The sequence below is a fragment of the Battus philenor genome, unplaced genomic scaffold, assembly GCF_028537555.1.
Source record: "Battus philenor isolate CCGP_79_NKW_IND1 unplaced genomic scaffold, ilBatPhil1.0.hap1 SCAF_28, whole genome shotgun sequence".
Classification (NCBI taxonomy): Eukaryota; Metazoa; Arthropoda; class Insecta; order Lepidoptera; family Papilionidae; genus Battus; species Battus philenor.
In genome coordinates, this window is record NW_027181691.1 from 10,130,315 (window position 1) to 10,202,403 (window position 72,089).

Sequence of the window (72,089 nt, forward strand, 5' to 3'; positions counted from 1 at the left end):
AAAGCACGTTACAATCTTAGAGAGAACGATTCAAAAAATGAATTAATTTAAAAATGGAAAATTCGAATTTTAAAAGGACGTAAATTAAAAAAAATAAGCGACACGCTTTTCTTACCGGCTTGCAGTTAAAAATTAAAGTGATCTTAATCCCGGAGAGATTTCACATAACTAGGTCAACGGAATATTGCCAGTGTTATATCAACCTACTTATTGGGTTGGTACTCCGATATTATACAGACAAGATATTTGGTCTGCGATGTCATATTTTGTTATACTCTTTACACGATCGAATTGAAATGCAACTTATTAATTTTATGTCCTATGGTAGCTCAGCGATAGAGGTCTGAAACTTGAGATCGTAGGTCACGGATTCTATTCCCGGAATTCAGTCTTACTTAATTCAAACCTTTTACATTAATTATATAGGATTGTCACGTCACAAACAACTTTCTATAGGATGTACAGCAGCGTCTATTGCGTACTATAATACATGTATACGATAATCTTTTATATGGACATAATAATGTTAATAAATACAATAAATTCATGTGCATGTTGTTTATACAAGGCTTTATAAAATTAGTAGTTTCTTTGTGGACTTCTTGTATTAAATTTTTTTTCTTTTTTATGGCCCCCGCTATTGGAGGCCTCTCGTACCCCTAATTAATTGGGATCAGGGTCTTTGTTGCAAATAAATTTTTCAGATCTTTCATCTTTATTTTTCACTCACTGTCATTCTTCTCAATTTCTTTTATTCTCACCTTATTTCCATCACAATATCTTTCATTTTATTCGTTCATTCCTTCTTGCTTTCTTCGCCTTCCTTTCATCATCTTATTACTCTTAGGTGGCTAGGTACATTTTTTTATTCTTTATTTTATTATTGACTTATTCAATTTATTTATCACAGTTTTCTTTAGGTTGTGCTTTCTTAATACATTACTACACTTTTCTTATTCTATTTTTCCTATTATTAATTGACTAGTCATATTATGCAGCATGTATATTGTTATATGTGCAGTTTATTAGGTACCTACTTATCTATACTGTTTTGTTTATATTAACAGTGTCACTCACCACCCTATGAGCAAACAATAGGAATGATGGGCGAAGGTTGTCGTCGCCCATCATTAAGGCGATGCTCTCTAAATCTACCTTTAACTTTACCTCCGTTTCCAAGGCACTGCGCATCCTTGTATTATTATAATACACTGTTTCTGTTTTTTATTTATTTCGGAATACTTATAGTTGCAATAAATAATAATACTTAAAACATATATTCGGGTATGCAACTTAAAATTATCTCAAATAAAAATATTTACTGTCATTATTAAATTCGAAAAGTATACTTAATAAAAACATGTAATAAAGCCTATTACATTGTAAAACGATTTTAGAAGATAAATTTAGGAATTCTCATTTAAAATGTTGTAAAAGTGATCACAGAAAAAAAACTGTTCTGTGTTTTTTGTGGCGTGATCTTAGATCAGGGCACAAAAGCCTTAGAGTTTTATATTAAATGAGGCTTTTATAAGGCTTTTAAATTTGATAGTAGCGATATTCGGGATACAATCTTATATAATTAACACTTTTTAAATTAATTATTATATACAGGATTGCCACGTCACAAACAAGTTTCTATAGGATGGGTAAGAGCATTTTTTGCATACTATAATGCCATAGTGCGATTGACCCTACCTGCATGGCGATTAATATATATCCCCATATATGTAGATATTTTTTGGGAAGTCAAATGCCCTGAATTATGTATATATGTGGTAAAACGATAAGAATTAAAGGTAATTTTGTCATTGTTTATGAACATATGACATAGTTTATATCAAGCATTTTGTTCGATGACATATTGCTATAATGTAAGTATTGATTTAATAACATAGTTAAACTTTGGGATTTACTTTTTTGAGGAGAAACTTATGCCTTGCTTTGTGCGTCTTAGGCTGAAACGAATAAATATTTGATTGAACAAAACACTCATAATTATATTAAAAAATATACCTAACATAAAATATAACATAATGTGCATATTTTTAGTTGTAAGGACTATTTGTTTTATTTACTTTAAATCTACTTATATAATGTCTATTATTCCAACCATCACCATATACTTATATAAAGCGATAATTCTGAAAAATTTACATTAGTTTGTTGTAAATGTTTGTTACAGGCTGAAACCTCCGTCAGTATAATCTCAGGGACTAATTAACACGTTCACTGCGGCTTGAGGTCGATTCAGCCTCATGGTAAACTTTGCACTGGTGCGGCGCGTAAAACTCGTGTTTTCTCTCTAGTGCGGCGGCTGTTTACACTCAACCGTATGAGGTATGACAAAGACAAATATAGCTTTCTTTATGTCTGCGAAGCATTGACTCAAAATTGTAAAAAAAATATTGATGAACATGAGGCAGAAAAGGCCTCAACCGCACTACTAGGAAGTTCAGCTTGAGGCTGATTCGACCTCAGCCGCACCAGCTGAAAGTTCTTCAAAATTGGGCCCGCAGTGAACGTGCTAACTTTCTCATTTCAACTGATAGAAGCTCACTGCAGGGAACAAGACTCCCCCAACGATATCTGTGGGGGGATATACTATAATCGCCACGCTTGGCAGGCGGAGTTGGCAATCGCAGTGTGGTGTTGTGGTAAGTAAGAAAAGGACCAATATTTAGCCACTTCCGCACATGCAGTGGTAGTCGTGCAACAAAGTGCACCGCCCGCTGATAAATGCGTATGAAGCAAACAATGCGAATTACACAACCGCCACCGTCAAATCACTCACCACGTGTTTCACTCCTCCACGGGACATCTTCAGGAGTTATGTTACACCGATTAGTGCCAAACACAGAGTGCTGTGTTTGGACTAATCTGTGTGCTAAATATTGGTACTTTTCTTACTTAGGATGGACTTCCGCAAGGTAACGCCTGATTCCATTAAAGGTATTGTGGCAGTGGCAATCCTGTCTCGGGAAATGAACTCACGACCTATGATCGCAAGTATCATTTCTCTACCACTCAGTAACTAGAGCTCTAGAAAAATTAATTTTAATATATAGTTAATTAAATTTTAAAATACTCTGTTTTACTGTATTACTATTATGTAATAAATCATTTCTGAAATTATCGATTTATTAAATAAGCTAAAAAGATTTTATACCTATACTAGCTGATCCCGCAAACGTTGTTTTGCAAAAAAAATATTTTTAATTTTCAATTTAAAAATAAGGGTTGATCGTAGAAGGGTAAAAAAAATTAGGGTTGTATGTATTTTTGTATGTTGTATCATAAAAAAATAAAAACAAAAAATTTCGTCAATAAAATAAAAAAAAATTTTAAGGGTGAACAACCCTTATCACTTAGGGGTATAAAAAATAAATAGTAGCCGATTCTCAGACCTACTAAATACGCCTATAAAATTTAGTAAAAATCGGTCAAGCCGTTTCAGAGGAGTTCAAGTTCGAACACCGTGACACGAGAATTTTATATATTAGATAAATCACCATGCAAAGTATGTACATTGCATATGTGAAAACACAGCCTTGTATTTAGGTCATCTACGCCTGTGTTATTCAGACTGCGAAAATCCTTTGAAAACGGCTCATTAATTTTTAAAAGAACAATTAGCTTCAAAACTTATTACACATTGGTTAAGCGAAATTAGAATAATGAAAAAAAATAATAAACAATTTTAACATAAAAAGTCGTTCGGCTTTGACCATTCGACCGGAAATAACAGTCGACTTAGAATAATCAAGTTAACTTTTTTTATCTGTATTTAATTTTTTTTTCTTAATAATGTGTCTGTAAAGGTAATATATTGGCCAAATAATTATTGATGTAAATGTGTAACACAATGCTGTGATACGCGTGCTTTAGGATTTAAAATATAATATTTTTAATTTTTAATAATGTTTTTTTTCACTAGTTTTTTCAATGTATATGTTAGTGATATTGATATATTCTCGTGCTCTCTCGTATCTTTTAAAAAACAATTTCGTTCGAAATTATTGAGTACATACAATGCAATTTAAACCATAATAAAGATATAATATAAATATATAAACCATAATCTTTGATCCGTGTTTAGTAATGTTTTTATTTTTATTTGTTTTTTCATTGTTTGACTATAAATCATTATATGTTCTCAGTGAGATAGTTATAAGGTAACAACTGTAACTAATTTTATATATTTTTTATGTTTGTTTTTATATGTTATCTATGTTTCTAAGTTTGTACTTTCTTACTGCCTTTTGTTACTGTCTATCTCCAATAAAGTAAATAAATAAATAAATAGTTATTTATATTTAATAGATTAAAGAAAAAAATTGCATTTTATATACCAACTATTTTAACGAATCTTCGTGTTTTTAATGTCAAAATATTATTACTTTTGTGATAAAATTAAAGCTACATGCTTCCACTAAAGATAAAGATGACCTAAAAATAAAATTATTTTATTCGCCATAGGATCTTTTAACAGAACTCTTATTGATCGTCAACTTTTATTATCTATATTTTTTTGATATATTTCATTTTTGTTTGTACTAATGCTTTGAAATACTGGCCACTACAGCTGCAATTTTTTATTTTAAATTATTCTTGCGCGTTCGAATTTCAAATAGATTTTAATTGGGATTATAAACGTAAATGTCACAAAAACCACCGCCAAATACGTATAAATCTTAATATTTATAAATGTCGATACAAAAATTTGTAAGGCTTTGGCATCGGATTCTTATATTTACTATTACGTTTCCTTTTATAAACGTAAACGATTATTTATGTTACGTTTAGCTTCTTGTATCCAAATACAATCGGCGGCATCTGGTCTTCGGGGGATTCGACGAGAATTTGCGTTATACAGGCCTCGTGGCACCTGCTGAAATTGACCTTTGAAGGAAAATGGATCATATTCATTTATAGCTAAAGTTCAATATCAATTGGCGTTTAGTTATATTTCACTTAGTACAGTGAAAAACGTCTGACGTAGAATTTTTACTGTAAATCTATCTTAAATATTTGATATCGGTTTAGTGTTACGGTATTTACAGCAATAAAGGATATAGGCATTTTAATGCTCTCTCTCTCTCTTTCTTATATATATATATATATATATACACACATATAGAGGACAGAGACTTGACAACATACTCTGCGTACCATAATACCACGCTGCGATTGCCATTGGTAATGGTATATCCCCTATAGATATCTTTGTGAGAGCCTTATGTCTTGCAGAAATATACACACACACACATATATATATATACCTATATATATACATATATATATACATCTAATATATAAAATTCTCGTGTCACGGTGTTCGAACTTGAACTCCTCCGAAACGGCTTGACCGATTTTTACCAAATTTTACATACGTATTCAGTATGTCTGAGAATCGGCTATTATCTATTTTCCATACCCCTAAGTGATAAGGGTGATCCACCCCTAAATTTAATTTTTAATTTTTTAGACAATTTTTTTGGTTTTAATTTTATTATGATACAGCATACAAAAATACATACAAACCTTAATTTTCACCCCTCTACGATCAACCCTTATCTTACATTTGTTAATTAAAAACTTTAATTTTTTTTGCAAAACAACGTTAGCGGGATCAGCTAGTATATATATATATATACTCGTATATATATATAGTAACGAAATTGGTTTAATGAAGAGATATGTAAAGTCAAATATAGGTCTCTACCATTGATATCTAACACAGCGTTTTCCGTATGCCATTATCACTTGTTACAATGTAAATGTACTATGAATAATGATATTTCTCTTCAATATATAGTTTTTACATAGAGCACCTATGACAATTCAATGTCAACGGGCAAAACAAATATGTTAGCATGTCATTTTATCAATACCGAAAATATGTAATATTTTTTTTATAATTAATTTAAAAACAGATACATTGCTTTGGTGCTGGGCCTTGACTTTTGTATGAGATTTAGCGGATGTCGTTTCTCGTTTATTATTTAGTAATTGTGCGAATAATCTAGCGATTCCACTCAAAAAACTGTATATAATTTTATCGTATCTCCGTATGGGATTGCGATATTTATATGAGTCAGTTTCGTCGATGTAGTCAATTATTGACCTACACTCATTCTCCTGTATTTTGTCCTCAATCCTTGGTGATAATCAGTATGGATTCGAATCTAAAAAATCAACTAATTGTAACTTAGTTAAGTAAATTTCTAACATCCAGAAATTTACTAGTACTTATTCTTCTTTTTTTAATTGATAGATATGTGGGGATATACCGTTATCGCTTAGCGGGATTGGCGATAGTAATGTGATATAATGGTACGCAGAAAATGCTGCTGTTGTTTCCTCTGAAAACTTATTTGTGCAGTGGCAAACCTATGTAATTAATGCACAACAAAAAAAACTTTGCCTATTGCCGTTATTTTAAGCCGAAAAATTGTTGAAAAAATTGATTAAGTATTTTGGATGTGGTAGAAACGAAGATATATGTACAAACTGTGGATTATATGAGGTTGTAGTATTAGTGAATTATATGAGATTCTGATTATTAATAAATCATTACAGATATGTGATAAGTAAGAAAAGTTCAAAGGAGGTTCTTTATTATTTATATTACTTTTTTTATTTATGACGTCTATGAAGTATTCGACCTCTTTCGCCTAATGTCAAGCGATGATGAGGTCTAAGATTTTTTTTATATGGCCCCCACTATTGGGAGCCTCTCGTACCCCCTATCTGGTGTGGGACAGGGACTAGCTTAAATTTATTTATTTTTTTCACGGAAATTTTTATTTTCTTTCTCTTCGTTTGTTCATCATATGATGTTTTGTTCTTTTCATTCTTACCACAATTATTTTGTCTTTCCTTTTCGCTCTGTATCGCCTTTCATTCATTCCTCACTACTTTTTACATTTTCTTTTATTATATTATTATTCTATATCACACTTTTTAATTTTATTACTTCATTTTGCGTTATCTTAGTTAATCTTATTTGTCTCTTCTTATGTTTTGAGGTCTAAGATCGTACATGCTTGCCTAGAAGTCAAAAAATCATTTTTGACTTTATTACTAGGATAGCAAGCTCTACTATAAATGAAAATTCGTGAAAATTGACACATTCTAATAAATTCATTGAATGTATATCAGTATACGGGATACTGATATATATAGTTTTTCTTTTATACGCATATGGAAATGTAACGCAAAGGTGACGAACAAAATTTAAGTTCATTCTCTCACAGGTGCTATATGCTTCATTTAGCAATATCGACATTTATCATGCTTCAGTAATCTAAGTGGAAAACGTATTAAACTTATTTGTAATATAAAAATTAGTTTTTTATTTAGAATAATTGTCATATTTATATACGTATTAATATTAATATAATAATTACGTCAGATAAACAATTGCGATAGACGTGTGATAATAAAAATACACACATAACGTCAAAATTTTGATTTAAAAAATCAATAAATCCTTCATGGATTTAAATGTATAAACATATATATAGAGTTTCACAAAATAGACCTTTGTTAGTTTAACAAATAGCATTCAATAGTAATTAAAAATTAGTTGATCAAAATATATATAAGAAACTTTGTTTGTTGACTGATTTACATGGTGTATATTATTGTTATAAAGCATTATTTACAGAACCCTCTAAACAATAAACACGGAACCCTAGAAGTGTAGTAAACACGCGTGACCTTAAAGTTATTTATAAATTTTTGTGTACGGTTCTCGGAAATTCTAACCGAGTACTATCTCGAACTTACTAGAACATTCTCCGTAGTATAAATTGGTGTACGCCCCATATCGACAGTTGGGTTTTTTTTAGAGTTATAAAATTAATATCTTCGATCAGTGATACAAAGTGACTATTTGGCAAGTTATTTGGACAGTGATTATCAGTGATACAAAGTAACTATTTGGTAAATTATTTAGACAGTGATTTCTTGAGCGATTTGGAAGCGTAGTTTGGACTAAGCGAAAGTATACTTTGTGTTAAAGTAGGGTGACCAACTGATTTGTGAATAAAGGATTCCTTATGAACCAGTGGTATTTCATTTCTAGTCAGAACACAAAGTACGTAACATTATAATGTATATAAATATAAAACATTATCATATTAAATTTAAATAAAGTAACTGTCTAGTTTCTGCGCAGCTAATTAGTAGATTAGAATTCTGAGGCGATGGTAGCTTACTACGTTTAATGTTAAAATAACTGACAATCCAAATGTGCATGTAAATATCATCTATTCGAATAAAGATATTTTAAATTTCGAATTGAATTTGTTTTTTGTTTTGTCTATTTAAATAAAGGTATTTTAAATTTCGAATTGAATTTTTACCCTAAAATAATATAGCAAAGTAACATACGCAAAATAATAAAGTGGCTTTTATAGTGTTTGAAATAAAAACCACAGTTAAAATAATGATGTAAACAAATTAAAATCAGTTTAAATAAATTGGTTTATTCTCCCCAAAGGGTTTGTTTGATAAGGCAAACGTAATGCGTGTTAATTAAATTTAGTCCACCACACCTCCCAAGAGAACACACTTCGGGCTCATTGATTTTTGTTTTAGTCCAAATAATTACATCATGCTATTAATATTTAATGATGAACATTTCATCATCATTTTTATTTCAAACATAGGGACATCCTTTGACTTTAGATCTCCCATATTTACAGTTAAGTAGCCTGTATCAAGCGCCTTCCAAAAATAAAAGTTGAGAGAATAGATCTAAATCTGTGCTTTTTCGGCTATGAAATTATAAGTAACAATATTGTAATATAATTAACAAGAAATATTCATGTAAAATTTTAAGAAATCTAGAAAGAAAGGGAAGGAAGTGAGGCTGTACATGGAAAGGAATGAAATATACTATAAGGAATATTAGAGGAAGGAATGATAGAAATTGAGAAGGGCGAAAGATAAATTTGGAAATTAATTATAATTATTTTAAAAAATATAATTTAAATAAAGTCCCTATCCCCGTGATAATAATAAGATAAGAGACATTTAAAGAAATACTATAAATATTCAATCATCATCATTATTTCAAATATAGTTCACCGCTGGACTAAGAGCTGCACCTTAGATTTAGTCTACAACGTCTTATTAACCTTATCAAGATCGATAACGCCTGATTTCGCTAAATAGTTATGTAACTAAGGATTAAAAAATCTTTTTTGAAATTACTTATATAATTCAAGAGAAAGAAGAATCTTCTTCATTTCAGACGATGGACGCCCACTGTAAGGCATAGTCAATCCCGAAGGTCGCCAGAGTGAACGGTATTCCGTGGCCACATCCAGCGACATCTCGTGACCGTAACTATGACGTTAGTCCACCTGGGGGGGGGGGGGGAGAGCTACCCACGCCGCGTCTACCGGCTAGTGGTTACCATTCAAATCTTTCGGCCATCGAGTGCACGAGTAAAATGCCACATCCATTGTTACTTCAAATGAACAATTCTTCGAGCTCTCTTTCTCTCTCATTTACTCTCTTGGTGACCTTGAGCCTTCTTATATGGCCTGTCGTAAGTGATCACATCTCGGATCCGTATATCATCACCGGTAACACACGTTGGTCGAAGACCTTCGTTTCCGAACTTTGCAGTATTTCGGACGAGTGTGAATTAAAATTATAATGTTAGAAATAATTAATCATTTCGTTATATGTTATTTTTGAAATCTTTGTTTGCTATTTAAAATGTACAGTACATTGATTGACCACAAATGAGCTATACATTCATCTCTTTAAAGCTTTTACACCAATTACCAATCACCCTGTATTCAAACCATTTGCTTTTACGATATGAACGCGTGATGCTGTGGCGGGAGATCGGATAAGTATCGATCGATCTGATGCCGTAATTAAAGCTCCTAGCTACGCGGCATTCATTATCGTAACCAGCTATCGCGCTATTTTCCACGCGCTATTTTCCACGCGCTATTTTCCACGCGCTATTTGCTATTTGTATTTACAGAATGCTATGCTACATTCATTAACATAATATTTATAGTACGGCCCGGTGTTAGTGGTTCAGGGCGGTTGCCATAGCGCCTTGATAAAGTGGAAAAAGCTTTTCCAATATCAAGGGTAGTGTCAGGGAAACCTGATCGTGTGGATGCCGTGCTTGTGACGCTCCTGCATTATGTATCCTCACAATGGTACTAAGAGCGTTTCGGAATTATTTAGTGAAGAAAATTCATTCGCAAAAATATCAAAGTCCCTAAGAAACAGTTGAACATCTACCAACAAGGCGGTGATGGGCATAGTTAACCCTTCGAGATATTTGAAGGCTTCATCAGTAGAACATTACATGGAGAATGCCTTCCGCGAGTTTATGGCAGTCACATAGTCCGCTAAGTTCAAAGACGCTCATCGTTTATGATTCTCAGGGGCTAATGAACGAGACAGTCATCGCTGATGTTCGTTGGGGGAGAAAGGTTCTAGAGGTGACCAGGAGCCAGTATACGCAGTGAGGGTATGCCCCCCACTAGATGGACCGACGACATATTTAAGGTCGCAGGAAATCGCTGGATGCGGGCAGTGCATCATCCGTCATCGTGGTGACGTCTGGAGGAAGATCATGCCGTGCAGCAGGAGTCTATCACCAGAAAAAGAGAAGAAGAATACCGCATTTTTTTTTTCTCACATTTGTATAAAACAATAGAGATATAACACAAACTGTGTGAAATGTGTATAAGACTAGTCATAAATATTTGATATCGAATGGATTCAGGCGTTATTTAACGGAAGTCCATCCTAAGTAAGCAAAGGACCAATATATAGCTACTTCCGCCAATGCAGTAGTAGTCGTGCAATAAAGTGCACAGAGTCACTCTGTGTTTGCCACTAATCAGTGTAACACTACTCCTAGGGATGCCCCGTGGAGGGGTGAAACACGCGTTGAGTGATTTAACAGTGATAGTTGTGTAATTCGCATTGTTTGCCGCATGTTCATTTATCTGCTGGCGGGCGGTGCACATTATTGCACGACTGCTACTGCATCGGCTGTAGTAGCTATATATTGATTCTTTTCTTACATAAATATTTGAATCTATGATAATTTTTCTGCGAAAATAGGCGAGTAAAAATTGAATTATTTAGATATGCAAGAATGAAGCAAATAAAGTAATATAAATAAAGCGACGAAAGTAAGGTGATAAATATAAAGGTTAAAAAAAAATTAAAGGAATGTAGGAATCTGTGAAGATTAAAAGATTGAGAAGGTTAAAAAGATAAGAACCCAAGAAAGAAGAAATAAGACGACCTCAAAAAACGGGTGCCATTAAATAATAAAAAAAGAAATGCTTTAAGTAGTAAGATATCATTACGGGAAAATAAATTTCGTTTTAATTTTTACGGTTTGAACTTTCAAAACACTGATAAAGAGATAATTTTATATTAGACTTTTTATGCCATAAAGAATACAAAATTATCTGCAAAAAAATATAAAATATTTTCTCTGTATTTGGTGATGACTGTACCTGTTAATTTAATCGTATGCATTTCAAATCGAAATGATATGAACTATTTCAGTCATTCCCATCCGAAGTACAGTCGCCGACATTAATTGCCACTTACTGATGATTACGCGTCCCCAGAGCGTATTAAGGGTTGGAGTGCTTCACTGTTATTGCCTGAGGGTTAATAATAGCTGAGGGGCGGACGTGAAAGAGGTTTGTTTTGCCTTCAATTGTTTCAATATTAATCTATTTTAGCTAGTTTTGTGATTGTCAAAAACAGGTTGACCATTAATCTATTTGTAATTGTTTTTACCTGCTATTTACTGTGTAATAATACGTTTTATTTAAGTTCTTATACATACACACACACACACACACACACACATATATATATGGTCACTCTAGAACCTTTCGACCTGCCCACCGCTGGTTTAGACTAGCAATCTTGGTGATATTGATCTGCGGAAATCCTCATTATTTATATATATATATATATATATAAACATATATATTTATATGTATATATATACATATATATATGTATGTATATATATATATATATATATATATATATATAGATAAGTGTGTGTGTATTTAGTTTTACTAGATGTCTCCCACTCGCTTCGCAAACTTAATGAACAACCTGTCAACCCAACAATGAGTAGAATTTCGACCCATTCATGACTAACCTGTACATGTCAAAAGGAACATTCCTACCGAACTTAGTACTAGGTACTTGAAGTTTAGTAGGAATTGTGGTAGGCTTTACGGTTGTAGAGATATTGCTATGAGTCACTACATTGTTGTAAATATTATGTAATAAGCAGGATAAAAAGTTCCTTCGTATTTTATATGTAAATTCGAGACCAAAATTTTTTTCAAAATTTATATGTATATATACATATATAAGTGTTTTAATGACTTATCGCCATCTTATGTGTAGTAATAATTATGTTGCTATGAAAATTTGGGATCTTGTGATTAAGAAAAACGGGATGGGTTTTTTGGCAGTTGAAAATTCATGTACTGTATATATCTAATATAGAAAATTTCCATGTCACAATGTTAGTTATCGTACTCCTCCAAAACGGCTTGACCGATTTTTACCAAATTTTATATGCTCATTCAGTAGGTCTGAGAATCGGCTACTATCTATTTTCCATACCCCTAAGTGATAAGGGTTGTTCACCCTTAATTTTTTTTTTCAAGAATTTTTTTGGTTTTTAAATATTTATAATTTGGCATTAAAAATACATACAACCCTAAATTTTCACCCCTCTACGATCAACCCTTTGATTTTTTTGGCAAAACAACGTTTACGTGATCAGCTAGTATTTTATAATATACTATTGATACATTATATGTCAAAGATATACAAGTTTACGTATCACACGTCTTTCATTTACAAAATTCCTTTTAACTGTTATATCAAGAAATCTCAGGTAATGTTTTTTTTTCTTTGTTATTCCTTGAACATTTGTCATTTGGTTCGTCACAGCGCCTGTAATATTTTCTTACGAACCAAGCGTTATTCCATCTTCACATAAGATTCATTATAAGTATATTAGTGTAAAAAGATTTCGTTTCTTCGTGTGATTTTTTTTATGTATACAGATTGATTGGTATAGGTTGTAGAATTTTTTTAAAGTACGAAAATGCACTTTAAAAATTTAAATTAATACATATTAAAATTAATTATTCCTTACCATCTGTCCTTGCAGAGTTTTTGCTGCCAGAAGTTATTGACTTGCATTATATAGTTTTAAAGTGATCATTGTATACAGGATGATTGAAATAGACTTAAAAGATTTAAAGGCTTTTGCTGTGTACGATAGCGCGGAGGAGGAGGACTATTTGGGATATGCGAACTGGGACCAACACCTTTTAGGCCTCTTAGGAGAACAGCCTAGTTATAAGTAATTTAAGTAAAGGATTACTTTTAAAGACCAAGTAAACACTGGCATGCAGAAACGTAAAAAAAAAATTATTGTAGAAACATATGCATGGACACTAATATCTGTGGAATATAAGAAAAAAAATCTTTATGCGTACTAGCTTGCTGTAGATTAAATAATTAAAAGCCTTTATATCTATAAGCAATCATACTGTATATATAAAAGAGAGGATATAAGAAACATTTTGAGTAAAATCAATGTTCATTATTTGTCACTTTAGTTTTCTTCGATGTAATGTCACGAGAAATATAAAGTGAAAAGATTGTTACACTGCTAAGAATAATATAATGATTTGTGTTCAGGATCTCCGCCTTTATTTTTTGACAACCCCTCATATATACATATATTTATCTTAATGCATATATATATATACACACACACACACACTTTACGTTTCTATAATTCAATTATTATGTATGAAAGCTCCATGTAAGCAAAATATTTTTGAATTTAGAATATCTATGTACAAATTTTGAAGACTTCGCTTTTCAGTCAACGTTTCGAAACTATAATCATTATAAGTACTTAGTTATAAATAGTCTGTGTGTGTGCTTCTGTGTGCTATATTGTGGTTTGTACAACGGATTCTACTTCACAGCTTAATTAATCACTTAAAGCCTATTTGCCATTGTAGTTGAGATATCACTACATACCCCAGCGAAATGGAATGTTTATTTTTGCTCTCTCGGGGGCCTATCTTTCCCTTTATTTTATTGTTGGTACAGGAAAGTATTTTACAAATATTTTTTTAATACACTTTTTCCACTGTTACAATATCTTACTTTCTCTTTCTCTCGTTCACTGTTCTTACACCCATCGCCTCTCTTTCTTCGCCACTTTATTTGGTATCAAAGTTGATTACAAATTTATTAATCTCATCCTTTTGTGTGACAATATCTTAAGAAGATATGAAGGCCTTTTTTGTCTTCTATCAGGAAGGCGATTCGAAATGGTATGTTTAAGTGACGGTAGTCAATATTAAAGGATCAACCAACAAAGGAAGTTCACTTACGAGGAAGATAGACGTTGGAAGGTGCTGGAATATCACTTCCAATATTCTATTAAAAGAGTCTGGGGGAGGCCTTCGTCCATCTGTGGTCTGACAGATTTAAAGATGATGAAATTGGGTTTATCGCTGCTCTATTTTTCTTGTTTTTGAGGTTTTAGTCACATAGATATTAAACTTAAAAATTGACTTCTATGTTAGCTAAAGAGTAATAAGTTTTACGTATATGTCTAACGACAGCGGATCATTGGCTCCTGATCGAATATTTCTTTTGTGATGAATAATATGTTTTCTCGCATCTGAATGACGTACATTCTCCGGTAGGATATTAACATAGGGATTGGTTTTGATGAAAATTAAACTTTATGTTGCATACTTTAGAGTATGAATTAAATGAATATATTTTCAAGTATTGAAATGTCTTATAAGACCTTCGAATTGAAATTCGAACGAGGTTTTGAATTCGGCCAGTCCTCAAAAATTAGTTCACGCGCAAAGATGACGGTAGCGTTACTGATGGCGTTCTAATTTAATTTCTAGTTCTAATTGAAATTCGAATGCGCAAGAATTTTTTTTTAAATCAGGTATTGTAGTTGTAGTGGCCAGGAAGCTTTTCTATATTAAAACTAATAACAATTTGTTTGTCAATAATAAATATAAATCATAATTTATATTAAACATAATGAAATTACTATTTAGAAATGATGACATAGAAAATTTAATTACCAGAATTAAAAACAAATTTTGTACATCGTTCGTAACAGATAGAAAAAAGTCTTTCTATCTATTTTAATTTAAATATCCTTCTTGAATGTTTTTCGAATGTAAGACAGCCGGTGACCAAATGCACTATGGTTTGCATAATTATAATTAGTGAGTTTTAATCAACTAAATTATTTTAGTGATGTCAAAGTTACTAATAATCTCTTTTAAAAAACACTACACAGGCTTTTTTTCGACATATAAAGAATGATTGTTATTAAAGTTTTAAAAGATTGAATATATTACTTACTTGCTGTCAATAAATATACAAAACATATTATCAAAAATTTTATAGTTTCAGAAATAGTAACGAGAAAGTTTTTTTCAAAATTCGAATTATTGTACATTAATTTTTTTTCTGTCTGTCCTTGTAGAATATACTGCCACAACTGACAACCAGTCGCATTACAAAATAATTAATATATTAATGAAACATATTTCAGAGTGATCACTTTATAAAGGTTGATTGTGAATAAGCATAAAAGATTTTAGTTTACTTGAGCTATGTATTATTTATACATAAGAATTAGATCTTAAAATACCAGGATTCCAGGATCCCGAATACCGGAATCCCGGACGATTTTTGTCCGGTATTAAAAACCGGTATTTATGTAAAAATACCGATATTTTGGTATTACATTACTTGATGAAAAATTCAATTTATGCACAAATTAAATCTAATTTAAAATAGTATTAGTAAATTACAAGAATTTTTTATGAAGATATATAAACAATTTTATTGCATGAAAATCTTTTTTTGACAAAACAGGAACAAAAGGAATATTTACAAAATGTGTATGATTTCTCAGTGACGATATTATCGACAAGTGTATATAATCAGAAAGAAATTACGGCTGATTATATTTATACCAAAATTCAGTCCTCGCTTGATGATGAAACTATTGATTGTTTATGTTTTTTAAGAGTATACTTTAATAAGTAAGAAAAGGACCAAGACCAAGGAAGATACCCCGTGGAGGGGTGAAACACGTGTTGAGTGATTTATCGATGGCAGTTGTGAAATTTGCATTGTTTGCCGCATGCGCATTTATCAGCGGGCTGGCAGGAGGTGCACTTTGTTGCACGACTACCACTGCATGTGCGGAAGTGGCTAAATATTGGTCCTTTTCTTACTTAGGATGGACTTCCGCAAGGTAACGCCTGATTCCATTAATTACATACTTTAATAAACAAAATACAAGTTATTAATATTATTTAATAAATAGTTTCAATATAATTATATTTTTTGCATCTTTAATTACATAATGCCATACTTAGTACATGTAAAATGTTTTACTTCCACGTATTTTGTATCTATCTACTCCTACTGTCTATGTAACAAAATAAATAATATCTACACATTTCACAACAATAATCATTTTTACATTTCATATATTATTTGTAAACAAGTCAATATAACAACTGATGTAAGTATAAATATAACTAGTATTTTTTTATTAATAATACCGGTTTTTATACCGGTATCCCGATATTTCAAATATAAAATACCGGTATTCAGATTTAAGTTCGGTATTGTAAGCCCTAGTAACAATTGGTTATTACTTAAGCATTTCAACAAGTAATATTATTAAAAATTTCAATAGATAATTCCAGTTTGAAAATGGAATATCAAACCTTTCCAATTACGAGAGCTTAACGCTTTAAAATCCGGAATAGATTTTAGTTGGATAAAAAATTCATTTGATTAAAATATCACAGGACCGATAGCGCTCGACCGGCGACGCTCTTAGAGTAATTACAAACTTTGTGGTGTACTTGTATTTTTCACAGACAAAAACCCGCTAACGTCATTCGGGAGTTTCAAATTGTTAATTTACTTTTAATTACCTGAATTTTTTTAAATTAAATGGATATAAAATATTTTTCTATTCACAATTAAGTTAAACGATTGGCTATAATTTGTTTTTCGGTATTTAATGGAATCAGGCGTTACCTTTCGGAAGTCCTACGTAAGTAAGAAAAGGACCAATATTTAGCAACTTCCGCACATGCAGTGGTAGTCGTGCAACAAAGTGCACCGCCTGCCAGCCTGCTGATAAATGCGTATGCGGCAAAGAGAAAAATAGATATGTACAGAGTGATCGGAAATAGGTGTAAAAAATTTAAACTTTTTGGTGTCGAATGCATTATACATTCATCGCTTTCAGTTTTATCAACTATAACTAATGATCCAGTGTTTGCTTGCTAAGATTTATATCGATTTCATTTTATATAGAGTCACCAAGATTTGGAACGACCTGACTGGGTATATTTTTCCGGATAACTCGAACTCTGGAGCCTTTAAGAGTAGAATAAACAAGTTTCTTTTAGATGGACGTGTACACTTTTGTCTTCATCTACACTTTCCATCAGATGAGTTGGAAGACAAATGCCTATTCCATTACAAAATTTTCTAAAAAAATTTTTTTTATATCAGTACGTTTATTTAAAACTTAAAATATTGCATTTAAGTATTGTGTTCATCGCGACTTACTGTCTTGAAATGCGAATGTATAATAACAAAAAATATGAAAATATTCTTAGATGCGGGGAAAACGTTTTTCCCCGTTGTAAAAATTCGAGCGACCCTTCCAAGGTTGTTTAGGCGGCTGAATTTACGATGTCATAAATTACATCCAAGCTCCCGATTCGTATTTTCACAGCGGAACTTAATGTTATATGCCGGATACTAATGATTATAATTCAAAAGATAATATTCCAAAAAATGTATTTTAATTCTTGTATTTTCTGTATTGTGTTTTCTAAATATCAGACAATGTGAAACAGCGAAAGTAACCACATGAAAGTCCACCACTACTATATGTTAACAGTGATAATTTACGAAAAAGATACACGGTCTCTCACTCTAACTTTATTGGCATCAACGAGACTTCATCTTCTTCATCAGTTACTACAGGAAAATCGAAAAATAAATAAGTTTTGGGTAAGCAATATAAACCTGAATAAAACATGAAAGAGCAATAAAGTAGCAGTATAAGATAATAAAATAAAAATGTAAATAAATATATTGAAATAAAAATACCAAAGAATTATAAACTATGATAAATATACATCTGTGATACAAATAAATAACTTAAGCTCAAATACAACTACTACTGTTTCGAACAGAACTAGAGAAGAGATAATCGAGGAGAGGATGAAAGGCGATGCAAAGATGGAAATTTAGAATGAATAAGAATGTTAGATATATGTTAGAAGAGTGAATGAACGATTATGTAAAGACTCTAAGAAAAGATCCAAAATAAGTTAGGGGTGTACGAGGAGCCTCCGAAAAAGGCTACCATAAATAAACAACCTTATTTGCAGCGGAAGGTACGATGGTATCAAAAGAAATTTCTTCCTAGACGCTGTATCAGGCTTTCACGTACTCCGAAAAGTCCAGCTGGGCAAATCAGGTCCACATGTTTACGCGGCACGTAGGATTCTCTAAATATTACTATAGGTTAAAGCTCACAGAGAGTCCTTCGACCATCTGTGACCTGCAGGTGGATTAGGCTATCGTGCATGTCATTGCCGGTTGTCCTGTGTTTGGAGAACCTCTATGATTTCTAGGTCGAGATGGGGAAAAGTCAGTGTATGAAATATTTGAAAATAAGAAATGATAAACTTAATATTTGTATTTCATTATATAATGAGAACATATAGAAAAGAAAACCAAAAGGAAGGCTTGAAAGATATTTGGATAGGAGGAGATTTAAGATTAACCCTTAAAAAATTGACGCCAAATGTTTATAATTTCAATATTATTAAAGCATCAGTTTCATCCTTCTCACTAAAAATATTGACTTATTGCTTATAGTATTTTATTTACAGTTTATTTAATGTTACGTATATTTTACATAACAGATACAAAATTTTATTTTGAGTAATTTTAATTTAAATTCAATTAATAAATGTATAAATTGTTGTACATGTGTTGTTACTTTAAGCTTTTATCTCTAAACTTACAGTTAGAAATTTACAGGAAATCAATATCAGGTAAGTAGGGGGTCTACCCAACACGGAAAAACATGGCAAGGGGTCTACGACACAAAAAAGTTTTGGGAACTCTGATTTAAACTCACTAAGTGCAAATGGTTGAGCGGTTGCTTCTGTCGATCTAATCGATTCGTTCATACCTATTTTCACTTCTATCGAGGCTTTAAAAGTTTAGTAAAGCGCCTTTAATTGCGTGAATGGAATATTTATTCACGCGCCCAGTTTTTTCAACTCGCCTTTTAATTGATGATTTTGATATTTTAGCAGGGCGTAACCCTAATTGACGGATAAAATATTTGAAACTTTTTCAACTTTTTATTTTAACTGAAATGGATATTTTAGCTTTCTTATAACGATATTTAAAAGACATCGTTATAACACGCCCACTGCTGGGCATGCCACCTTTACAGATTTCCAAAAGAAGTGAAAGTAAGCAGTCATACATTATTTTTTTTTTAATTCTAATTTGTATCGCTAGTGTTTTTTTTACAATATTTATTTTTCGCTTAAACTAAACGCTGACAGTTGGGAGAGGGTTGCCGCTATTTGATACGAATCTTTCGTTCTCCCTGCGAGGCACGAAAGTGTTTTATAATTTTTCTTAAACAATTTTCTCTTATGGGAGAAAATACAGCTAAAATTTATATATATTAACAATACAATTTGGAATGCTCAATTACATATTAGTTGCTACATTATTTTATTTCAATTTCAATATTTTATTTCCTACCACATTATTAGGTACAAAATATACGAATGTATATGCAAACGAAATAAATATATCACTTCAAACTCAAGGTGCAGCTATTTTTTATATGTATGCCAGTTGTCCTGGCAGACATCATAAGGTCCAAAGTTGCAGCCTGTTGAGGTTCCAATGTTGGACGTAGACCTTATAGATTTACGTTAGGAGCGGTTAAAAGAGACTACATCCAAAGTTTAACAATGACTTGCTAATAATTAGGTATGGGATTTATAAATGAATATTAAAATCAAGTTCCGGACTTTTAAGTCTTACATATTTTAGAGATAATACTCTCTGTATTTCACTTCATACATTTATATATGTATATACCTATTGCATTGGCAGATACGGCATCAAGGGAAATGGAGAATTTAAATACTTACGTGTAGTATTTAAAACCGTTTTTGTTAGTTAAAGATAAAAATTTACTACGAAAAATATTGCGTGTCAAATCATATGCCGAATACCACAAGGCAGGCTCAGTGGAGATGATTGAAGGTCACTTACCTTATCACTTAATAGAGCCAAATGCTGTTTACTCTTTAACGTTTTATATTTAATATTATTTTTTGTATACGCTAGAAAATAAAGAATTAATGCGTTGGAACTAATTATTAAATTCTAGTACATGTTTGGAGCAATAAATATAATTGTCGAAAATCCAGACATCAATATATAAACAAATTGCTCATTTTGTTCTCGTTCGATCTACGAAAGAAGTTTTAAGCGTGGCAAAAAAAAAAAGAATCGAATTGAGAGAATCTCAACAACTATCTAACACGTCCATGTCGTACAAGTGCATTATACGTAGGGGTACGGAAATTTCGTATTTACGAAATAGATGCGAATAAATGCGAAAATTATACATAAATGCGAATAAATGCGAAATGTATGGTAGTGTTCGTATTGATTATTAAATTATTTATTAAATTATTATCGTATCGACTGAGTCGCGACTCGCGTCAATTGCAGTTTTATATCTTAATGATTATTTGTATTACATACTTGACTTTTTTGATGAAGTGGAGAATCCAAATTCTAGTATTCTATTTTTGAAAAAATGTTACGTTGATATAACTTTTAAGCGAAAACTAAAAATTCAAATAACTTATATCTCTGAGTTCTGCCCCAATATAATGAAATTGATTGATGAGTTAGAAGGGACAAGTGATCCAATTGCACACCTGTTATGGAAAAAATAAGAGGATTTTAAATCATCGCTTGAACGGCAACGTCAAGGTTATTTTGATGAAAAGACGTCACTATGTCTTAAGGACTATGAAGAAATTGACGAGACAATAAAAACTATGTTGAAATCAGCAAGCGACAAAAGTTTCAGTAAGCTTTCTCTTGACATGAAATTAAATAAGACGAACGAGGCTTTCTTTCACATTGGCCAATTGTTTTCTCCACTTGTGGCTGCAAGTTCAACCACATTAAATATGAACGTATTGCTGGAAAGCTTTTCGAAAATTCCTTTCTTCCAAGGATTTCCTCAAAATGAGCTAATTGATGGGTATGCGCACTTTCATAGGTTAATTGTTCGGCCTATTAATATAAATGAAAACTCCAATGTAAGGGACATATTGTTGGCTGTCAAATGCAACTTTCCGTCCTTTGCTGAAGCAGCATTACAGAGTATTTGGAGTCCAACCAACAGCGTGGACGCTGAACGCTTCTTCAGCATATACAATGTCGTCGTAACGGACCGAAGAACGACGCTTAAGGAGTCAAATGTTAAATTTCTACAATGTTATCTTTTAATTATTTAAAATTGTTTAATGTTAAGTAAGACTTGTACTTTGAAATTTTGTATTTTGTTAAACTTTACTTTCATATTTAGTAATAAAATTACTAAACAAGTATTTTTGTTTAATAAATACCTAATCTACACAAATTTTATAATTTCAAAGATATAAATGCGAAATTTATGCGAAATTTTCAAATTTTGAAAAATGTAAATGCGAAATTGATGATTTTTATTTGCGAAATTTCCGTACCTCTAATTATACGTTATAAAAATTACTGTAAAATAATATTAATTTCTCTCAAAAACTCCGCTAGATAGAGCTGAAATAAAATATTTAATCAAAAACAATTATTTCTCTCAAAATGTTCTCTAGATGTCGCTGTACTACAATTCTTGAACAATGTTATTTATTGCAGTCATATAAAATGTAACATCAATTTATATGGATAGTTATTAATATAAAAGTAACCATCTTTTGTTTAAATTTAAGTTTATCTATGTCTCGAAAGTATCTTTAAGATAAGTGTAATAAATTTACAATTTTATTATCTGTTTAGTACTGAAAAATACATATCACCTTTGAAGTCTTTTGTTAGCGGACTGCAAATGTAAGTTTGTAACTTATGAATCGCGACGACATTGTCTTGTTGCTGTGTAGTTCAGAGCACAATTGAAAATTTAATTATCTACGTTGAAAGAACGAGTGTTTCTTTTTGAATCTTAACACACCAGTGTTGGGCGACAATTTTTGGAAGCAAAATCATACGATTAAACATATGGACCATGTGATTACTTTTAAAATATCCTTATGATTCATTTCGTAAAGCTTGATAATTCTTCATCACCATCATCATTCCAGCAAGGCCTGAGCCTTTTTCGGCCTGCATCTAGCGTCGATCACCGACCGTCTATCCACCTAGAGACTGGGTAACCCACCCTGCGCTGGATGATCAGCTTTCTCCACTGCATCACCTTTCCTCCATATTATAAATAAAACATGAATTAATAGATAAAGTCTTTAAAATAGAATTCATATTATATAAGCCCAACCACTGTACGGAACGCAATTCAAAATTATTTCATATCAACCCAAATTTTATTACATCCGCCTATATTTACGGCAGTCGATAATTTTGTAGAAACTTCTGGAAAGTTTTACTCATTTTTCTTTAGCAATATGAAAGAAAGCATTAAGTAATTGAAATCTTGAGTGCTTTGTACTTTATTTGGAAGGGATTTAAAAAAGAAAACATAAGCTTTTTAAATATTCAACATTATAATGGTAAGAGAGATGAGATATGTGTGAAAGGTAACAAGGTAAACAAAAGAATGAATGAAAATGTGATAGATAAAAGAAAAAGCAGAAAAAATAGATTATTTTATAAATAAATTATTAAATGAAATGATAACCCTGTCTATGGGAGTGAAACATGGGCTATGACACAAAACCATATACGTTCAGTCCAAGTCGCCGAAATGAAGAGGCTTCGATGGATGTGTGGAGTAACGAGGCTTGATATAATACGCAACGAGTACGTTCTTGGTAGCCTCGGGGTACGTGACATCGCCGATAAGCTACAAGAGAGTCGGCTTAGATGGTACGGACACGTAAAGAGGAGATCTCCTGAATACATCAGGAATGTCGCTATGGATCTAAACATTTCTGGGTCTAGAAGAAGAGGAAGACCGAAAAAAAGACAGGTAGATACAATAGCGATAGACAAGACTGTCTGCGGAGAGGTGGAGAAAGAAGATAAGGAAAGCAGACCCCATGATCAGATGGGATTAATAATGCTCAGTAGAGAAAGAGCTGACTCTATCCACCTACGATAGGATACGACGAAAAAAACGTATGATATTCAACAGTAATTCTTAAAAAGATTTACCAGTTGATTGAAAAGAAAGAAAAGTCGTCATAAAAATAAAGATGAATTGGTAATAGCTCTACCCGATTACAATTCTTAAATAATTTTTAGTAACTTACATTGTACATTATTTTACACTATGGATCATTCATATTAGTGTTTTAAGAGAAGATCTTCATATAGAGAATTTAAACGAAGGTTCAATTGTAAGTACATCCTTTGCTGCGCTTGCAGACCGTGTTCTCCACTTTAAAACCCAGCGGCCATATGTTATGCTTACTATTGACCACTGCTTCTTAAACTTGTCAATCTATTGGACTATATTAGGGAACATCAACCTCTGATGATTAGCTTAAACAAGAGCATTGCTGGAGTTTCTTCCGTAACTTCTTTCAGCACTAATGCTCGAAGTGTTAGAAGTGATATTAGCCAGGCAATAGCAGCCGGCCAAGAGGTTCAGGTCCTAGTGTTATCAACTAGACACAGTCCAAGCCGAAGTCCTCTAGTGGGGGCCTTTGAGTTTAGTCATTTCAAGGAATGTTCGAAACAGCCTCTTAATTCGGTAAAACTGAGGCTCCCCCAGGAGACCTCGTGCTTTGTAAGACTAGGCACAGAATCTGCAAATGCCACTAGGGATTAAATGAGTGTCAAGTAAAAAAATGGACTATGTTTCTCATTCGTGCACTCTTGTCTGTGTGGTCGTGTTCATGCGCCAGTTCCGGTGCCCTCGCTGCTCTGAGAGCTCTGAAAGAATTATTTCAATGAGTTTTCAGTAGTAGTTGTGATGAGACGTCATCACTTTGCCTATCACCACCAAACGTTCCATCAAGTCCTCAATATAACGAATATGATAAATTTGTTATTTTTATTTCTTTGTGTTTTGTGATAGACTGGTCCAAAAAACTGTAAAGGAATATGGATGAAGGAAAGAGATGCAAGAAACAAGATTTGCATTTATCTGAGGATCATACTTAGATCGTCTATTTTTCTTAATGTTTATAAAGTATTCCAAAGATAACAAGTGAATGTATTTTACGAATAAAGAAAGGAGCTACAAGAAAGAAGATCTGCAAGCGAAGAACCACAGATCATATGTGTAAAAGAAATCAATAGAAGATAATAGAATGAAAGAGAATATGATATAAAAATTGAAAAACTCGTTTTACCCTGTAAATGTAACGTCCCTGCCCCACAAGGTAATAGGAATAAGGTGGCGGTTATTAAAAAATAGATTCTTTCATGACAATTTTCACTTTAAGTGCGACTGAAATTTTGGCTCAGCGTCTTTTAATAAGTAAATGAAATATCAACTCACGCGTCCAGTTTTTTTAAATCGCATTTTATTGACGATTTAATTCACTTTATAATTATCTATATTTCATTCTTCATTTCGAAGCCTAAATAAGTATAAGAAATAAGAATATAAAAAAGTAAAGCTAAAAGCGAAAATGTGATAATTACATTTACCTGTTATATGTGAGGAACAAGGTGAAGGAAGTGAGGCGATACATAAAAGTAAATTAGAATGTGGAGGATTGCCAAAGAATTAAAGAATGAAAGAAGAGGAAAGTTAAATCATATGACATATAAAAGAAGAAGTAAGAAAAGAACCAATATTTAGACAGAGACAGAGTCTCGAGCACTCTGTGTTTGGCAGTAATCGGTGTAACATGACTCCTGAAGATGCCCCGTGGAGGGGTGAAACACGTGTTGAGTGATTTAAAGGTGGTAGTTGTGTACTTCGCATTGTTTGCTGCATACGCATTTATCAGCGGGCTGGCGGGCGGTGCACTTTGTTGCACGACTACCACTGAATGTGCGGAAGTGGCTAAATATTGGTCCTTTTCTTACTTAGGATGGACTTCCGCAAAATAACGCCTGATTCCATTAAATATATAAAATAAGAGTAAAGATATTAAAAAGTATTCGAAAAGAATTATTTAAAAAAATGTAAATGCTTATCCAAAAAACAAATAAAAAGAGAGTGTGTCTGAACTCATCTAAAACTTGATACATTTATTTATTATAAAATTTATAATTAAAAAAAAATTCAATGTGTACATTTTAAATTATATAGTAAGTTGTCTTAACTTATCAATTACGGTATAAATTCTAAGTTAACATAAGTTTTAAGTTATTTTAATTAATTGTTAATTGGTCTATGACAAGTTCGCGACGTCCTGATTTCCCGAGAGTGAAACATCAACACTGCGATGCGATTAAAGCGCTTTCCGTTGCCGAGTGTCGTGGCAGAGCTTTCAGCGAGTTATTGCTCGATTTAAAATGTAAATCGTTTTTGAATATTTAGTTCAGTTTACTCACTTTAATGGATGTAAGTAATTGATGTTTATACGGTGTACAAATGCGGTGTGACAAAATGTGTATGTTGCTAATTACTATTGTTTCTGTTGAAATGATTTCTGTTAGCCCAAAGGCTTTCACAGCTTCATCTGAATTGATTTCAGGTTGCGAAGGATATGTGAAGTATACAAAAAAATATTTGATTTATAAACTTTTAAAAATATTACTGTAATACAACTTATTTAACTCGAGAGCCTTCAGAATTTTTGTATTAAGTTCATATTTAGTCTGTGCTAATATAACCATGTTTCTATATTTCGTATTAAGCATGTGATTATTCACCTTCTCTTTTCTATAATACTTTGTTTAACCCGCTAACTGCCTGTACCCTTAAATCTAGATTTCTTTTCTTACGTAACTCAAAGTTGCTAAATTCATCGGATAATTTGAAATTGACTATGCCTGCTATGCTATGCTCTTTCTACTATGTATATAGAGAATGGAATGTTTATGGAATCTTTCACTGTTGTCATTGTCAGGTTAAGGAATTACCAATAGCAATAACATGCACTAAATCGCTGCCCGCTTTTAAAAAATGCTAAAAGAATACTTCTTCTATCTCTAAAATAGAATATTGTGCAGCATTTGTTTTATATTCAATGTTTTCGTGATATGTTTGCTATATACATGGCTCATTATACTGTAAACTTTTCCATTGAAAAGCCTTATTGAAGCTCTCAGAAACGTACATACATGAGTGGTAGAGTTTCCTCTTAAGGCACTGTATATTGGGAGAGAAAGAAATATAGATATATAATATTATTTAAAATAAAATGTATTTTATAAAGCGTGAGTATTTTTTTACACGGAACCCTTTATCGTATTTCAGGATGAGAAATGGTTGCGTCTAATAAATTTTGCTTACGCCGACTCGACTCGACTACGGCCAACATACCCCCGGGGTAGTAGAGATATGAATTATTATCACTACCTAAAAGTTTTCATACAACGTATCTATATATTTGGATATATATGTAAAAGATTTTTATTTATATAAATGCCATATAATGTTTGGTAAACTTTATCCAAAAATCAATGGTTTCAGTGAAAATAAATACGGTGTGGGATTCTTCCTTGGCCGGTACGTTTTGAGGAAATAACAACACAAAGCCCAAATTAGAAATGTGTATATTCATTAAAGATATGCTCATATTTATACCGATTTAAAACTATGAAAACAATATTCGACCAATAACAACAAAATGAAATAAAGATCTCTACAAAGGATATACGAGTTTTATTAGTCATGATAAACAATTAAATACAGAGATATAGCAATCGAAAAGTATTATAGTCATGACATGAGCGACGTGAGTTTAGCCGATGGGGGTGTGAGCGCGCTATGAGCCGGGTAAGCTGCCTGTGAACCAGAAGCAGGGCAGGGCGGCACTCGGCAGACCTCACACGTTGCTGTTATATTTTAATTTTTATGCCAATATTCTTATCTATATAAAAGCTGTAAAGTGTAAAAGTCTTTTAAAGTAGGTCGTAGGTAGGTGGGTCCAAAACACAACATCTAAAAACGAAGGTGATATGTGTTGCCGGTGATGACAAATGTATCTAAAACGTGGCCTTATAACAAGGCTCTCCTCAAAAGAACCAGTCACGGACGTAGCTCGAAGAATTGCTCATCTGAAGTGACAGGCAGCTCGAGAGTCCCCTCACAAATTGGACGACATAATTAAGGTTGTATGAATTCACTGGATTCGAGCATAGAGCGCAAGACTGGCGATTTTTGAGGGAGAATAAATACATTTGAAAAACTTTTAATTTAAACGGTTTTTTGATACCAATTTTGTGGTGGTTGTGGAAAAATATGTACCTAGTCCGCCATATTTTAATGGCGTCCATCTTGAATTTTAAATTTTGACATAATCATCGTGTTTTACTAGTGTAGCCCTTTCATATGATACCCATATTGAGGGGGTTAAGGAAAAATATGTAATCTGCCATTTTGTATCGGCGGCCATCTTATATTTATAATGTTATTGATTTTATTATATTGTATTGTAATCTAAATTAAATGTGTGCACCAAATTTCAGATCTATCTGACAACGGGAAGGTGCTTAAATTTCAATTTATAATTTTGACCCAAATAAATAAACAAATAAATTCCGTACGGGTCGAACTAAATAAAACCGTTTAAAAAATAGACGATATTATTTAAAGCACTCACTATAGCAAGATCTTAAAGGTTTTACAAATATATAAACCAACGCATTGACGCCTTTATATATATTCACCTTAATCCTGCAATTCATTGATAATTATTACCATTGATAATAAATGTATTTAGTTAATCTGCTATATAGCGGGTATTAAACTTTATATTAGTCCATTGATCGTCTGGAATATGTACCTTAAAACGGCAAGAGCTATTTATCACTCTATTAGCTGCTATTTAATAATAATCTGAATTTTTGTGTTATTATACTAATGTTTACTACGAAATGTGCTTATTTTAACGTTTATTTTATTATATACACCCTAAACTGCCTTCTCCTTCATGTCTCTCATCTCCATCCAAAGGTTGTCTGGTAGAGATCACCTCGATCAATAAGACCGCCTCCTGTAGCTCTATAAAAATTGTTCTTTTTTTTATTATAGTGTTTAATAAAGTATATATAAATAAATAAAAAAATATTAATATTATTCTGATAACTTCTCTACACCTTTCGCTGTTCTCTATAAAATACTATTAAATATATGAATTTATGAATAAAGATAAGCACGTATATTGTAAGATGTAAACTCACCACCACCTCTTGTGTATAATGTAGTGTGGTATGGTACGCAGAGGATGCTACTGCCCATCCTTCGGAATTTCAAAAACAGAGGCATACATATATAATTTATGAGTAAACATTTATATAACATTGTATCTTCCAGCTGGTCTACTACTAATTTCGCTTTCATAAATTAAAAGATATTAACTTGATAAAACAAACATGGGAATAGGATAATAGGTGATAATTTGAAATCAATAACAAAATATTTATCAACGTGTTACGCCAAACGTAATCCGGATTTGGAAACAATGCATTTTAATCTATTTAATTAAACGGTTTTATTTAGTTCGACCCGTACGGAATTTATTTGGATCAAAATTAGAAATTGAAGTTTAAGCACCTTTCCGTTGTCAGATTGATCTGAAATTCGGTACACACATTTAATTTAGATGACAATACAATACAATAAAATCAATAACATTATAAATCTAAGATGGCCGCCGGTACAAAATGGCGGATTACGTATTTTTCCTTAACCCCCTCAATATGGGTATCAAATGAAAGGGCTACACTAGTAAAACACGATGATTATCAAAATTTAAAATTCAAGATGGACTCTGTTCCAATATGGCGGACTAGGTACATATTTTTCCACAACCACCACAATATGGGTATCAAAAAACTGTTTAACTTAAAAGTTTTTTAAATGTACTTATATTCTACGTAGTTCACTCATTGATTCATTAGATAAAAGCCGATTGATATTCATGAAGAAATTAATTTTGAACGCATGCCAAAGATCCGAAGGTCAAGGTTAGAAAGCAGTTCCATCGTTTCCCTATTGTTTTTAAAGTACCCTACTAAGAGTTGTTCCCTTTCATTGCACGTTTCATTCAACAAAATGGTCGACTCTTAATGATGCAGCACAAATGATCTATTAACTTGAACATTATGTTATGTGATAGGCGTGGTCAAGCTTCCCATATAACCAATAATTTAAAAAAATATATTCTATCTTATTAGATACATATTTATAAGGCCTAATAAAAAACTATTAATTTTTTTTTAAGAAAAACATTTGAAAAAAAGTAAAAAGTAGTCATTTACTTCCATATTTCTTCTTAGTAATTAATTAAAGAATATTTTGAAAGGAAACAAATTTTAAAAAGATAGTTTTTAAAATATGATAAAACAAAAATAAGGAGGAAATTCGGGTATATTTATCGTGAGACACAGATAGTCCCTCAAAAAGCCGAATATAGCTGCTGCTTTTGCTGATGATGTCCAAAAGTGGACGTTTTAAGGTTGAATTAATGACGGTGGTGATGATAGGAGAGAGAAGAGATGGATGTTCAAATTATCTCCCTATTTTTTTTTTTTTCTGGTCCCTATTTTATTTTTTTTCTGGTCGGAGTTGTGAGCTCTTCTTAAATGTGAACGTGTTTGGATCCCTCAAAGATTTATAAAGAAGAATATGGTCAGCCGTGGTTGCTTTGAGGGTGGAACTTCTTCGCCGCGCTTTCCGTCTGTGAAGACCAATCTACCCTAGAACCTTTAGTATTCTAACAGCCATTTTGTCTGCGCGTTATATGTTAATTCTGTTGCCATTTCGTATGCCTCTGAATAAATGAATAGATATTTAAATAAAAAATGCTTTGAATAGAATAATACAGATACAAAATGAACGCTTAATGTGAAATCGATAACCAAATATGTATCGTCGTTGCGCTAAACGTTGTACGAATTTAATTACGGTATTCCATCGTTACACCCGCGCCCCAAAACAATGCAATTCCGTTCGTTTTGGTAATTCCGAATGTGATTATTCTCGTATTTAGAACGTTATGTTTAGCCGTAAAGTACACAGTCTAAATTAAGCTTGTATTTGACAGTATACTAATGCGATTTTTTTAATAATATAATGTATATCAGTGGACGAATGATACATGATACTGGCACATCACAAATAATGCATTACTTTAAAAAAAGTATGTTTTAAATTTGAAACAAAACACGTCAAATAGTTATAGTGTACACAAGCCTTAACCCTTTTATTGATAATGTACCTGTAGAGATACATCAGAATCAAAAAAAAATAGGGGGCATCAATTTTGAACGCAAAGTAATCATTTGTATGTGAATGTTTAGGTAATTTCTTAATTTTCGAACCCTTGTTTAGTTTTTTCTGTTGGCATCCTTGGGTCTTAAAAGTCAAGTGGTATGATTATTAATGTAATATTAAAAAAAAAATGTAAGAAAAAAAGAAAAAGTTAAGGGTTAATGGTGTTTGCAAGCAGGCCACTGTTTATATGGTTAGAAGGTGTTTTACCACCGTCTATAAATTGCAATAAAAATTTATAACCTAATATAAAATCATAGTGACCGCTTATAATTAGTTCTTTGCGAAATTTCTTGATATGATCTTAAGAGATAAGATTATATATGGTATTCGGGATAAGCAAGTTACACAAAAAGTGCTTATAAATAAGAATGTAACCCTGGCGGAAGCAGTCGACATCTGCAGAACTGCTGAGCTGAGGAACGAACGAGTAAGAATCATCGCTAAGAAGAGTGTTGAGGCAGCTGAGGTGGACGATGTTAAATTTAAAAAAAAATAGCCGCGTATACATATATATATATATATATATATATATATATATATATATATATATATATATATATATATATATATATATATATATATATATAATATTATATAAATTTTTATCATTATTATTTTCCTAATCCTTTCATTGATCACCTCACTGTCGTTGCCTTTCAATAATATTTTGATGTGCTTTGGATTCATTCCGAGTTTGATTCTTTATTTAAGTAAACGTGATACTTCTTACATATCCATAACTTTGAATAAAGCTTCTCAGTTAAGTTCTTTTGTAATAATAAAAGCTCTTAACTGTTATTCAAGATAATTATATTGCTTGTGCTTCGGATTAAACTGGTAGGTTTAATAGTCTATTAACTACATCGGTAACTTCGCGAACGTTAAAGTTAAGATGACTTAGCTGTTAACTTTGTCTTACTTAAGCGTCTCCGTCGTATTGTAGGGCGTAGTGAAATATTTCTAACTTAATTTGTGTTGCGAATTAAAATTTAAACTCGTTGAAATCATTAATTACTTATCTCAGATTGTCTTGAAATGTTTCAGGTTAACTATGGTTCAGAATGGTTGAAGGTTTTTGTGGCGATTAACCACCAGGTAGATGGATGACCGGTTCATCTTTGGGGGAACCCCAAGCTTTGCAATGGGCGTCCATCGGCTACAAAGAAGAATTTAATCGAATTTAAGAGTAACATACGTGTATATTTTAAATGGAACCCAAATGCAGAAAACTTATTAAAAATTTATTAGGGGAATAACCTCGCACAGTACTTAGCGAGTAAGACCTCGACGAAGTCTATTATAGCCTTCAAACTTCGCAAAGCCTCCGATCATTCGTTGCGTTTTCTGGTCATCGCAGACCATTCACTGGTTCCCCCTCTCGCGGATAAAGCGAAATTTTAATTAATTTTCCATCGTCATTTCTACGCAAGTCCTAAGTTCAAGTAAGGGAAGTCAGGGTCGGCCTGCGTCGTTCCCGACCGTCGAGTAGTCCTTGCATCACAAACTTACACCACACTATAGTTACAACACTATACACCTACACGGGTATAGTCCTTCTTCGTGTAAACGTCATCATTGTAACTGGAATACGATCTGTCAGGGTAAAATTTTTATACGGACATCTATTTCCACAGGCTCAATTTGAAACTGCAAAAAACCTAAATCAGTTATCAGTTAGTCAATCACATCAATATAAATAAAATTAATTCTGTTCTCTGCGTTCGTATTTTACTTTTAACTCAAATAAATCATCTCCTAAATCTTTGATGTGATCGTAAGTAAAAAAAGGATCAATATTTAGCCACTTCCGCACATGCAGTGGTAGTCGTGCAAAGTGCACCGCCCGCCAGCTCGCTGACAAATGCGCATGCGGCAAGCAATGCGAACTACACAACTGCCACCGTCAAATCACTCAACACGTGTTTCACCCCTCCACGGGGCATCTTCAGGAGTTATGTTACACCGATTAGTGCCAAACACAGAGTATGGACTTCCGCAAGGAAACGCCTGATTCCATTAAATACTTTGATGTGATCATTGTATATGAATCGAAGTAAAAAAAAACGAAAATATGATACTTCCAACTTTCATTCTGTTACTTGTATATAATATTCAAGTTCATAAACAAGGAAAAATTATGATAAATTGTAATACTCCTACATGTTTTACGATATTCATCATACTATGCTTGAACATACTAAAAAGTATAAACATAAACTACAAAAGTTTTCCTATTTCTGCGCGGTAATGTAATTTATAAGAGCTGCCAGTTTTTTGATAAAAAAACATGTATATCATAACTTGGATTGGTTTTAAACTAAATGAAACGCTCAAAAATATTGGAATAAAAAAGAACTAAAATATCCTTTTTTATATGTGGGACACGTATGTCCAGCGGTGAACATTCGGCAGCTGCAATTGATGATGACTGAATTGAATAATGCGAGATTATAAGACAGATATTAATAGCAATAAACAAGAATAAAAAAGGTCAACTAAAATAGATATAACTGTATGCCAAATGACATCTATTTTTAGTACAGATGACACGCTGACATTATAGAAATATTTTTTTTTAAAAATTAATGTATGTAATAATAATAATAACAAGCTTTATTTCATTCCATACAAATGACTTAAAAATTAGTAATTTTAAATAACAGTTTGATGATTTAGTATTAAATTTGTATGGACCCCCTCACGGTAAAAGCCTCCTTCAAAGCTTTCCATTTTACTTTATTATCTCTCACTATATTCTCATTTATTTATTTTTTAATAAATATATAAGTGAATAGTATAAATATAATGATTAAGTAATATAAGTTAAAGTAGATATAAAACCCGTAAGGCTTTACATAATAGTGCGGAAAGCAGGTAAAGAGATGAACGATATATAAATAAAGATAGGTTGACATATATATTTACTAGTAAGAAAATAGATTAGACTCGAATAGACTTTTTGTTCTCCTGTACATATATATATATATATATGTACATATATATATATATATATATATATGTACATATATATTTTAATTATTGTAAAGTAAATGCTTATTTTGTAACAAATTAATTTATATGCTATGTATATATGGATAATAATAAAGTAATTAAATGGACACTTATAGATATTATAAATTTTTACAATCTGTTCCTAATAGTCGCAGTGACTTTAGAAAAAAAAATCATTATTGTTACGTGTTCCTCGCATATTGAAAGGATTGGTCAAATAATTACAATTACATGTTTTTATTGTCAATTCATATGCATTAATGCGTAAATACATGAACGATTTAATTGATTCCCGAATTTAAAATAAGAACATTTTTATTTATTTATATATTATATACATACATTTGTGCATGCACATGTATATTTATATGCATTTGTTTGTGAGTATATGTATCTTGTGGCTCTGAAAGCGATGCGATGAGATGCCGATCGACCAGCAGATAAAGGCCACACGCTCCGAAGATCCTGACCGAGGCAAGCCCTAGAATGGTATCCTCAAGGAAAGCGAAGACGTGGCCGCCCAGAGCAAACCTGGCGATGATCACTGCAGAAGTAAAGGCAGTTGGAATGACGTGGAGCGAAGTAAAGCGCGAGGCTCAAGACCGCTCGGGATGGCGACGTACTGTGGACGCCCTCTGCCCCAACTTGGATACATAGGAATAAATAAATGAATATGTATCTTGTAAGACTGTTGGACGTCCTGTATATGCAATAAAGTTTATTTAGTAACTGTCTTCTATGTAGGATTATGATCATTTTGCAGGTCCTTGCAATCTACCTTGTTGTATAACTAGCTTGTTGTAGTGTAACTTGTTTTGAGGTTCTTCAACAAGTAAAAATAAAAAAGAAATAAAAATAAAATCGACTATTTCGACACCACCATTCTTATGTTTTGATCAAAGTTTCAATTTCAAACAAAATCAATCTATTCGTAATTTAAATTTTGATTCGAAATATAACAAAAAAAAAACTAAGATATCTCATTTCTATTATTATACGAAAGAAATTGTCTCTAATAATTTAGAATCATCCAAAATTGGTACCGTTTATTATATTCTTTTTTTAACCGCCTACGTTCATTATTTTTAATGAGGATACGCCTTGGCTTTGTTACTCTCTGGTCGAAAAATCAAATTGCTATTTTTAAGCTATATTTATTTGACCTCAGGGTCACAAGTCTTATGTTGTAAAAACAATAAAAGGCTTTTATACAAAACTTTGTACCGCTAAAAGTTGGTTGGACATATTTCAAACAGATCACTTTATACATAATGATTGGGAATAGATATAAAATCTTTGAATATTTATTCTGACAGATCAGCTATATATTTAAACTTTTAATACTTTCACATTTCTAACTAAACACCTACATAGTGATCAAGGAACATATACTGTTTTAGAAAGATGTTTTGGTAGTTATAAAAAATGATACATAAAAATAAATACGAAAGAGTTTTTATTATTATTTACTGCAAATGTATATCCCCCCATACATGTCTTTGGGAGAGCAAAATAATTATATCTGATTGTATGCCAGGAATCGAACCTTATACTTCGCACGCCAGTCTGTTAATATTCACGGTTAGACAATAAAAATTAAAATGAAACGCCATAAGAAAAATTTAGATATTTACTGTATCCATAATTAAATTCTTTTTAATTTTATTTCTAGAGAATCAAAGAGACGATAGAAGCCAATCTATATAACTTCGTCGTTAAATAACCTTTTATAGACTTTAAATTGGAAAGGGTTTTTATATCTACAGGTAAGGAATGATAATTTAAATTATTATTTTATTCATATAGCTATTACATTTTCAAAATTAAAATTAGAATATATTATCAATTATTGTTTACAATATTTTATTATTATTATTAGTATCTGTATTACACAGATAATAGCGTCCGTGCCTTTGTTTTTACATTTACGTTTAATATTTCGTATTACAGTGTTTACTGCCTTTTAATTTATTCACTAACTTAAATCGTGGACTATTTAAAACTAAGTTGAAGTCATCTAATTATTATAATTAAATGTTCAGTTTTTAAAATTACGTTATGTGCGACCACTTCATGTCTTCTCAATATTGTCATCCTCAGGTTGTGCGCCAGTATGTGTGCGGTTGACGTATTCACATCGATAAACCTTGCGATCGCATCTTGAGTCTCGTCCGTGCAATACACGCACGTGTGAGACGTGATATTGCTGCTGCCGCACGGTACTGTTATACAGCCAGCTATCTTGACAAGAATCACTCGTTCCTTATCGCCTGAGCCTCGTGGATGCTATACTTGTCTCACTTTTTACTAGAGAAGATATATTTGTAACAAGAAGAGAAGACAGAAGAAGTTATTAATCGGTCGCATTGCAATTATCATCACCATTTTAACCGAAAAAAACCCACTGATATGCATAGGCCTGCTGCAAATATCATCATGATGGCCAGTCTCACGCTGTCCACATCTACCACTTTTCGAGAACCTGACAATCCAATAACAAAACATATTTAACGTAACATATATTTAGTAGCTCTTATAGAGCCTTTAAAAACCACCTTAATATATTCACTGTATGGCGGACAGTCCCACTACCTCGGACTGTCCTGTCCGAGGCTGCAACATGCGCGCCCTAGCGCATTGACGTAAGCCTTCGGCCCGGATCCCCAGTCGCTCCGACCGCATATCAGCGCACACGCAAGCCCGCCGCAATAAACTCTCGCTCCGACTCGCCTACCTTTGTATAGTGGTTGTGTGAACAATAAATTAGGATTTTCGCAATTGCATCCGTTTATCTCAATTCACCACCACAACTGTAAATATAAGAAATTTTTAAGTTTTAATTGACTGTTTTTAAGTGCACAGCCTTGAAGATTGCGTACCGGAGTAAACATTTTGAAATCAAAGGTTCTTTTAGTGTCTAAAGTCGTAAGCTAGATGTCTCCTTTTTCGTGCGATTACTTTTCTTTTCAAGCCTTTTTTATTTTATGTGGTCTGATCTCTCTGCAATGTCGTATATAGTAAATTTTTAATATTGTATCACCTATGAAACAACACATAACAGAACCATTATTTATGCGGTAACTTTTATTGTAATTTTGATTTATGTGTACTGCTGGTGTACTTAAATCAATAAATTGAAATATTTCAGAGTCTTCACTATATATACGAATCAAAAACAAAGAATATATATTTTTACTTGTCTTAATAATTAAAATTAGTTTAACATTTGTATTACATATTTATGTAGTGTCAAAATCATACAGATGTCAATATGAAATTAAATTTCATGTTGGCTCCAATGGAACCCGGTGTATAAATTCAGATCAGTATGAATGGTACTTGACAAACAAAAGGGGTAATGTTTGAAATGACAAAACTCTGAATGTGCGAACACCGGTGAAATTGGTTTTATTGGGTTTCACTTAATATTTGACATATACAGTACTTGGCGATAAATATTGCACATCGACTTTTGGAAAGAGACAATCGGCTAATTTCGGCTTCGTAGAGCGCTATCTCTGTCGTACGAAATACGACTGACAAAATGTTACAAAGGTAATGTGGGACAGAGATAGTACTGTACGAAGCAGAAATTAGCCGGTTGTCTCTTTCCAAATGTCGATGTGCAATATTTATCGCCGGGTGCTGTATTTACTCTATTATTATTTTATTTTTACTATGTGTGCGTGTCATCTGAATAAGATAGTTGGCATTTGGCACACTTATATCTAATTTAGTTGGCTATTTCTTTCTTATTCTTTTTTTGCTTATAAAGTCTGTAGTTAAATACTTAAGAATTATAATTCGTAGACAATGCATATCATTCATGTTAGTCATCGTCAATTGCTGCCCGATATCACTGCTGGACATACGTATCCCACTTAGATCTCCAATAAGACCAGTCGGAAGCGGCTTGCTTACAGCATTTTCAAACAACTTCATCTGCCTTTGACTGATTGAGGTTCTACGCAGCGGTTGTCTAATCATGGGTTCCACTCCGGAATAGTGCCTTGAACTTGTTGTTTATTTGTTTAAAAACACCACAAATTTAATTAAATAAGTATCGTTTGTTTATATAAAGTAATTACAACAAAAATAATACGCAGTGCAGACACTGGCATGTTATTGCGCGCGATGCCGGCGCCGTATTGGCGTATAAAACTTGATTAGTAGGCATCTCGCACCGGCGCGAGACCGGCCCCACAATATACACTCGGCGTCTAGTGCCTCCTCGAGACTGACAGCTAAGCTGGATCATTTGCTTTTACTTTCAACAATACAGTCATGTTATCTGCTCGTCGATCTGATTTTAAATAGTAACACATTTAAGAAGAGATACCTAAAATTTATATTCTCAATACTAGAAGATTCTTCCATGCTACTGCTTACAAGGTAATAATCATATTATCTTTTGAAATGCAAAAGAACAGGTAAAATTAGGAGGAGAAGATTTTGAAATACAAATTTATACGCTACATTAAGATGCTATACTTGAGTTTACCGCGAACCGTTAAGGTAGACAGTCAAAAGGTAGAAAACACTCATCCGATATTAGATAGAAATTCATGAAGAAGATCTATGCCCAGCATTGGGCATTGGATGATGACGCAGTTATGCAAAGATACACAAAAAAGTACATTCATGGCTTTTAAAACATCGAATACTGCGACATATACATTAAAAATAATAATTATAAATGTTCGTTTATATTTGTATACATTAATCGAATGTAATAAATGAATATAAATCACGATAAATATAGACGTGAAGCAATCGCAAAATTGTATTTGCTCTTTATACGCGGGAGTAGAACTAACACGTTCTCGTCAAATGACATTAAGTGAATTAGATCTCAGGTAAGCATTTTAGCATTCAGCATTAATGAGATTACGTCTTGCTTGTTCACGTGATGAAGGCATTTGGGATTTTATTAATACTAACAGATAACTAAGCTTTTTATAAATATATAGGGGCAACATTATATCTTCGTCAGCCGCGCATCGAAATAGGGAATTCCACAGAAATACAATTCTTTATTTACATCGGTATTATGACACCAACATTATGTCATCGTCAGTGTCGCATAGAAAAGGAGAATTCCACAAAAGTGTAATTCTTTATTTACATCGGTATTATGACAGCAACATTATGTTATCGTCAGTGTCGCATAGAAAAGGGGAATTCCACAAAAGTGTAAATCTTTATTTACATCGGTATTATTACAGCAACATTATGTCATCGTCAGTGTCGCATCGAAAAGGGAAATTCCACAGAAATTCAATTCTTTATTTAAATCGGTATTATGACAGCAACATTATGTCATCGTCAGTGTCGCATCGAAAAGGGAAATTCCACAGAAATACAATTCTTTATTTAAATCGGTATTATGACAGCAACATTATGTTATCATCAGAGTAGCATAGAAAAGGGGAATTCCACAAAAGTGTAAATCTTTATTTACATCGGTATTATGACAGCAACATTATATCATTATCAGTGTCGCACAGAAAAGGGGAATTCCACAAAAGTGTAATTCTTTATTTACATCGGTATTATGACACCAACATTATGTCATCGTCAGTGTCGCATCGAAAAGGGAAATTCCACAGAAATTCAATTCTTTATTTAAATCGGTATTATGACAGCAACATTATGTCATCGTCAGTGTCGCATCGAAAAGGGAAATTCCACAGAAATACAATTCTTTATTTAAATCGGTATTATGACAGCAACATTATGTTATCATCAGAGTAGCATAGAAAAGGGGAATTCCACATAAGTGTAAATCTTTATTTACATCGGTATTATGACAGCAACATTATATCATTATCAGTGTCGCACAGAAAAGGGGAATTCCACAAAAGTGTAATTCTTTATTTACATCGGTATTATGACACCAACATTATGTCATCGTCAGTGTCGCATCGAAAAGGAGAAATTCACAAAAGTGTAATTCTTTATTTACATCGGTATTATGACACCAACATTATGTCATTGTTAGTGTCGCACAGAAAAGGGAAATTCCACAAAAGTGTAAAACTTTATTTACATCGGTATTATGACAGCAACTTTATGTCATCGTCGGTGTCGCATCGAAAAGAGGAATTCCACAAAAGTGTAATTCTTTATTTACATTGGTATTATGACAGCAACATCATGTCATCATCAGTGTCGCATAGAAAAGGGAAATTCCACAAAAGTGTAAATCTTTGTTTACATCGGTATTATGACAGCAACATTATATCATCGTCAGTAGCGCATCGAAAAGGGGAATTCCACAGAAATACTATTCTTTATTTATATCGGTATTATGACAGCAACATTATGTCGGCGTCAGTGTCGCATCGAAATAGGGAATTCCAAAGAAATACAATTCTTTATTTACATCGGTATTATGACAGCAATATTACGTCATCGTCAGTGTCGCATCGAAAAGGGGAATTCCACGAATGTTTTTAATATAGCCATTACGAATCCAACACCGTACCTTGCGCTCACGTAGACGGGATATTGGTCCGCGAAATATTCTGGTATAAACTCCATGCGAAGCGACTAAAGCCGAGTGTCTCTCCTATGGAAGTAGTAATGTACAGGCCAAGTAACGCGTAGAACAGATGACCGCTGGTACCTTAAGATTTTGTTGTGGAGACCACAGAACTGCCGCCGCAGATTAGTTAATTTCCTCAAAAAACGCTGAATACATGACGCTTTCAATTGGTATTATAGGAAATCTATGTGGGAAGTCTATGCCCAGTAGTGAACGTCTTATGGCTGAAACTATAATGATGGTGTTTTTTTTATCGTAATAGATAAAAAATAAATTCATTTATATAATATTGGAACTTTTAACAGAACTCTTATTGATGGTCAACTTTTATTTAAAGCTTTTTAATTTTTGAGAAGAAGCAGGAAGAAACTTCACAATATAATCTTTTAACTTTATCAAATATAACCTGAATGAAAATTAAAATTTGCCAAGGATTCTTGTCGTTTAAATATTCGTCTATTGAATAATAAGCCTTTTCCGTCAATTTACTTTTAACGTGCGTTTTTAATTTTTTAAATGGCAGTCCAATAAAGTATTGTGGAATTTTATTAAAAAATCCTATTCCGTTTATTACAAATGAATTAGACGACTTTTTGCAGTTGAAACTTTGGTACAGTTTTTCAGGGTGCCTTGTAAATACACTAAAAACTTCCATTAGTTTTTTTTTGAAGTTATAATTATTTTGAATTTAATATTTCAATAATTATAATAAATTAAACATTTAATGATATATTTTTTGCAATAGATAAAAAGATTTTATTTTAATTTTTTGATTCAATGAACGTATTAATACAGCCAAGTGTATGATTTTCGTTCTCTCTTCATATGTCACGACCAGAGCTCCTATTGAAGAGCCTTTAAGGTTTCGTTCCATGATTAACATCCTTTGTGTCGCGGTCAGTGTGTATAGAACCTAGTAACAGGGATGTCTTTGAAATATAACAACCTGACATTAATTATTAGAATTTATATAAACATGAAATAGATTAATTATAAATAAAACTAATAAAAGGATTTGAAAATATTTGAAAGTATTTTTATTAAGTATCACTATATACAAAAATAAAGAAAGTAATTTAAATTAGTTTCATGAAACCTCATTGTTCGATTTGAAGTTACGTTTTTTTTTTAATTCTACCACAAAAGTAATCGATTCCATATTCAAACTATAAATAAAAGTGTATTCGCTCCATATTGTTGGCCACTACAGCCAATATACTTTTATGTAAAATCATTCGGGGGCATTCGAATTTTAAATTTTCCGATTTGAATTCGAACGCCATCGCCATGTGGTTGCTGCCTTTGTGTTTACAGTCGCTTCTTGACAGTGCGAATGAGGTTTTGAATTTAGAATCAAAGGTTCCAACTTGATCAAGTCCTTCCAAGGGATAAGACTTTTGGAACGAAGTATACCGCCTTATTGGTTAGTATAGCGCCTTCATTGCGCTCAAAGTTGTTACAATATATTAGGATATAATGTAAAAAATATAAATGTAACATAAATTTAAAATTACTTGTACAAGCAATTGTAAGCGAAAACTGATATATGTTAGGATAATTTGGTCACATATTAAATTTCAAATTAAATAATAAAGTATAATAAATAGAAAAATGTAAACAAATTTAAAATATACACTCATGTTTTTCAATACGTATATGAAAATGTATGTTCACTTAAACATTACCTATTTTCTTAAGTATTGCGATGTACATAACAAATATCATAAGCAAAAACAAATTTTGTGCATTTAAGACACGAGTTGACGAACATAGGTATATATTTTTAAAGCTTTTTCTCACAAACGACTTAAACATTAAACCTTTAAAGTTTTTACAGCTATTACTAATCATCCTGTATAAATATCGACGAGTCCATGGAAAATTATTGTACACCTAAAACTCGACTTTTTTATATGACCAATGCATTCCAGATAAAATCCAGAAAGTTTCTAATGTAAAATTTAATATAAATCTCCAAAAAACCTTTGAGTGTTAAAGGTTCCTATACAGTAAATAACTTCATAGAAAATAATACGCCTTTGGAATAACGTGTTTATCTTTTGATTAGTTTAGGTATTATTAAATATATTTAATATTACATTTGTTAAAAATAATGCTTTATTTATACCTATTTTCAGTAATCCTGTATAAAATCAATATGAAATATGTAATTAATATATATATAAATTTGTTTATCCTGTTAAAATGCAACAGTCATATAACATTTGGCTGTAAAAAGTCTATATAGAAAGATTGTAAATAATAATTATCTAAAACTATCTCATATCTAATCATCCTGTATAATCCTTGAGCTACTTTCGCTTGTTCTTCTCAGGTCTAAAGCATTTATAATCCGAACAAGCGGTTAAATCAATTTGACGTAAATATATAATAGTATTTTTGTTGTTTTTTTGGATGAAATATTAAAATTAGTTTATTATATAACAAATATTATCGATGCATTGGTGAACTTTACAAACTCTGCAAAATATACTTGCTTCCTGTCACGTACAATCCACTAACTCTAAACTTTAATAGGAACAGAAGTTTCGATGCGGGAAAATGCGCTGGAAATTTTCCGTTCCACCAACGGTTCGAACTTCCCAATATCTGAAAGCATTTTCATGTTGGATATTTACATATTTTTTTATTTATCATGAATATCTAAATTATAACGAGGATATATTGGCATTTAATTTACACGGTGGTTAATATACATATATATGTAATATATAAATAAACTATTACTTTTAATTAAATATTAAAAGTAATAGTTAATTTGCTGAAAATTCACAATTTTAGTATATGCGCAACCCGACTATGACATTCACGCACAGATCGTTACAGCGTGCGGACGTGTTCGATGTTCCGTCCGCACTATCATATGTTACAATAGTAAAACTGTGTTTCATTGATACAAGAAGACGCGAAATATTACACCACCCATTCAATATCCAATGTGCAGTGGTAACCCAGTGTTAGAAGACTTGCGATCATAAGTTGCAGGTTCAAAAAAATTTTTAAATCTAAAAAATAAAAAATAAATTAATTGGTGGACCACCCTCAACACTTCGGGGTATGGAAAATAGATAGTAGCCGATTCTCAGACCTGTTGAATACGCATATAAAATTTGATAAAAATCGGTCAAGCCGTTTCGGAGGAGTACGGTAACTAACATTGTGAAAGGGAAATTTTATATATTAGATGTAACAATACCACTGCCCACAAATAAATTTCCAGAGGATGGATAGTAGCATCTTCTGCGTACCATAATACCGCACGCCTGCCAAGAGTAGAAATAATAGTACATCCACTCATAGATATGTATAAGGGCCTATTTATGCAGTGCACATTATATAGGCTGAAATGCTGATGACCCATCCAAAAATCAATAGCAAAAAAAAAACAGTAAAATTAAAATGATTACATTGTTTACTATCTGTCCCTTCAGATTTTTTACTGCTTTTGCTAAAAAAGCTATTGGCCAGTTGTATTCCAATAGAAAAAAAATATAACTGCTTAATGAATAGAATAAATAAATACTCTTTGAAAGAATACTCTTTGGTTTGTCAAGTGGTTATTTAAATATTCTTTGGTTCCATTTCACGTACACACGTGTACTATATGTTATAGTTCTAATGGCATACTGTTGTGCCAGATAATTTAGTAAAATTGAAAAGACGTGAATTCAATTCCGATGAAGTTGTAAAAGCACTCCAAGTTACTGAAAAAATTACATAAAAAATTGAACAGTAAATTCAAGCATTTTGTACAGAATCCATACGGTGTAATTCATACAGCAGTCATACATTTCAGATAAGTTAGACAACCATTTTTAATATTGTAAAGGAATAATTGCAGGAAAAATATTTTAAATTTAATATGTTTATCGTATCATGGCATAAACACACATTAAAATATTTTAATAGAGATCAAATATAATAAATACGTGGTATTCATGAAATTTTTAACAACTTTGGTATTTATACTAAGTAAATAAAAACACAAGAAACATGATTTAAAAGACATACACTTAACATTGATATTATTGACTATTTTACCAAAGCTAGGGCCTGACATTTCAAAATGGCGTCGATTATTTAATTATTATTTTATTGCAATAAAAACAGATTTTATTGCAATTAAAAAAAGAGTTTAAAATTAATATTTAAAGAATACTAAGTGAAATTTATATTACAAATTTGCTTTGTTGAACAATCGTCTCTACCGAACAACTGTTTCACCTCATCAAGGAATAACATAGCTATTGATGCGTAAGCATTTTAGTTCTAATTATGTTTTGGGAACACCTGGTACAAGTTTCAGGCTAATAGTAGATTAGTCTAATAACTGAGAATACTATACTTAGTATAGTATATATAGTAAGTATAGTAATAGACAGAAATAAAAGCTAATAAAAATGTAAACAACAAAAATCCAAAAAAATAATGTAAAACCAAGTGATATTGTAATAATCCTATAGAAATAAAATAATAAAAATGTAAAAGAGTATTAGGGGATGTATGAAAGACGATAATGAAAATAAAAAAATATGTGAAAAAATTAAATAATGTTGAATAGTCCCTGTCCCACACAAGATAGGGGGTACGAGAGGCTCCCAATAGCTGACCAAAAAATTGAGAATACCGCCATCTATGAGAATGAAAGTAAAACTAATAAGTTGATTTAATAGAAATTTAAATATACGCAATTGATGTCACTGTTCTAAAAAAGTGAAAAACCTGACCTGTAACTGTCCATATAATTAAAATCAAAATCATAACAGCTTTGTATTTTAATGTTATTTCTTCCAAGCTATGAATGACTATTTATATTATAAACAATAGATGTCGCTGTTATAAAGAACGGAAAATAAAGTTCTGCAAATATTTAAAATTGAATGAAGTTCTATCTATGAGATGTTGTGTAAAACACTGTATTTTCGCCAAAAAAATTGATTACGTGAATATGAACAAAAAATACAAGCAAAATAGATGGCGCTGCATACGGTTCATGGTCACTGCAGAAAGTTCCCTATTTATTAATTTTAATAAATTATACTATTAAAATTGCCCATATATAAAATACTATAGTATAATAATATTGGACATTGGATACTGTCACTACATGAATATATTATTGATATTATCTTTGAAACAGATTATCTATTAATTACGATTAATAGAAAGAATTATCAACGTGATTTTAATATTAATGAAAACAAGATTAAAATCATAATACAACCTGACTAACATAGATGTATTTGCGTAAGATATACATAATTGGATAACATATTATGTATAATATTTAGAAAGAGTCAAAGTTCGGTAGCATACTTAAGACTCCATCCATAGACGAACGAAAGCGATTGAAATAGCCCAGGGGATCCACGGCCTGCAGCGGCAGTCGCTATATAGCGCGCTGCGTTCTCGGCATCGGCTAGCGCAGAGAAGGAAGTCCACTCACATGTTGGCGTAACTTATACGCTAAGCCAAAAAAAAAAATTACCCACGTGATTGGTCACGTGACTCTGAGTGGTAGTGGGGGGGAAGAAGCCTATAAATAGCAGAGCGGTGACGGTCGGAACTCACTCCGTGTTTGGCACTGGTCGGTCCAACATCTCCTGATGATACCCCATGGAGGGATGAAACATGCATAGAGTAGATTAACAGTGGTAGTTGTGTTTCGCATTGCTTACCGCACGCACAATTATCGGCGGTGCACTTCATTGCATGACTACTGATGCATAGCGGAAGTGGCTATATATTAATCCCTTTCTTAGTCACGATGGACTTTCGCGAGATAACGCCTAACTCTATTAGAAATAAAAAATATTTCGTCATGTTGTGTCAGTTAAATTGCGAATACATTTAGGTGTTAAACTTTTAAAAAAATGTTGATTGTACCGTTTTGTTACGCGCAAATAAACGAACTATAAAATATATGTTTTGATTGCTTTAATCTCAGAACAAATATTGACACAGATGTACAAATATTTTTTTTTATTTTCTCTTATATATTGCGAAAAATGTTTTATTTTATTACAACAAACTATTATTTTTTATATTATAACGATTACTTGATTTTTGACTAGTGGCAACTTGAACTAAGGTCCTCTCGTGGGGTCCCTAGATCCTAGTCACTTCAAGGAGTGTTAACCGTAGCGATCAACAGCTTTTCTAGAATAGTAGTATGTAGCGGCCTGTGCTGAAGTTCCCCTGGCAGCCTTTGAGCGTTGCTACTTTAAAATGAGTCTTAAATAAGACCCACTCTGCACCATGCAACTCGCGGAAATCAGCAAATATAAAGAGCAAAAGAAGACCTGAATATGAGAGATGTCCCGTTTCATTTGTCAAGCGACAACTGAGACTGGAGTCGCTCGACAAATGGAACAGGAGGTATATGGAAGGAACGACGGCTTCAGTGACGAGGATATTTTTCCCGAACGCCATTTCAGCCTACCGCGTGCTCCGCAGTGTCGAGATGGATACGGTCTTGGCCCAGCTCTTCACGGGTCACGGGGGGTTCTCTGAGTACCTTCACAGGTTTAAGCTCAAGGAGGACCCTTCGTGCTTCTGTGAACCGGGCGTAGGCCAGACCGTGGTCCACCTTGTGGCCCACTGTCGACGACCATTAAAAAAAATCAGCAAATATAATTGATAACATCTAGTAATAATTCCTAACAATTCCATAATGCTTCTGTTAGAGCGACATTACGTCATCTTCAGCGGCGCATCGAAAAGGGGAATTCTACAGAAATAAAATTGTTCATATACATCAGTACAAATACGGACGAAGCTTGAATGAACACAATTCTACTTCGGACTTCGGCTTGTTACTACCTCAAGATCTATCATCCCTAGAAACAATCGCACAATTTTATGTTAATTTTGGAAGAGAACTAAAAAAATTTCAAGTTCCTTATTATCATCATATATCCTTATTCAGCCTATGTTTAAGTCCCTTTACGATACATACGGCCTTTGACCCTAAAAGTTTAAAATGTCTCACAGCCAAGTATACCATCAGGTTGTTACAAGCAGTAGGGTTGTGATGCCTTGAAGTGTAGGGGGCGGTGAACGTGGTCACTCACTCGTCTGTGCCTTCAGCTCGCACCAACTTACTGCAGTCCTTCTTCTTCTTCTCGAAGACCGGTCTTCGAGGAGATCTCTGTGGGAGACCTATGCATTGCAGTGAAGAAGTATAGATAGAACTAAACTAGACTTTTGTTGATAAGAGGATAATAACCTAAAAGATAATATTTAATTTTCTCTTCGAATAAAAGAAAAGGAAATGTTTAAGGAAAAAAAAAAGAAAACTCGATTTACTGTCATTTATAACCGGCACAAAGTTCTTGAGGCGGCTGCCAAATGATTTAAATATCGCTCAAGAGATTAAGGGATGAATACGGGAATATAAAAACTTTTCCTTGAATAAAAGAGACGTGCTTTTTTGATGTACTTTTTTCTGTAACGAAAGAGTTGTTTCACGTAACATCTTTTATACGTTAGATCTCATTCTATTATATATTTATGTGATTTATTAAAAAATAAAAAACTTTTTTTAATATGTGCAAATATAGTTAAATAGTTTAACAGCTAAATATATCTAAATAATAAATAAAATAAGTTAGTTAAAACAAAGTTGATTCTGTTAAAAAACGTTAAAACAAAATTTAAAATGAAGCCAGACGTACACGAGCGCGAATAACGGCCAATTAACGGAGATAGCTTCCAAGTTGCAGGCGGTAAATTACGTTTTATCACGTAACTTAAATACAAACAGCTTAAACGGCCGTTTTACTTGCAAACGGGACATAATTAGTGATAACTTGCGATAACTTGAATGTATTATATCGTGTTATTGCATACTTTTTAAATGCACTATACTTACATACTTTTTAATGCACTATATGAACTAAGTATATAAATTTAGATTTTACATTAAACAATTCATATGACAGAAAATCGATGGTCGCAGATCACGACGATACGCGTTTAGTGAGTGGAAGTGATTCACCACCAGAGCATGTTGATGAGGAAAGTAACAGCTCTTGGCTGACCGAAGAAGTTATATTCACATAGGTACAAAGAGTACTAATAGTTTACACGACCCTGACGCGATAGCAGCGACCTCATCACTGTGATGGCGTCAAAATTCAAATCGGCGTTCGAAATTCAAATGCCCAAGAATGATTTTAACATAAAAGTATTGTGGCGTACTGGCCAGCAATAACGCTACACTTCTTTATTTATAGTTTGAATATGGAATCGATTAGTTTAATGAAAGAAATTAGAAACAAAAACGAAACTTAGAATCGAATAATGAAGTTGCAAGAAAATAATTTAAATTTATTTCTCCATTTTTATACACTAATACTAACAAAAAAAGTGTAGTTTCAAATAGTTTCATAATGTATTATAATTTATAATTAATTCAATAATAAATAGTACTAAACATACAATAACGGGTCAAATGACTCATTATGAAGTGCAGATCGGTAAATTCTATATTTTGTGTTTGTAATAGTATACAATTATTTTCATATTTGAATATTTGAAATTAATGACATTGTCAATTTTCTTACAAGGCAGTTGCAGTATAAAACCACTGCAGTAGTTACAAAACTATAATTTGGATACTCTTTTTAATGAATTTAGCTATAAAAACTTGTTAAATCTTTCCTAAACATTTGTGTGTGACAGCTAAATTGACGTTTCATGTTTTAGTGACAATAATATTTTCGAAGAAATTTATTATTAACGTGCCAAATCAAATGCCGGGTGTTATAGGTGTGTTGATCACGTTATTCCAGATAAATGAGAGAGGTAGATGATTCTATCCGTATTCAATCGCGTTAATCAGAGCGTGGCTCAACAGCCGAGGTATGTGCGTTCCACTGAACAGGATCCAATTTGTAAAATGCAAATTCGTGCTGGTTTAATAAATGCATAAATCAGGGCAGACATAGCACCGTGAATACTAAATCAATGCGTTTAGAACTTATAGGGTCCAACATTCACAATACGGTGACAACACGATTCGTTTACGGTAGGACTGTCCTGATATAACCAGCGAAAAAGTGATGTTGCAGAAAGAGGCTACGGAAAGAGAAAGAGAAACAACATCTGAGGTTCCCATCCGCAGTATGAGACCTGGATTAACCTTGGCGACGGATTCGGGGTGATCCGCTGCAAGTAAGGAGACACTAGGCCACCACCGTTGAAACTGAACTACGGCAGTATGCGAAAGCATTTCCGTAGTTTCAACAAAAGACTGATGGGGTTTTAGCAGGTAGAAGTCCGGCATAAACCTTTTGTTGCCACTGCAGGGGAGGGGTGCCCATTCAGTATTACCCCACGAGAAACAAAAAAAAATGGACTGTCCTGATATTTGGACAACCTGTAATAGTATTTATTATATACAACTTATTCAAAAGATTAATTAAGATTTTGGATTGTCACGAATTATTCATAGATCCATCTATTACAATATTCAATGGAATTAGGCGTTACCTTGCGGAAGTCCATCCTAAGGAAGAAAAGGACCAATAATTAGCCACTTCCGCACATGCAGTGACTCTGTGTTGGGCACTAATCGGTGTAACATAACTCCTGAAGATGCCCCGTGGAGGGGTGAAACACGTGTTGAGCGATTTGACGGTGGCGGTTGTGAGATTCACATTGTTTGCCGCATGCGCATTTATCAGCAGGCTGGCGGGCGGTGCATTTGGTTGCACGACTACCACTGCATGTGCGGAAGTGGCTAAATATTGGTCCTTTTCTTACTTAGGGTGGACTTCTGCAAGGTAACGCCTGATTCCATTGAATATTGCAATAGATGGATCTATGAATAATTCGTGACAGTTAAAAATATTAATTAATCTTTTGAATACATTGTATATTATATATTATGAATATTATTACAGGTTATAAAAAATGTCTTAAAGAAATTATAACAAAAGTCCTATTGTTTATGCTATACAAGCAGCAAAGGCGATGAAAAGTCCGACGCATTGCAGTCTTGTGTTTCAACATAAAATGCACTGATTTCTCTACATTTAAATGAAATTTAGGTATCTATGTCAAGCATGGTATTGCTTCGAATCTTACTTATTATTCTTTACTTAAAAAGATGATAATTTTCAATGAAGGCCTAGCATTAAGTCTCTTGCAGTCAGATTTAGTGCTGCAACTTATGCTGTTAAGAAGATAAAACGTTACTCTGATATCGATACTGCTATGATAGTGTATTTTAATTATATCCACAACGTTTTTTCCTGTAGATTAATGCTTTTTTGTAGAGGTGCCGATATTGAAAACATATTAGTTATGTAAAAAAGAGCCATCCAAGCAATTTACGATTTAGGGCAGCGAAAATCCTTGAGAATGCAATTCGAAGAAATCAATATCTTACAGTAGCATATATATTTTTTATGATAATATTTTGTACGTTTACAATAATTATAATAAATACAAAAAAATTGGGAAAGTCCGTAGTATATTAACAAGGAACCGTGAAAAGCTGACTGTACCAAAATTTTAACCAGCAAATGGAACATGAAAAAAAAGGACCAATATTTAGCCACTTCCGCACATGCAGTGGCAGTCGTGCAATAAAGTGCACCGATAAATGCGTATGCGACAAATATCAATAATAAAAATATCAGCGGGCTGGCGGGCGGTGCACTTTATTGCACGACTATCACTGCATGTGCGGAAGTGGCTAAATATTGGTCCTTTTCTTACTTAGGGTCGACTTCCGCGAGGTAACTCCTGATTCTATAAAATATTTAGGAATAAGATTTTTTAATATTCCGTAAAACATTATTGGAGTACTATTTACAAAATAGCAAAATGCATATTAAAAGTAAATTGAACGAAAGGCTTATTATTCAATAAACGAATATTTAAATCACAAGAATACTTGACAATGGTGTCATTTGATAATTTTGTTTTCATTCAGGCTATATCTGACAAAATTAACTAACTATAACAAATTGCGAAGCAGAGTCAAAAATAAATTAGATTAAAAATAGAGTAGATGATCAATAAGAGTTCTGTTAAAAGTTCCAATGTTGAATAAATGAATTTTATCCTTGTATTTAGTTGTCTTGAGATATCGAGGTATCCTTATGTTTCGTGGTAGGATTCTCACACAGATTAATACATACATAAATACATTTACTCGTGTACAAAAATATAAATATATTTATTGATGTACACTTGACTACAGTAATCGGCAATAAATATTGCACATCGACCTTTGGAAAGAGACAATCGGTTAATTTCGGTTTGAGCGTTGTCTCTGTCGCACGAAATAAGACTGACAAAACGTGACATAGATAGTGTGGGACAGAGATAGTGCTCTACAAAGCCGAAATTGTTGTCTTCGGGTACTATATATACGTATATATATTATAATAGCACGTCGATCAAATACGTATTTATGGGTAATCATATAAATGCCTCAAACAAATTTGTTTCGGTTCGTAAATTTTTAAAAACCTAAAAATAATATTTTTATTCCGCCCGGATACCGACAAAATACACTAATCCTTTCCATTACGCTCCATTTTGTAGTCAATTTTAATACGGCGTTCGAATTTTAAAAATATTTAGAATTTTATTGTTATACAAAATTGATTTTTTAACCTTTTTAAATTTATTAATGCGTTGCCGATACATAACTTCGTTATTTTAACGGGAAAAGGGTCCAAAGGAATGTTTTGTAAAGATCCGTTTACACTCACAGTTTATTTACTTCTAGAACTAGTAAACTATGTAGACTTGACATATCAATCAGATTCCTGTTTTATCTAGTCAACACTTTCCCTGTATACCATGTTTGTGTGATGGAATTTTTTTTTCAACAGAATCCTTCTAAGGTTATTTAGAAAGTTTTAGATGATTACATATGCCTCGGACAAACCGCTTTATTTGGTAAATCCAAATGTAACAAAGAGATCACCTGAAGAATCCAACGGGGATGGACAGCGTTCAAGAAACTCCCAAATGTCTTGTTAAAAATACCCTCATGCTCAATATCAATCACATAATAATGGAGAAGAAGCTATGCTGGGAGTTTCGAAGCAAGAATCAAAAATGAAGCAATCCGCAGAAGAACTAAGATCTTAGAAAAAAAGATTTGCTCATTTATAGCACCTGATAGACCAACTAAGGAACTATATACTCACATTATCCACATTTACAACCAAAAATTTAATGCAAAACATGATAACATGATAACAACAAAAATCATTAAAAGAATCAGTGTTTATATAACTGGTGGCGCAAAATTAATGTCATATTGTGAATGTGCCTTAATTTTTACAAATGGCACCAAATGTTACTACAATTACTGTGCTTTGACATTTAAGATGTAAATACATAGAGAATAAGTTGTCAATAAGCAATGGACCAATAGGCATCTGAAAAACGTGAAATTATAGTTATTTCATATTTGATAAATTTTCAGTCTGACGTTTAACCTGGCATGAATTTTAGTGTCGTTTCAAACAAAGGCTTGGTCGAGCGTCTTATGCTAACTAGATCCACTATAAAGGTTGCCTTGATAAGCACTGCCTCCGTTTTCTGCTCAGCTAGTTCTAGTCCGACTGACTTCATCTACAGGATGATTATTTGGAAAGATCTTTCAAATGCCCATTTCACTTTCTTCAAATATTTCGCTACTATCACGACTGCTAGATCATCAGCTAATGCGACGAGTTTAGTTTCGCTGGGTAGGTGCTTCTTTGGGAGTCCATCGTATATAACGTTCCATAAAAGTGGCCCTTGTACTGATCCTGATTTTGTACTCCTATGTACCAGTTTGCCTGGTGTATACGAGGATGCTATCAGAGAAGTAATAAGCGACTATTTTGCGTAGGTACTTTTAACGAGCTAAGTTCTTCTAAGATAACCTTCTATTTCGCTGATTTAAAGGCGTTTTTAATGTCCTAGGTGGCAACCAGGCAGTGCTTTATGTGTGTGTGTATCCCCGTACCGCCTGACGCCTGCGAAAAAAGAAGTTATGGAGGTTGAGATTAATAAGATGCTGACGGAGGGTCTCATCGAAGAGTGTGAGTCTCCGTGGGCAGCACCACCTAAAAAGGATGGGTCCTACAGATTTTGTGTGGATTATCGCAAGTTGAATTCCGTCACGAAGGTTGACTCCTATCCGCTTCCGGTGATCGACGATCTACTGCAGTATAGTGGCAACCAGGCTGTGCTTTATGTGTGTGTTTTTTATCTATATATATATATATATATATATATGTATATACATATATATGTATACATATAAATAATACTTTAAGATATAAACTATGTTAACCCGTATTGTACCCTAACTAATTGGTATTAGATTCAATTAAATGAAAACATCAGTGGAATTAATTGTAAATGTCAGCCTCTCCGAATTCTGTGAGAGAGAGGATTAAATGTTTGATTCTGCACAGCCGCGCTTGTTAAACGTCTTACGTTAATGCTGTCTAAATAATAACTTGGCTAAATTGGACCGAAAACAATGACGATTTCGAACTTAACAAAGCGACCAATTACTTAAGTTAGATAGAATCAATGTAAAAGGATACGGCTAAAAATATTTGTAATCATAAAATAGAATGTATTTTTAAATTGCGATCTCTTTTTAAAAAAAATATGATTTTTTTTGTCTTGAACATTACGAAAATAAACCGATTTATATGAGTCTGAAGGCGTATGTCACCAGCTTATTTTGTTCATAATCTGTAAGTAAAATAAAACACAGTGTCTTATAAGCCCTGTACATCACTCAACACAAAAAATTTTGCACCAGCTTATTTCGATTATTATCTATAAGTAAAATAAATTACAGTGTCCTTTATACCCTGTACAGTTTTGCACATATTGAAAAATAGGGACGTAAAATACCGATAACTTCATAATAAAGTTTTATTTTAAAATGAAAAATAATTACATTCAATGTTTGCATGACGGACAATTGAATTTTTTTTGACTGCGAATACAACACGTACAGCTTGCGCGGGGTGCGATCCCGGATGCAACAGAGTTACCAGGTTTACGCAACCTGGTAACACCATTACGGTGCCAGGTCCAAAAAATGCATGCTTTAGTAACATATATTAGATATTTACTAATATTTTTCTAGTTTTCTGCTCCGCACGCGAACGATAAACAACGTGTTTCCGACCTGGTATCGGTATGAAACGTGTTAGGCTACATTTGTTTGAGCCTAAATTAAAAGTTTATCGCATAGCGAAGTATCGCCTTGATAAGAAAGGACCAATATGTAGCCACTTCCGCACATGCAGTGGTTGTCGTGCATGAAAGTGCACCGCCCGCCAGCCCGCTCGTAAATGCGCATGCGACCGACAATGCCAACCACACAACCGCCACCGTAAATTCACTCAACTTCACGTGTTTCACCCCTCCACGGGGCATCTTCAGGAGTTGTTACACCGATTAGTGCTAAACATCGAGTCTCGGTGTGGCTACATATTGGTCCTTTCTTATTTAGGATGGACTTCCGCAATGTAACGCCTGAATCCATTAAGTATCGCCTTGAATCTATTTTAAGTGTGAAAGAATCTTTCAAAGTTATAAAAAAGTATGTTAGATTGTTGATATTTCCTAAAAAATAAATCAGGAATGAAATGATACGGGTTATTGATAGTTGTATGCTATTTTTCACATATTTCGCCTCCGGGGAAATCATACGGGATGCCCCTTTCTATTTTTATAACCATACCGTTTATTTTGACTCGGAAGTATGAATATATAATACTGTATCACTTTGAAAGTGTTAATAGACTTTGTTATGCTTTGAAATTATTTTGACAATAGTTTTTTTTTAGTATCTCACACTTCGTCATTAGTGGAGAAGGACAATATTTTCTTAATAATTCATTAATGTATTATTTTTTTATTATCTCGCTATTCTTTTATCCGTCTCAATATCTATTACTAATTCTTCTTGTTTTCATTAAATTCTTTTTAATTCTTTTCCATAACTTGTCACCTTTCATACATCGCCTCTCATCATTCGTCATTTCTTCTGTACACTTATGGACTCTAAGCTATTTTATAATGCTCTCTTATTGGCTGTGGGTGTGAATGCAATAACTTGTGTTTTTTCGGGGCCGAAGGTCAGTTTAACACTTTCACCCCACTCAATAATTTTACCAAGCGCGGAGTTGGTTAAATCTTGGAGATCTTCAGCGCGAATGTGGTGTGTAATGAGCAAGACGTCGTCGGCAAACGCTTGTAAATGGCACCCATCAGGCAGGTCTATTTCGAGAAGCTCGTCTAGGATAATGTTCCACATAATTGGGCCACATGCCGAACCCTGAACGCAGCCCTTAGTTAGCTTCTTAGTGACTCGTTCTCCGGCGTAATCTAAAACCACTTCTCTGTCTTGAACATAGTTTTCAAAAATTGAAAAAATGTTTCGAGGGCAACCGATCCGCCTGAGGCCCTCGAATAGAGCTGGCCACCAGGCGTTGTTAAATGCTGCCTGGATGTCAAGGGAGACGGCGATGACGGCCTCTCTAGCTCGTTTGGCCGAGCGAACGACATCGAGAGCCGAGGAGATCGCCATGGTTGTGTTGGTTTGCTCCTTGAAACCAAATTGGTGACCGTTGAGCTTGCCTGCGACCGTGGCTACAAAAGTCACCCTTTTGATCAGGAGCTTTTCTAACAGCTTCCCGAAAACAGGGATGAGGCCAATTGGTCTGTGAGAATCGAGGGTACTGTAATCAGATTTACCAGGCTTCGGTATGATCTTGACATATGCCTGCTTCCACTGTCGGGGAAAGTGATGCAATTTTAAACATCTATTTAATAAATCTGTTATTAGCTGTGGGTAAGCCTGTGTAAATTGCGTGCATATGTCTGAAGTGAGGCCATCCATACCTGGTGCCTTTTTTGCATTCATAAGTTTTAGTAGCTCCAGTACCTCTTCCACTGCGAAAGGAGGTTCGTCAGGGGCCTCAGAGGTATCCTGTCTGTGACGGCGAAGATGCCTGTGTCGGGCTGAAAAGTCTGGAGAATCGTCGGGATAGAAATGATTTAAGAGAGCTGTAGCGCTTTGTTGGGCGTCATGTGTGTGCCCTGTGTCTATCTTTAAAGTGGTAGGAGGTTGTCGCCGAGTCGAGTGTTTAAGGAGGCGATTAGTCACTGACCATACATAAAATGCTCAATAAGAATGGGCCAATACTGCCTTCCGTTTATACACGAGTTCAAACTTCTGGGAGTCATCATTGACGAGAAATTACTCTTTAATAAACATGTTCAGCACACTATCAAAAAAGCCTCGCGCATGTTTAATAGACTTAGTCTTTTCTGTAGACCAACATGGGGGGCACATCCTGAGAACATCCGGACAATCTACATCAGTATCATTGAGCCAATTATGACATATGCTGCTGGTATATGGGGGCAAGCGGCTCTAAAAAAAGGCATAATAAGGCGGTTGTTAAGTATGCAACGAGGCTTTGCCATCAGGATCACACGGGCGTTCAAGACCATATCCACCACAGCCGCTCTAGCACTTGCAGAACTCACCCCACTCGACCTCAAAGTTCGGGAGGTACAGGCACTGGAACTCACAAAACTCACCGGCGCCTCTCATCTTTTACCTTCTGATACAGCTCTAGAACGCCCTACACCACCACACAAATTATTGCACCCCGCTACCAGAGTATCCATTTCTGTCCTTTCCCCCTCTAGAGGTCGTAATTACACAGCACACTATCCCCATGCTTTGAATATTTACACTGATGGGAGCAAGCTGGAGGACTCCTCCGTAGGAGCGGCATTCGTTGCTTTCATGGAAGGCCGCCAGACTGCTTCCAAAAAATACAAACTTCACTCGTTTTGCTCAGTCTTTCAAGCTGAGCTTCTCGCCATTTCGAAAGCCTGCTCGTGGGCCTGTTCAACATACCCGAACACATACACAATTATTCACACGGACTCACAATCTTCCATCGCCGCGCTGCAGAATAGAAGCAACACCCACCCCATCGTCACACAAATTCACAATCAGATACAAGCACGCGCGCCAGCTACATTACACTTTACATGGGTCAAAAGCCACACAGGCGTCGTCGGTAACGAGGAAGCCGACTTGGCAGCAAAGAGTGCTGCCGCAATGCACTCTCCACCGGCTTATGTCTACTTCCCAATGAGTTTCGTGAAGAGCGCAATCCGCGCGGAACACAACCGCATTTGGCAGGCTAGATACGAGAGCTCGGCACAGGGTCGACATACCATAGGACTCCTTTCGAAACTCACCGACATAAACAAACTGCGAAAACTCATCAAGACATCCTTCCATCTGACACAACTACTAAGCGGGCACGGGTACTGCAAGCAGTACCTGCACCGTTTTAAAATAATCGATAATGAGACTTGCCCATGTGACGACTCCACAGTACAGACTTTTGATCACTTACTCAGACACTGCTCCCGATTCGCATCCAAAAGACATATCCACGTGACCTTATGTGAAAACCTTAATATATCTCCGTTCAGCTTACCGGACCTTCTCAAGAAAAAATCTACAGCAGAATCTTTTGATGAGTTGGCCCGGCACATTGTCCTAAATCTCAAGGCATTTAACGGTCTGTAGCGCTTGGGCAGCGACTTAAATAAAATAATGTAGCAACTAATATATAATTGTGTATTCCAAATTGTATTGTTAATATGTATAAATTTTAGCTGTATTTACCCATAAGTGAAAATTGTGTTAAAAAAAAAAATTGTAATAATAATATAAAACGCTGTCGTGCCTCGCAGCTGGGAGAAGAAAGATCCGTATCAAATAGCGGCAACCCTCTCCCAACTGTCTGCGTTTAGTTAAAGCGAAAGATAAATACTGTAAAAAAAAAAACACCAGCGATACAAATTAGAATTAATAAAAAAAAAAAAAAAAAAATGCTCTCTTATTTTTGTTTTATGACTTTCTAATTTGGATGGAGATGAGAGACATGAACGAGAGCGCAGTTTAGGGTGTACATACATACAAATACGTACAATACTATACACACATACGTATATGTATATATATATGTTTATATGTATATATATATATCCTATTTAAGACGTCAAGGATTTTTAAATAAATTATGATTGGTTACAAGTGTGAATGTATGGTTCATTTTATGTCAAAATACATACGATACAGTCTTACCAAAAATGATAAATTTCGGAAATAATAACGTAATTATAATATAGTAAGAAATTGTATTACTAATTCTTATTATTACACATTAAAATTAATTATTATTATGTATAAAACATGTCCTTACAGACTTTTTACAGTCAGAAGGTATAGGCTTGTTGCATTGTATATATTTGCTAGCTGTTCCCTGAAACATTGTTTTGCAAAAAAAAATAGGGTTTTAATTAACAAAAAAAATAAAGGTTGAACGTAGAGGGGTGAAAATTTAAGGTTGTATGTATTTTTGTATGCTGTATCATAATAAAATAAAAACCAAAAAAATTGTCTAAAAAAAATTAAAAATAATAATTTAGGGGTGGACCACCCTTATCACTTAGGGGTATGGAAAATAGATAGTAGCCGATTGTCAGATCTACTGAATACGCATGTAAAATTTGGTAAAAGTCGGTCAAGCCGTTTAGGAGGAGTTCAAGTTCGAACACCGTGACACGAGAATTTTATATATTAGATTTGTTTACTTTATTAAAGATAAACAAATATTACTCTATAACTATCTTACTAAGAACACTTAATGAATCAAAGTCAAACAATATTAAAACAAACCAAAAACTTTAGCAAATAGGCATCAATATTCCAGCTCTGCAGAACAGACAGTAATAATTACGAGTCACAGCAAGCAGTCAAATTCCAATGAGGTTTAAATTGAATTTGTCTTTTAAACGATACAAGCTCGAGAATATATCAATATAACTAATATATGAATTGCGGAGGTAACAGATCAACATAAGGGTGCATGTTTATCGATATTTGTCCTAGAAGTTGATAAAAAAGAGAGATTTAGAACGCGTTTTATATTAGAAAAACATAGTTTATATAATACATTTCACAGTCTTCACGTTATATAGAGTGATACGATATAGGTGAACAGGTAAAAGGTTTTAACTTTAAATATATATCGACGAAGAGAATCAGAATTAAATAATAAATTGTCGATTTACTTAACAATTTACAAGGACGCCAAAGCTCCATCTATCAGCATCGCAACTAGTAAAAAACGACACAATCTTCAGATAAAACCTGGCCGAATTTCACACAGAATGGCAGAAAAATAGCACAAAATTCGATCAAAGAAGTTAAAACATTTTGTCAGGCACAACTATTTTATATTTACCTGGTTTCAATAAAATCTATTAAAGATTTCATCATCATATTTTATAGTCAGTCACCGGTGACCGTCGCTGCATAAACAGAAAGATCAGTGTCAGTCATCGGTGACTGACGTGGCGCTCAATGTGTTAATTAATGTGATTGTAGAAAAAATGAAAACCTTCTTTTAGTCTTTCTCATCGAGAAAATATTATTACATTTTCACATTATTACAATTTCATAGAAATAGTTTCAAATAATTTCTATTAATAAATTTCGTTAAAATATATTTACCAGAGCTCATTATTTATTCCTTACATGTAATAATTATGTGTATATACCGTATACATAAATATACCGTATACATACCGTATACATATATATGTATATGTATGTTTGTATATATGTATATTATTTCTATATGTACACGTTAACAACTCTCTATTCATACTTTTATTGTTTTCGTGCTATGGTTGTCTGGAAGACATTGCCTCGTGTGATAAGACCGTCGATTGTACTTCTTTATTTATTCTTCTACTTCTTTTCAGCCGATAAATGCCTACTGCAAGGAATAGACCTCTCATGAAGGTCTCCAAGATCCTAAACTACGTCTTTTTTATTTAATATTATGCAACTCCAGTTCCCGGCGATAAATATTGCACATAGAGAATCGGCTAATTTCTTCGTAGAGCATTATCTCTGTCCCATACTACCTATGTGACGTTTTGTCAGTCGTGCAACAGAGATAGCGCTCTAGGAAGATGAATTAGCCGATTGTCTCTTTCCAATGGTCGATGTGCAATATTTATCGCCGGGTTTTGATCGTATGTATAAAGAATATTAACGAACTAAATCGTAATTTCACCGGACAAACTGAATAGCGTACGGATTGAAAGAGAAATCTAGAAGGTAGAATAAAAGAAAAAAAACAAATCTTCAGTAAAAACCTAATATATTTTTCAATTTAACCTTTCCTGTCGTCTAGCGCACGCTATACTAGGCTCTTGTGAGCTTATTTCGCCAAGTGGCCCTCTCCGTTGCGGGGGTATCTCAAATTTCTCAAAGGGAAACGTAGACTGGAATTCTCAGACAACTTACGTATATTTTGCTCGTATGAGGAATGTTTGTGAAATTATTTTGGATCTACGAATACTTGCCGTAGACGTCCAATATTCTTAAATATACATACAAACATATATATATATATAAATATATATATATATATATATATATCTAAGTAAGAAAAGGACCAATATATAGCTACTTCCGCTATGCAGCAGTAGTCGTGCAATAAAGTGCACCGCCCGCCAGCCCGCTGATAAATGCGCATGCGGCAAACAATGCGAATTACACATCTACCACCGTTAAATCACTCAACGCGTGTTTCACCCCTCCACGGGGCATCCTCAGGAGTAATGTTACATCCATTAATGCCAGACACAGAGTGAGCTCACTCACGCATTTAACAGCGGGCTGGCGGGCGGTAATATATCGGTCCTATTCTTACTTAGAATGGACTAGTTATATATAATTTGTTTATATATGTTATATATATATAAACAAATTCCTATACTGTTCTATATTATATAACAGGGGTGATCAACCTGCGGCTCGGAAGCTATATGCGGCTTTTTGAAGGACTATATAAATAAATATATATATATATATATATATATATATATATATATATATATATATGTATATATTTATACAGCATAACTCCGGTAATGTGTACTGTGGGATTTTTTTTGTTAATTTGTTTTCAAATCTGTTATAACATATTAGGAAATCAAAAATAATAATACAATACAAATGAATAAAAATTAACAATTGTTAATACATCCTTCAATTTTTAACCTAAAACAGATGAAGCATTTGTCTGTCGCTCCTGATGTCAAATGATCGCATCGTCTACGAAACTTGCCAAGAAGAAACATATTCACTCTTTACTTGAAGATTCCCAAGTTATAGTCTTTTTTAAATGGAGGACTCTGGAGGACTCTTGTTCCTCCTGCCTTGTGGCGCACGTTGATTACAGATTTGGGTAAAATTAGTACTTCAATTTATACTGTATTTAAATTCTCCTTTGACTTTCACATTATCTTCTATTCATTTCTTTTATGCTTCACATGATCTGTCTTTCTTCGCTTGCAGATTCTTCTTACTTGCATCTCCTTCGTTCCTTCACCTAGATTACTAGATCACAGTTTTTTATATTGATTATAACAGAACAATGGAATAGATTAGTGACGCATGATGCTAAAGTTTTGAAATCCTTACAGACACGAGCTAAGAGATTCATTTGTCGGTGCTTTGTTGAGTTGGTTCAGTTCCGCGCAATGTCAGCTGTCCATAACAGTATTCTCGGATAGTAAATATACATCCGGAATCAGAGTAAAGATGTCAGTAATTAGGACATAAACAATAATTTAATACATTTTTTATAATGTACCAGACGTTGATCAGTCATCATGAGAATAATAGAGAGGGCTATGCTCGGAGTTTCGATGCGAGATCGAATCAGAAATAACGAGATCTGCAGAAGAATCAAGATCATGGTAGAAGAATTGCTCGTCTGAAATGGCAATGGGCGGGGTATATCGCTCGTGCAGCCAATGGCCGTTTAGGCCGAAAGGTTCTCGAGTGGGAGAGGGGAGCTGGTAGACGCGGCACACATAGACCCCCCACTATGTCACTGGATGCGAGCCGCGCAAGATCGGTCATCGTAGCAATCTTTGGGAAAGGTTTATGCATTGCCGTGGGCGTCCATCATCTGAAAAAAAGACGAAGAAAAAGTTACGTGTTTTTTTTCCTGTGTCGTCCTGCGAGTTTATTTTGAGAGCTTACCCCACTTGACACACTACAGTACACTAAATATTAAAGTGAAAGCGCCTCTGTGTAATATCCCTTTCGCAATGACAATGTTCTAGTCAAAATAAATATATTTCTTTCTCTGAACACCATTTTCTTGCAGCATACTTAAAATTAAGAAAAAGACCAATATTTAGTTACTTCCGCACATGTAGTGGTAGTCGTGCAACAAAGTGCGCCGCCCGCCAAAAACAGAGTGGCACTAACAGGTGTAACATAACTCTTGAAGATGCCCCGTGGAGGGGTGAAACACATGTTGAATGGTTTAACGGTGGCAGTTGTGTAATTCTCATTGTTTGCCGCATACGCATTTATCAGCGGGCTGGCGTGCGGTGCACTTTGTTGCACGACTACCACTGCATATGCGGAAGTGGCTAAATATTGGTCCTTTTCTTACTTAGGATGGACTTCCGCAAGGTAACGCCTGATTACATTAAATATATATATGTATATACTTAACATTGACTATTATTCCTTTGACCCAAATTGTATTTTCATTTTGATACCTCTAGTGCATTAACTAGGTGAAAAAATGAAAAATAGAATTCAAATTTTAATTATTGGTTTCTTTTTTTAAATATGTTTTCTTTTTATTGTCATAAAAACTAGCCAAATAAATAACGAAAGAGATTTTATTACAACTTTAGACACAAGAGACAATGTTTGCGAAAATACTTCCTCACTTATCTAATATAATATATTTATATCAATATATTCAACGTGTGTACAACCCATGTCAAAACAACTGAATTATTTTTGTCACGTATACTTGTGAAAGTTTTGGCAAAGTAATTTTTATTGCCACCAAACTTAGGTAAATGTTACGTATTTTTATTGATCATGCTATACGAATATAAATGAAATAATAAAAAAAAATTTGGTTTATTATAAAGCGTGATTGATTTTTGACGTAAAGATTTTAAATGAGTCAATGTATAAGCATTATTGTAAGTAAAGGCATTGTCAACGTTAGAATTACTGGATTTTTTCAGACTGTATTGCCAGGAAAAATAATCAATTAAACATATTTCAGTATGATAATTGTATACAGTATGATTAGAAATAAATGTAAAAGCTTTAAGTATAAAAACATCTTTCCTGAATAATTTGCTAAACATTCACATATGTAAATTATTGCCTATAATTAAACACCCCGTATTTTTCTATTCAAATTCACTAAAAACACATTTTCTTTTGTATATAAAGTAGCTTTATGTATAACAGAAAATGTTTTCTTAAAAATAGAACGAGTTGAACGTTTCAACAAAGCTATCAATTGTTTAAATAATGTATGGTTTAGTTTCGCATTATTATAAGTACAAATTATGCGAGATATGATACGACACGAGTGTATTTTAAAGATATAGAATATTTAAAATATTCTTGAAGATTATATATTCTTCTTTTTTGCTGATAGACGGTAAAGCACGACATAGGCTTCCTAAAGATGGCGTCACGTTGACTATACTTCTTTGAAATCACCTCGCTCTGGATGTTAAATGAGGTTGGTAATAGATGTGGTGGTGCTTTTCTTTATCTCCTTTTTAGCCAACATACTCTCTTTGCAACCCCCTCTTCCCCAAAGACCACGACGATGGGCTACTTCCCATGACCTTAGCTATGCCGTCGGTCTACCTTGTGGGACTCCTACCCACGCCGCATGTACCAGCTCGTGGTCGACCATCAAGAACCTTTCCAACCCAACGGGGTAACGAGCAATTTTTCGAGCTACGTCCGTGACTGGTTCTTCTGCGGATTACCTCATTTAGATTTCGTTCTTCCATCGAAACCTTGAGCCTTCGTTTGAGACCCATCGTAATCGTGCCGTATTCGTATGCCACCATAAATGTTATTTGTTTAAACTAAATTATGATACAAGGCATTTGATATGGCACATGATTAAGACTTTGAATCGACGCAGGTAACTCATTCCACAGGACAGCATCTACAGTAAGTGAATAGCTGATGGTGTGGTATGTAATGGAAATTCCATCTCAAAGATGATCTTAGTGATAAACATGTGGTTGAACTGTCGAGAGACGATGAAAAAATACTTGTAACATTATATTTCATCATCATTCTTTCTGCTGTATCACATCCACTTCTGAACAAAGACCTCGCCCATAGATATGTTATAAAACTATTTGCTAGTGGTCTGCATCTTGCATCTCTTGTATCACTTTACACCTCTTCTACGCTTGTCCATCTGTGGTCTCTGCTCCAGTTCCTAAAAGACACGGCGACTATTTATTCTGCAAGCTATGTGGCCTGGTCACCACTCACCTTAACAAGGTCCTCTGTTTGTCTGGTACCTTGTATCTACTTTGCGCTTGGCGATCCACGGGCTTCACTCCAGGTCCTTAAAGTCCTGGCAGCCATCTGTTCTCCGCCCTGTATGGCCTGCTCATCATTCACTTTAACAAGATCATTTGTCCACCTTGTATCTACTTGGCGATCCACGGGCTTTACTCCAGGTCCTTAAAGTCCAGGCAGCCGTCTGTTCTGCGCGCTATTTGACCTGTTCACCGTTCACTTTAACGTCATTTGTCCATCTTGCATCTACTTTGGGCTTGGTGATTCACGGTCTTCATTCCAGGTCCTTAAAGACCCGGCGGCTATTTGTTCTGCGCGCTATGTGGTCTGCTCACTGCTCACCTTACCAAGGACCTCTGTCTGTCTGGTACATTGGTTCCACGCTTGGCGAACCACGGGCTTCACTCCAGGTCCTCAAACACCCAGTGGCAATCTGTTCAGCGCTTTGTGGCCTGCTCACCACTAAACTGCTGGATTATGTATTTGTATTTAAAATATTAAAATAAAGTGAGATTAATTCGTGACGTTCGCAAAATCTAAATAAGATTTATGATATTCATAAAGTTTCAAATGCATAATGCAAAACAATGCGACTCTGTAAAGGCGGCCGTCTGGTTGCAGTAGGTGAGCGGAAACGAGGGGGCCGATAGTAACAGCAAGCAATGCTAATCTCGCTGAAAGCGATGCAAATAAATGTACCGATTGCAAAAACATTTGCGTTCGAAACAATTTTTTTCCTTTTTTATGCGAAGCATTTTACCTCTTTCTTTTTTAAGCGATAAGGAGATTTACGATGGTACATGTTTGTCCAGAAGAAATTATTTTACTCTTGTCTTGAAGGTTTCTAAGCTATAATCGTCTGTAAACAATGACGCCGTTAGGTTGTTCCACTCCTTGGTTATTTGCACTACAAAAGTATTAACAAAACGCTTAGTGCGGGTGGATGGCAGTTTGAATCGTATACGGATGTCTTGTTGTCCGATGGAAGAAAGGAGATACAATTATTTCGTGTAATTCCGCTGCACATAAAATGCAGTCTGTTGAATACGAATAAGCTGGCAAATATTATCCCATGATTATATATGTTGCATGTTGTGAGAATCTTCTTCTCATGCGTGCATGCGTCAGACTAGTCTTGGTTATCATCCGGTTGGTTCTGGTGCCCCCGTTGGTGTCGCTAGTCGCCACCATGTAGCTTCGCGTTTAGCTGAGTGAGATTCATCATTTACTGTGTTTGTGGTGATAGTTTTGACGAGACCTGTGCATATTTTTATCACCTTCGCTTTTAAAGGCCTCCGCTACTTCCACTGGTACACTGGGACTAATTTTACATGAATATTTTTTTCTTGTTTTCCATCTTAATAACATTTACCCATTCTTCTTTTATTCCTTATAATCTTTTCAATGTACGGATGTCGTGAATCCATGCGTCTTATTGTCCGATTGAAGAAAGGAGATGGGGAATTATTTGGTGTAATTCCGATGGACCCTCAAAAACTCTGAATCTGAAACTGGAAAACTAGAATTCTGCAAACTATTTACAATAAAACATAAGTTCAACTTAAGTTAAAAAGTGTTGAACTTGACGTATAATTCAACGGGTTGGCAAGTAGCAGTAATCAGGCTATAACGCATATATTAGGAGGCTGCTGGGGGTTTTTGGTTCTGGAGTTGTGACTAGGAATTGGCAAGCGAAGGACTTTCACTGAAAAGGTAGACAGATTACTTCATTAAGGTTGTCAGAAAGTGAAAGAAGTAGGTTGTATATCACCGGTCCGACTGAAAATTTATGGGAGAGCCTTATGTCCAGAGGACATCAGGCCGAGATGATGATGAGGGTGATTAAAATAGCTTAAGTTAGCATTTATTTACTTGTGAATATATTTAAGAGCCCAAAGCATATGTTCAGTGGACATCATACGGGTAAAATGACGTAAGTATAAAACCTATCAATTTCTTTTACGATAGCTTTTACACCCATAAATCACCCTGTATATAAAGGGTGATTGTTAGTTGATGGTTATAGTTTCACAAGCCTTAAATTGATGAACGTATAGTTCACTTATTATCATTCTAAATTATTTTACATTAATTTTTTTATTGCAATGCTTCTCGCCAATAACTTATAATAGTAACAACTCTACAGAGAAGATAATAGTAATTAAAAAAATATATATTACTGTAATATCTATTTGTTATACGATTTTGTAAATATATATTGATAAGTTAACATATATAGTAGCAACAAATAATATATACATTCACTCGTTAAACCTGTATAAGTTAGAGAAATGAATAGGGTATTTTAAAAGTAAGTTATTTTCAGCGCTGAAAATTTATAAAGCTCGAGTCGTAAACTGCAACAGTTGTAGCCACAAACGCTGTTTAATCCCAGCTAGGCGATAAACATAACGAATCGTATATAACACTGTTAAATTGAAATGTAACTTTAATTTATTGAAACGGGAATTTGCTGCGATCTCGGATTCATGACTGCAGTAATTATTTAAGAGTTCTTTCACTTTTTATTAATGTAATGAATATATATATATATATATACTAGCTGATCCCGCAAACGTTGTTTTGCAAAAAAAATTAAAGTTTTTAATTAACAAATGTAAGATAAGGGTTGATCGTAGAGAGGTGAAAATTTAGGTTTGTATGTATTTTTGTATGCTGTATCATAATAAAATAAAAACCAAAAAAATTGTCTAAAAAATTTTATAATAAAATATAGGGGTGGACCATCCTTATCACTTAGGGGTATGGAAAATAGATAGTAGCCGATTCTCAGACATACTGAATACGCATGTAAAATTTGGTAAAAATCGGTCAAGCCGTTTCGGAGGAGTTCAAGTTCGAACACCGTGACACGAGAATTTTATATATTAGATATTCATTACGTCATACTTTGTATATATATATTTATATATACATAAAGTTAAATTTCAATTTAACAGTGATATATATATATATCACTACACTACACTATATATATATATATATATATCACTTTATATATATATATATATATATATATATATATATATATATACACCATAGACAATAAAAAAGAAACATTTCACATATAGATACAAGAGGCAGTGTTATCGCTCGAGGCGATCTCTACCAGACAACCTTTGGGTGGAGATGAGAGACATGGGAGGGCAGTTTAGGGTGTACATACATACAACCTGCACTACTATACACATATATATTATATGAAGATACTTGTTATATAAACATATATACATGTCTAAATATATGTTTACGAATAAATAATAAATGCTAAACAATATCCTATGTACGTTTGATTTATAAAAATCTTATTTCTGATTCGATCTCGCAGCGAGACAATCTCCGTTGAGCCTTGTTATAAAGCCAAACGTAGACCACTTCATTTATTCCTAAATCATCACCGACAACGCTCACCATGAGTAATAGTTGTTTAGTGCTAAGATTATAATGATTATTATATTACACATTTAGCTGCGTTTATAGTGATGATTTGTGTGGGTGAAAGAGATACGAGGAGATTGATTATAACAAGAGTTAAATATCCTATATCATCAGACACATGGTGGACAGAAGGCTTTAATAAGGTCATCAGAAAATGCTGGATCATGAAATGAAATGAATCCTCCGCATAAGGAATCTGTGGAGGATTCATATGTCCAGCATTGGGCGTGATCAATGGGTAATGATGACGATCGAATATATGATTATTTATTTTTATACTAGCTATACCACCGACTTTGTTCGCGTGGAATTTAACAAAGTTTTTTTTTAAGGATTTTTCTAAAATAAACGTAGCCTAAGTTACTCCTTGTTACATTAGCTACCTTCCAATATTAGTCTCGTCAAAATCGGTATAACTATTTCAAAGATAAGACGGAATAAACAGACAGACAAAATTTTAAAAAAATATATAATTTTGGCACATGTAACGTATGTATATACGTATGTATATACGTATGTAGTGAAAAACGGTTATTTTAATATTACAAATAGACAGTTCAATATCAATTATTTGTATAGATTTTAATATGCTTATTAAATTAGAACATAATCGAAAAATAGAATAAATACAATGAGACGTAAGGATTTCAAAAAGTACTTTAGCGTGGTAAAGTTCTTGTAAATTCTCTTGAATTAAACTTTTCCACCGTCTACCGACTTATAAATAAGGGAAGTGAGATTGCTTCTAGAACTTTTTGTCTGTTTCGAGATAAAATTCTTTATTGTTACGTTATTTTTTTGCTGACTGTACAAGTTTGTATAGGTGAATAACATTGAAGTGATTTAATAGATTCAATTTTCCCGGTTAATCCTTTAATACTATACACCAATACCTCACTTTGCGTCGTGGTTACGTTCCAAAAAAACACGACGCAAATTGAAACGCCACAAAGTGAATTACGATTTTCTATAGCAAACCATGTAAAGATCGAAGATAGGTTCCAGGGTTACGAAAATAATACTTTTTAAAAATAAAACTGAACAAAGTAAACATTTAAAAAAACAAAAATAATATAACTCTGCCAATAAATAAATTGGAAAAATATTTACCCTATTTATATCCAGAAACAAAACGTAAAGATTTACATAAATTTATTATTATCTTTTAAAAAAAGCACTACACATTATGTAATTGAAACTGAAGTCTAAAATTAGCACAACAAAATGAAAATAAAACTGTATTCAAATTGCGTTGTATTTAGTTAGAAAGGGAATCCCCGAGTTTTGATGGCATGGCGCAATTAGAAACAAAAGTGTTGCCATCTTTTAGAAAAAAAAGGGTCTGCAATCAGAGCCGTGAGAAAAACTAGTTTAATATTTGCAATATTTCATTAAACTGTATATAATATATATACCTCTACATATTTTTTCACAATTTTTCGCTTCGATTAAAAACGAAATTGACTCAATATAATAAACTTACTATGTAACAACATAGGAAGACTAAAAACAAGTTGGAAAATCAAAAATCCAACATACATACTATGACATATCATTTCCTTTTTTGACTTTCATATATAAATTTGTTATATGTTACATCAAATGTAACGTATATATTAGGGGGATCGAAAAGTAATTTCATTTCTGTCGTCATATGGTAAGAAAAATCGGTTGATTTTTAACGCTCCGGAATTAAAAACTTATATACCAAATGATCAAAAGGTTGTTGATAACGAAGGAGAATATGTTGTTAAACTAAATGAAAAAAAGGTTGTTGATAACGAGGGTGGATATATTGTTGAATATCAATAAAAACTTGTTAAAAAATTTGTCGTATTAATTTCACTTGAGAAAGCAGTAGAATTTACCTTTTCGATGCACCGCTGACTATGACGTAATGTTGCTGCCATAATACCGATGTAAATAAAGAATTTTATTTCTGTAGAATTTACCTTTTCGATGCACCGCTGACGATGACGTAATGTTGCTGCCATAATACCGATGTATATAAGGAATTTTATTTCTGTAGAATATACCTTTTCGACGCACCGCTGACGGTGACGTAATGTTGCTGTCATAATACCGATGTAAATAAAGAATTTTATTTCTGTAGAATATACCTTTTCGACGCACCGCTGACGGTGACGTAATGTTGCTGCCATAATACCGATGTAAATAAAGAATTTTATTTCTGTAGAATTTACCTTTTCGACGCACCGCTGACGGTGACGTAATGTTGCTGCCATAATACCGATGTATATAAAGAATTTTATTTCTGTAGAATTTACCTTTTCGATTCGCTGCTAACAATGACGTAATGTTGCTACCATAATACAGATGTAAATAAAGAATTTTATTTCTGTAGAATTTACCTTTTCGATTCGCTGCTGACAATGACGTAATGTTGCTGCCATAATACAGATGTAAATAAAGAATTTTATTTCTGTAGAATTTACCTTTTCGATTCGCTGCTGACAATGACGTAATGTTGCTGCCATAATACAGATGTAAATAAAGAATTTTATTTCTGTAGAATTTACCTTTTCGACGCACCGCTGACGATGACGTAATGTTGCTGCCATAATATCGATGTAAATAAAGAATTTTATTTCTGTGGAATTCTCTATTTCGATGCGTCGCTGACGATGACGTAATGTTGCTGCCATAATACCGATGTAAATAAAGAATTTTATTTCTGTAGAATTTACCTTTTCGATTCGCCGCTGACGATGACGAAATCTTGCCCCAATATATTAATAAAAAAGATTGAATTGTCTGTTAGTATGCATAAAATCCCAAATGCCTTCGTCACGTGAACAAGCAAGATGTAATCTCATTAATACTGAATGTTATATATAATGCTTACCTGAGATCTAATTCCGGTAATGTTCATTTGACGAGAACGTGTTAGTTCTACACCCGCGTATAAAGAGCAAATATAATTTTGCGATTGCTTCACGTCTATATTTATCGTGATTTATATTTATTTATGACATTTGATTAATGTATACAATTATAAACGAACATTTATAATTATTATTTTTAATGTATATGTCGCAGTATTCGATGTTTTAAAAGCCATGAATGTACTGTGTTTTTTGTGTAGCTTTTCATTACTGTGTCATCATCAATATTTCAGTCATAAGACGCCCAATGCTGGGCATAGATGTTCTACATGAATTTCTATTTAATATTAGATGAATGTTTTCTGCCTTTTGATTACTTTTGTCTACCTTAACGGTTCGCGGTCAACTCAAGTATAACATCTTAATGAAGCATTTAAATTTGTATTTAAAAATCTCCTCCTAATTTTGCCTGGTCTTTTGCATTTCAAAAGATAACGTGATTATTATTAATAGTAAGGCTTTTCACAACAGTGTGGAAAGCAGGTACAGAGATGTACAAATGTAAAAATAAAAATAGGTTGACATGTATACTTAACAATAGGAAATTAAATTGGACTAGAATAGACTAGATAATAATGTAAAGGGATCAGAAAAGAACTAACAACGGGTCAGATTAGGAAAAATGAACTAAAAAACTAGATTTGAACGGTCTGAAGTTCAAGTTTTTGCCACTTAATGGTGTTAAAGGGAGAGAAAAAAATTAAAATCCAAAAATATCTTGCATTAATAACTAATTTTTGTATACATTTTCACGAATTTTCCTTCTAATTAAAGCACTTTACATATAAAACATATATTGTTATATTAAATTCAATAAAGTAAGAAATTAAACGTCTTGAGAAATTTCATATGATT